Source organism: Eleginops maclovinus, chromosome 9 (genome assembly GCF_036324505.1).
Source record: "Eleginops maclovinus isolate JMC-PN-2008 ecotype Puerto Natales chromosome 9, JC_Emac_rtc_rv5, whole genome shotgun sequence".
In the NCBI taxonomy this organism is placed as follows: Eukaryota; Metazoa; Chordata; class Actinopteri; order Perciformes; family Eleginopidae; genus Eleginops; species Eleginops maclovinus.
This window is the reverse complement of record NC_086357.1, coordinates 17,887,490-17,948,437: the sequence shown is the minus strand read 5'-3', so window position 1 is coordinate 17,948,437 and position 60,948 is coordinate 17,887,490. Positions and strand designations below refer to the sequence as shown.

The window sequence follows — 60,948 nt, the reverse complement described above, 5'->3', positions numbered from 1 at the left end:
AATATATTACTAAAAAATATGAAATACTCAGAATATTATGTCTTTAAAATGATATAAAAAAGGTCATAGTATAGGGATGGCCACTGGTATTGTAGGCCTACAGCGCATCCCATCATGTCTGTGATCATGGGATCTCAGAAGCTGATAGAAAACTACTCGTTGCATGGCAACGCGACCTTGCGACTGCCGCTGAAATAACGTCATCATCAATGCTAGTGCTGCTAGTAAAGTAAGTCCATCCTTTGGCTGTTCAACGAGGAGGACATATATATTTTGTGTTGTATGAAAAGCTCAATCATATGCTGGAGTGTTAAATTAGCACTCTGTCATATCCTCGGGTTGAGCTGTAGAAACACCCAAAGTTGAATCAAGCAACTCGATGTTTTGACATTGCCTAAGCAGGAGCCAGGCAACAATAAAGATGAGCGAAAGTTACAGGAAATGTAAAAATGTCAAACATATACCAAAACATTTCAGTGACAACACAAGTTGACCCAATTTTATTAGTTTCTTTTGGAAAACCTACTGACTTCATTGCAACACCACATTTCAATCTACAGTGTACACTTACAAAGAGTTGTAAATAGGAAGGTCAGCTCAAACACGACGTTGTGCATTACAGTTAAAGAAAAATGATTCAGCAACCAAAAAGAATGAGCATGAGGCCAGTGCTGGGTGGTGAGGGACTAACAGTCTGAGGGAAGAAAGGACTCGATCCTGACTAGTAAATATTTACAGAGAGCATTTTAGTGGGAAATGCTGAGTACTTTACCGTCAGGAATACGTTTGAACATAAAAGGCAACAAAAGAAAAATGAACAGGATCTTAAAAAAGTACAGCATTGACCATTAAAAACCACGTCGCATGTTATTTAAATTTAGTCCTCGTTTCTCTTTACAAAATTATTTGACTGCTTTTCGTTTACATCCCCCACTCCTTCTACGCTTCATACAACAAATCTTTTCAAATTCGAGAGAACAGGCACGGAAATGATGTGGCCTATATTAAAAATACAAAACAGGACAGTGGACAGAAAACACGGTCTGGTTCGGGACGCTCCTAGTCGCTCATCTCCATATCTTCCTGGTGATGGTCGTCTCCATTAAGTTTGGACTTTTTGGGGATTTGACCCTCTGATCTCTCCATCTCCTCAAGGCCTTTGAGGGATGAGGCGGAGTCAGAGTCGCTCTTCCTCTCATCGTCATCCTCCTCCAGTCCTTCCTTTTCACTGTCATAACCCTGCTCCTCTTCATCGTAATCCCGGGTCACCTGTCCAAACAATTCAATTAACTTTAATTCAAGGAAAAGTCCCATGAGATGTAGCCACCTACGACTCATTTTAAACAGTAATTTCAGGCTCTTAATGTACCTTCACGTCTCCTTTCTCGCTATCAGACTTGCGATCGCGATCTCGCTCCTTGTCTTTGCTCTTCTTCTTCTTGCTGCTGGAGCGTTCTCTCTCGTCTCTGCTGCGGTCTCTGTCCTCCCTCCTGTCTCTGTCCCGGTCCTTCTCACGCTCCTTATCCTTCTTTTTTTCTTTCTTGTGACTGTGAGCATGACAGATGTATCGCTTTTAGTTTACGTACTAAAAATAACTTCATTTATTGCGGAACGTTTTTAACAACTCACCGTCTGGGCGATGGAGACCGGGACGGCCTCTTCCTGGGGGACCGAGATGCACTTCGGCTTCGCCTGTGTCTCCTGAGACTCAACATAAAAATTGTTTTTGATATAATGTTAATATTTCTGTCATTTCCAAATGATGGACTGCTGCCAATGAGAATTATGTTCTGTTTTGGATCGAGGAAAAGGTACACATGTGATGCCAATTCTTGTCATGTAAGCTTTGATAATAATCGGGAAATGATAGGGTTGGGTACTTTTCATTATTTAATTTTACATTGCATTTGAGGACAAGTATTGTTTACAATTTAAGAAGTTATCTGAATAGGAAGGTTTTAACAGATAATATTGTGTTCTATTTAGACAATAAAGATGTTGATTCCTTAAGAAAAAGGAAACAAAAGAGTGGTTGATTTGCAGTCTGATAGTCTCCTGTTGTCACTTGTTTTATTAGCGAGCAACAGTAAAAATACAGACTTGCACTAGTGATCAAATAAAGTGGTTAATCAATAGAAACATTTATTGAATAATAGTTAGCTGCACAAACTCACCGACTGATGCTTCGAGACCTCCTGGCACTGCTGTAGCTCTTTGGAGGTGTCTTTGACCTTTTCTTGGACTTTTCCTCCTTTCTCCTGTCCCTGATCCACACAAGCACGGTCGACATTAGCAAACAGCAGAACGTTAAAGGAAACGACAATAAACTTAAATCACCTGGCAGCTTTTGCAAAGTAGGGTGCATTCAAGGTGGCAGTTTAATTAAAAGGAAAGCCATGACAACAACTCAGCTCTGGTCGGCACACTTTGTGGCCGATGAAATAAGAGTCGTGGTACTGAGGCTCAGAGGAGCTGCTGACCTGGATCTGCTGCGGCGGCTCCTGTCTCGAGAGTGAGTCCTCCTCCTGCGGGGGCTCTTAGACCTCCTCCTGCTCCTCGAATGAGACCGCCGTCGAGACCTGCTCTTTGAACGCCTGCGAGGTTAAACATTTTATAACAGAAAACTACAGTCAGCAATGAGATATGTTATTTATGTCTTGTTTGTAGACGCCACATTCCATTTTGTTGACACATCTGACAGTGTGGGTCTAAGGGCAGTTTGTCATGCAGCGGCGTTTACCTGTGTCTTGAGCGAGACCTGGAGCGCCTGCGCCGGGAACGCGAACGGGAGCGGGAATGTTTACGCTTGTCGTCTTTCTTATCTGCGAAAACAATGAATGAAGTTACACATCTACGTGGTGAGAAACATAATGCTCCCCGCAGGGTTTAAAATCATCCTCATTAGGTCGAGTACTCTAGGTGACACTAATGGCTGAATATTTGTACCAAAAATAGTCATGCCATAACAAAAGTATCCTGCATGTTTTTCGTTGTTAAATTTCAGACATTTACTCAGACAATAGAACTAATATTCCACTGACTGAACTAAATTGCAGCACAATATTTAATGAAACAGGAAGTCAGCAGTGCTATCTTGCTAGATGAAAGAAGATCAGAGAACTCACTTCCTGGCTCGATGGCGGCAGAGATGAGAGACTGCGCCTCTCGGACTCTCTTCATGGCCTCTTCAATCTCCTTATTAGAGGCATCGTTTTTCATGCCTGGATTCATGCCCAGTCCGGCTGCTAATGGATTCAGTCTGAAAATGCCATCAATGATTTAGTTTTTCCTCTTCAACAAAAATATTTAGGTCTGCAGATTCTGCAGGTGCGTGTATGGCTTCTTACTTTGGGTCCATGGACTGCATGAGCTTCAGGAAGTCTGCTGAAAGAGCCTGAAAGAGGAAATTACTTTTAGAAGGAAATTATCTTTTAAAAATGCCGTGACTAAAGGCGACTGATCAGGTGCTCACCTGGGGGTTCATGTTAGGGCCCTGCATTCCCATGGCAGCCATCTGCTCCATGTTAGGAGCTCCAAGCCCGCCAAATGGAGTCCCTCCCATCTGAAACAACACATACTCTTTACAATACAAACTTCTTCCACATCTGGTTCATGTTTACCTTCTTCAAAACACAATTATAAATCAAATGTCAAATAATCAGAGACCTAGAAGAGTGAACATCCTCTGAAAAATTAACATCAAACATATCCAAAACTCACAGTAGCCTGGCCGATAAAAGCATTTATAATATATTATTTTTCTTCGTTATGTTTAGGATGCAACTAAAGCTTCTTTTCATTATTGATTTGTATAGAGCAGTTAATCAACGTCCATGGTGATGTCTTTCAAATATGTTTTACCAACCAATGAAACCAGATTGTTATTACACTTTCCATCAGATAAGCCTGTATACCAATAGGAAACAGAACCCTGAAGCGATCTCAATCTCAATGTAAAGTTTAGTGGAAGCTCACCAGAGGATTGGGTGTAGGAAGAAGGCCTCCCCCCGGCATCATTCCTGCCACGGCATTGGCTGGAGCGAGCAGCGACATAGCTTTAGATTCATCAGGAATGACTCCTGGAGAAAAACAAACAAATATCAGTAGACGCACCACGCAAACATCGATAAACACTCAGACAAGACTTGCAGACAAGCCTCCTCTTACTACTCTGAAGTAAAAAAATAAAGTATGAAAAATCCACTTTTTTTTGTCTTGTCTGTAAATCTTGATCCCTGACTTTTTTTTTGTGAAAGTATGATTGTAGGATTAGCAGCTATGAGTTTATAAGTCACAATACACACTGTGGTCAACACTGCCAAGATTTTTTCACCTGTACTTGATTTTTAAGTCATGAACCAAACGTAAGCAAGCACAGCCAGTTGTCCCGTGGGATGTGCTCTCAACTTTCATTAGATGTTTTATGAACAAGCGACTCGTGCCGGCTGCTTCGCTATAAAGCACACAAAAACATTGAGATACAGAAAACAAAGTTCATGATTTGGGTTTGGACATGGGTACATTTCAACATCACTTACCATTACCAATACTAAAAACAGAAAAGGTTCACACATATTACCTTTTCTGGGCTTTTGTTGGTGGTTACTTTGTACAATCCCACCACAAAACAGAAACACTTCAATTGGTAACCAGATCAAGTATTGCCAACAAGCTACAATACTGCTAAGTTTTAGCCAACAGTTTGTCACTAAAAACACTAAACAATATAAAAGATAAACTGCACTTAACATTAAAGGGCAGCTAAATCTGTGACAAAATCATGACACGTGCCCAGAGCTGAAGAAACCAAACAGGCAAATCTTATGGAGATGATCATCCATGGTGCAATCTGAAAACAGTCTATTTTTAATCTGACATTTTACTTAAAAAAAAAAAAAAAAAAAAAGGGGGGAGAGAGGGAGAGAGAGAGACTCACACACACACGCCCCCACACACACACACACACACACAAACAACAGAAAGGACACTTGAGAAACAGGATAAGGCTGCAGAAGACAAAACTGTTGGTGGCATTTTCAGGAGGGCCTGGTATATAGGGCTGGCTGAACCAGGAAAAAGAACTGTAAAACACAACAACAAAAGAAACACCACTGTTAAATGTGAGATTCACTCAACTCATGTGTGGAGAGGGTCAATAAAAAGCATTTGTACTGCAATATCAAGCAGAGAAACTACTTTCATCTGGTGTGTTAGTGAAAATTTGGAAACACAGATGCACATTGTATAAAATCAAAAAGGCTTTGGCACATTCAGCATGTAGATGCCAAAGGCAGTTTGTGCGCTAATCATGTTAATCAACTTCCACAACACCTGTTCAATCTAACTGTAGAGGATGGCACACACCTTCAAAATCTAGTCTAGCATGCACAGCTGATTAGTCCGTCTACCCTGCATGCTTTGTGCTGGTGTAGGGATGTCCCGAACATTTAACCCCAATCTGAGCCAATTAATATATCCATTCTGTCACGTCCTGATCCAGTATTTACATTTTCCTTTATTATCAGCTATAAAATCAAGCCAGAAATACACATAGTAAAAGCGATTCAGTTTGGGAAACAGTTCTGCCTTTTTATTTATTTATTTTTAAAACAAGGCTACACCCTAAACACCCACACTGGAAACATGTTCAGCAATTTGGCTGATTAAGACTTCTCTTTAGCACCGAGTGGAGCTGTAAGACTGCCAATACATCTATTATTACTTACACCTGGTGCTTGGAGACCTTAGCAAAGTGCCCGTTATAGCCCTGCCCATTAAGCCTTAAGAAATATGTCTCAGCCAGTAACTGAAAACAACAGTGCAGGTGCCGGGTTTAACTACAGCGCAGCAAGTTGTTGTAGCAGCAAACCAACTACATGCACGTACGCTACAAATCTATTTATATTAAAAAAGAGCTGTAAAACACCTGCAAAATGCTTATTGGAACAACTGGTGTCCCCATAGTGCAAAAGGTTTAAATATAAACAGAGGATCAGAAAGTGTGCATGATTCAAAGCCAAATTAAAATATGTCTCGATCTGCCTCGATGCCAAACCAGCAGATCTGCTCGGGGCATCCCTAGTCTGGTGCTGCTCGTTGAAATATATATAAATGTAAAATGTATTTGAACATGTGAGGTATTGAGATTGCCCTGCACCCTCTCCCACCACCCCCTGATTTTGCTTAAGAGTTGTGCGGCTATCCTTAAAAACAAAAAGAAAAAAGAAAGGTGCCTTAAACAGAGAGAAACAAAATAAAGAATTAATATTTTACTGGAGAACAAGAGAGAGAAGGGGGCTTGCGAGCCTGGTGCCATTATTTTTTCTAATCTCCTGATGGCAGCAGAGGACCACTTTCAGCCAGCAAGGAAGGGGCTCTCTGCAAATGACTTGTCCACTATGAAACCACAACACAAATAACAGAGAGAGAAGTTTACAGCTAGATTGTCAGACATGGACACAAATTCACATTTCCCTTTTATATACCTAATAATGCCAAGCACTGAGAAGCTTAGCACAATTTTCTTGCTCACAAAAAAACTCAATGTGTTTTCATTTCTATCAAAATAACCTAAACATTGGGATGTATGTTTAGAGATAGCTATGTGAGCGAGACAGTAATAAAACAGACACCCACCTTCAGCAAAAGGGACCACGATCAAAGCTCGGTCCACGAAGACGGTGTTCGTCAGGTGTTGGGAAACTCCCACCGACTCAGACTCATGGAACTTTACAAAACAGACACGTGAAGTCACAGGCAAGGGAGAGTCACTGGAAGAAAATACAGATATGTTGTGCAAAGAATACAAACAAGGAGACAACATGCCGTCTTCAAACTGACCTGAATGAGTTTTGAGTCTCCAGGGACTAATAACTTAAAAATGGATCATGGGATATACAGTCTGTACATCCTCTGTTTAGGCAAACGAGGAATCAGGATACGTTTTTTGTAGTTTGTTTTAGTGTAATCACAACTCTCATTAACAAATTTGTTGAGAATCTCTATCAATCACTGACACTTTGAACCTTTGTTGTTGTTAGTCCTCGACATCTCCTACCTGCTGACAAGCCAGGTGTAAATGGATACAGGAAAATACAAAGCAGAGAACAATTATTTCCTACTATAGTCAACTTTGAAATACTGTATACTATGTATTAGCATCCCAAGTGAGAGGTATGGACCTAGGAAATTGGGCACAGGAAGTCACTGGCATAACAACATAAGCATTGAGTTTGTCTGGTTTTCCATTTTGTATAAATCAGGATTTACTACTCAAGGAAATACTGCAGCTGTTACTGCCTGAAGCGAGAGACCAAACTTATGTTCATCATTGATTCATCTGACAATTACTCAACTAAGAGTTTAGTTCATCAATTTCGAAGAGAAAGTCAAAGCAAGAATACATTAACACAATATTAAATGTACAGTTTTGCAGGAAGAGAAAGGCAGAAAAGCTTGATCAGGTCAACGTTTAGCTTTGTGCAGGGCTCGAAGATCCAATCAGTGACACCAACTTCTACAATCAATACAAATGTAAGGCAATGCTTACGCTATCACAATTAAGTCAAATAAAATTTGTGTCAATTGAATATCTTTGTGTTTTAAACCATTGAAACTCTTGGTATGAAAACTTGTAATTACCATTCTGTAAACCTACTTTTAGTTTGATGGCTAATTCAATGAAGCACATACACAACTGTTTCAATCATGTACGACTGGGAGCTATCACACCACTAAGTCTGTTGAAGATAGGACATTTAATTATGTCTTAAATCACAAACACAACAAGAGATATTATCTGTATTTGTCCCTCATGACTGCTGAAGCTTTCACTAAAGGCGCGGGGAAATGTTAGCATTAGCATGAGGCCTACTCGGCTCTGCAGGCCTAATGAGAGGCCCAGCCCTTAAAAACGTAAGCTCGGCAACACAGCGTTTTACCAATATATATTTTACAATACTCACTCAGGTGGAAAGAGTTTGAGCTCCTCTATGTTTCCGAGGAATCCGAACAGAGTCCGCATTTGCTCGGACGTTGTGCTCGGGGAAACATTAGTCACCTGAATGACGTGCGTGTTAGAATTCATTTTGCGATGAGTGCTAATCAAGCTAGCTAGCTCTGCGCCAGCAAGGTGCCTAAATAAAAAAAAAGCGAGTAGCTAGGTTGTGTTTACGAGGAAAAGAGCATTAGGCGACTACAAAACTTGGCATTTTCCCTACAAACAGAAGCTGGTTAATGTTTGCTGCGGGCAAATATCCACGACAGCCGCGAGCACAGAGCAACAATACCGCTGCCTAAAATGTCGTGAGGCACTGATGCCGCATTAAGGTCCAGTTCATTGACTAGTATTTATGAGCTTTCTCTTTGTAAACGCCAAGTGTCCCAGTCAAATGGAGCAAATACATAGGGCTGTATTGTTTTTCGTTAATTATTCTTTAATTATATCCTATTAGATATTTGTTGTTTTTTATTTAGAAAAACATTTTTCATGTTATATTTTTTCTTAGGCAAATGTAAAACAATGAAAATAATTGCGAATGAAATAAAAAAATATTTATATATGATAAAGACATTTATAACATGTAATTCTCCTACATCGATTGCTTTGTCGTTCATGTTAAAGTTTATGTTAAAAGGAAGAATTGCCGTTTTTCCAACAGTCTTGAAGTAGGCATGGCTCGGTATACGGCTGAAGCCAGAGTGGGTGTGGCTAACATTGCGTCACAGCAGGTTGTTGCTAAGGTTGTTAGCTAGTGATTTCTCCAACTAGTCGTTTTGCCGTTTTTCATCTCGAAATCACAAAGCCCTGCAAACACCGCATTACTTAAACAACGACGCATGTATGCAAGGATGCATCTGCATTTTTAAAACCAAACAGCTTTGCTTTCTGCTCGGGTTAAGCAAACAGCGTCGGACTCCACAACCAACATACAGGCGCAAAGTCGACGTCTGCTAACTTAGCATCTTCGTACAGCAGCTGGCATGTCAACAGTTTGCTGCAGGTTTTCTTACCGCATCTCGTTGTTTTGGCATGTCGTGGACTTAAACCGGTATCGTTAATGTCGATGTAAAGTTAGCAAATGTAGCTTTGCTTCAGAAATCTGAGGCTCTAGATACACGGGGCGAACAAGGTGGCAAAATGAAACTGCAGAGATTAACGACAGGCAAGTAAATGCAGTTCTTCTTCCCTCCTGTTCAGCCATATATTATTGTGTGTGCATGCTAACTAATGAGATTTAAAGGTATAAAGATTAAGTTTGCAGGGTGCAACATTTGTGCGGAATAGTTGTTAAACGTGCCCTGCAGAGCTCTGGGAAACTAGTACATTTTGCCCATATAATGTTTATACAGATGTTACCCCAAACGCTATCATTATTATGGAACCCATTTCTTCCGATACAATAAAATACGATTTAAATGTATTTTGGGTATTTGAAGATGTTGTTCTAACTAAACTTAAATACAAAAACTGTTAAGTTTCAAATCAAAACATTTTATCATTTAAATTCATTGACCTAATAAGGACCTGTAATATTTTACTGTGTTTTTTCACTAAATGTAAAGGTAACATAATGCACAAATGAGTGCACACAATTCAAACCTTTATTACTGTTCATTGCAATCAGTTCCATTTCTGTATGTCAAGACTGAAGTCTTCTTTTTTTTCTTGCAGGAAGATGTTTGTAACTTACCATAGATAACTACAACATGGAGGGACATAGCCTGGTGACTGAAAGGCCTTGCACACCCCTGCTCTTATGACACCAACAGGGAGATATGGGCATCCTCAGACTGGTAGTCAGAATCATGGGTAGGATCAGTACTTTCCGGTCCTATCAGTTTGTGCTTCTCCTCGCTGCTGCGCTTGCTGTGGCGGCTTTTTACTACTTCGGCTCAGAGAGGCAAAATTTCTCAAGCACCACAAAGAGGATCAAGCTGACCCAGGCCACACACAACACCAACAGAAACGATGCAGATTTAACTGTGGACACCATTCTCTCACACAAAGATGAATCTGTGGAGCATGGAGAGGAACAGCAAGATCTGGGAGGAGAGAGCGAAGAATTTAGGCCTGGGAAGGGAGAGATTGGTGGCTCTGGTGACCAACATTACCACGCACTCATGATGTTCACCAAGGTGGACAAAAGCCGGAGCCTGCAGGACAAGTTCAGAGTGGCAATGTTGTCAATGGTGAAGCACGGACAGTTCATGGAAGGAGAGGTGTTGGTCCTTCATTTTGTGAGCGATCCGGCCAGCAAAGAACTGGGAGAAAAGATGCTGCAGGAATTTCTCCTTTATGCAACATTTAAGTATGAGGTAGGCCTTCTAAAAAAAGTTTTTAAACCATAGTACGCCTCTGTTATCTATCGCTTTCAATATAAGAGGACATTCTCAAAATGTTTTCCTCAATGATGAGCCTGGAAAAGATTAATTTGAGTTTGCTCTTATGCTATTAAAATCACTGCCTTTTTAAGGATTAGGTTTTTAAATACCTATAAGTAATGTATTTATGGATTTACTGGGGGGAAATAAAATGAATTGAGTGTCGCTATTAACATCTCTGTAGTGATACAGAGGCAGAAAGACACATCTTGTATTTCAACTACACGACACTCATGAACCCGCATTAGAGTTTCTTACGAGGCAAAACAGTATTCTCATGTTAACTTAACCAACATATTTGTTACTAATACACCCTTGTCAAAGACACACACATATACTGTCGGGTGCTGTTTACAGTTGAAACACATGGGGGCAGTGTTGGCCTGAGAAACAAATCCCTTACTGATGGAGGTATCCCCTCCCCTACACTGTACTCTCTGCCAAAACAGAGGATTATGTTCCCTTTCTGTTGCATGCAATGTCCTGCCTAGTTCATCCTCTTTTGTATTCCTCTTGGAGCACAAGATCGAAAAACCTGTTTACAATTTACTGACTCTGAATCCTTCTCACCTGCTAGACCTTTTCTTTCAGGAATGTCTCATCATCGACAACATCTGCTGTTGTTTCAGCTTTGTATTGTCTCAGGCTGATCCGAAGCCTGCTCTGGTTGGGCCGGGGTTTACTCAGCTTTGCACCTTTGCACTTTTGAGCCTGTGGGTCAGATGGCTTGCTGCTCATTTAGCTCTTTGTACTTAGACCAAGCTTTTTAGCAGAACAATTGACATGTGTCAAGTCAAATACAGGACAAGAAACACCAATAAAAAAATGAGTCTGCTGTGTAAAATATAGGACTAGACAAGAGCTATTTCTTAAACTTTAGCTGTCTGCACTTAAGCATATTTAACTGATCAGCTGACATTTCCAGTGCTGCCAATATATCTATGATATGCCAAAAATATCATACTGATGTGTGAGTAAGCTCTGTGTTGTATAGAGTGACCCAAAGGAACAACTTTTTATACCTCCCTCTTACTCACGTTTTGCTTTTGTAAATCAAAGTTACATAACATTTACAAGCTGGCTGTACTCCCAGTTTCATCATTGTACTGGTATCATTCCAGACCAGTGCTTTTAAACATGGTTAGAGATAATGAATAACGAAATGATGTTCTGACACACGTACAGCCAATTAAATCCTGCCAAAGTTACAAATGGATTGGGGACTCCCGGGGTCTTGATGAAGGCAGTGTATGAGCATGCTGACTTCCTTGTCTGCTCATCCTGAGCTGCATTCCTTTGGATTATTTATCTATAGGAGCATGAGGATAAGACAAGTGTTATGCAATCATTTTAGCCTCTATCTGTTGAGTTCATCACTTAATAGTGGTAAATTCAGTGACCCACTTGACATTCGTAGCAAACAGCCTGTAGAGTCACACTGCCCAGAGGCTGTGCTCATTACTGCTGACCATCGTTCACAGAGCATACTGGAGTAGTGTGCTTCATCCTGTTCAGTAATTAGAACGGGAGATCACCCCTGCTAGAAGGACGTTGGGTAGGAAGTGTACATAGTACATGGCAGGATCCACTACAAACTAAAACAGTACATTTTTAAAACAGAGAATCAAGAGGTTAGTTCAAACACCAGTCACACCACAAAATAAACTAACTAACCAATGAATAGGGTTCTGCAGAAAATACTGTTTTTGTCAATGAGTCCGGTAGCTTTAAAGACAGCATAGATACCGTCTTCTGTTCCCTATTTTGAAGTGCTGTCAGACGGCAAAAGTTAGCGTCAATTAAACAGATCAAATAATGTTAAATGAATATCTTCAAAACACAAACAAGTATATTTTGTATTAACGTAGCGTTATATGTTGAGCTAAATATGTTCAATGCTCAACGTGTAATGCTATTTTTAAAGAATGTTTTATTTTATTTATTGTGGCTATTTGGGGAAAGTAGTAAACATGGGTTAACGGTGTTCTCTCCATGAATTGTTAATGGGAAGCCATACTAATTACTTTATGAAATATTCAAGATCTTCCAGAAATGTGCGTAGATGTCCTTACAAACTTGTCTCTTACCATTATCATTGTTAAGCCTGTTTGACCAAGACTATATTCAGTGCAGCAAAAAACAAAATCTTCCCCTCGTTTGACTTTCTGTCCTTCCTCTAGTTCGTCTCTTAAATACGTTGTGATTAAACAGTGAGTTTGTGGGTTAGAGATGTAATATAGTCTAATAAATGCGTGAATCAAAAATGGTTCTGTTGCAGTCCCAGTGAATACTTATCAAGACTTGCAACATCACTTATTCTGCCCACGGCAATGACTTATGTGCCATTACGTCACATGACCAAAAGCAGTCCCACACAGCTCTGAGCTTTCACAGAGGGTTTACCTTAATCTGCCAGGGTTTATTACATGATGTTTGCCCATCGAGGCACACAGGCCTGATTTATAATATGACAGCCATATTGTCCCGGTCTTATGTGAGACCTTTAACATACACACAAACTGTCAGGCTTAACCAAAAAAGCTTGAATATCCTCATGAAGCACTGTTTTCTCCCAAACCAACACACATTTTGCTCCAGCAACAAACCTTTAACAATAATCAGTGTTTACTGTATTTATTTTTGTAATCCTCCTTTAGTAATGTACTGTATATTAACTGTTCACGATCAGAGGAGGAGAACCGAGAAGCAGTCTGTCTTACTATCTGATACCATGTGTAAACACAACTATTAAAATCGCTAGGCTAGTGTGTACCATCATTTATTTATTTGACTTTTAACTTATTTTATGTGTGTTCTGATGTTAAATGGTACAAGCATATATGTAACATTTTTTTTCTTCTGATTGTCAAATATTACATTAAACATAATATTGCCATCGACTCCCACCATTAGCTTATATCAGAACCTGCACATTTAGAGCTTTCAGAATATGTTAGTTTATGCACCAATTTTTTATAAATATCTTAAATCTTTCCATATATTTGACTCTTTGTTGTACTAACGTGACTCCTCTGTGCCTGCAGGTGTTGTTCCATGACGTAGTAGATCTCACACACAAGCTGTTCCCCATCGTGGAGGCCATGCAGAAGTACTTCAGTGCCGGCTCTGGTGCTTACTACAGCGACGCCATTTTCTTCCTGTCTGTTGCCATGCATCAAATCATGCCTGAAAGTAAGGAAAAGCCACTTTTGGCACATTTATTTTTCAGTTAAATGACCACCAGGCGTATAGATCTTTAAGTTAATAAGTGTAGTGTAGTTTTGTTTGCATTTGTTTGAACATATCTGTCCTTAGGATATCTTATAAGGAACACATTACAAAGTTCATGTAAAGCATTTTGGGTGCTTTTTAACATCATAATTGAATTATCTACAGATATTACTAATGTAATCAAACCTTCACCAGATAACTTTGAAAACTAAGATTTGATTCATTTTTCCATGGAAGAAAATCCTGTCATTAAAGCAGGTTGTAATAGTTTTTAAAATGTGTTTAAGTTGCCCTTCAAATTTGGATCAAGATCTGCGCCTTATTTTTAAATGGCACTTTTAGAAAAATGTGCATAACATACACAATAGGTTCGTATCAAAATTGTATTTTAGTATACATTATAGCTTTAAAATGTGTACTACGGTTTTTACTCTGGTGGTCCATATTTTAAATTCACTCAGAGGATGACTCTACTCTGGTATCTGACAGTTATGTAACATGCTGCAGAGGCCCTGGAGAGTGAGGGAGGACGGACGTATTCTGTCACTGCTGCCCACATTAGTGCCCCCTGTGTTGGTGCTGACTGATGGCAGCGGCCTCCTCTATCGGGCCTCACTTCAGTAGATGTGCAGCATGGGGCCTCTCACCAAATGTGAACCAAACCACTGGGCTTTAAATCAATAGTCACCGGAGGCACAAATGAAACCTGAAGGATCTGTCTCCAGAAAAGGGTACTGTCCTATTTCAGGTTTTTAAAGGGATCTCCGACGACACTGAGGGAATGAAGGGAACACTCTATATTTTAAGCGTATTTTAACATTGATTATAAATCCCTGTCCAAAATACAACATGTTGGAAGCAAGGAAATTGAGAAAAACTATGCAAATATCAATGTATTAAAATCCAGAACAAAATGCACATCGACACGCAGACCCATGATGATTTATTTAGAGCTTGGAAGGCACACCTCATATGCACATATATCCCACTTTGCCACATTCCCTCCATAGCATTCAGATTCAAAATACAATTCCTTTGTTTCTGACACTGAATCATCACATTTGGGTTCTTTAGGGTTAACTTAAAATTGTTATTTTGCATTAATAATGAAAAGATAGTAGGGTCCTATCATGACCAGGGTGTGGTAATGTAAATATTTTAGTCTGAAGTGAAGAGTTTTTCAGCAGATACATGAATTAAGTATTCTCATAAACAGAATCATCAGCATGGGCTGGAAGCTGAGTTACTTTACTTATTAGCTTTCACCAAAGAAAAGATGCTGCCTGTCCATATTTGAAGGCTTGACATCCCCTGTGGTCAACTTCAGGTTTTCTCCAAGGTTTTTTTTAAGCGCTTCAAAGTATGGTGTTTATATTTCTCAGGAAAGCAGGATATCATTTAAGGAGCAGAAGAGCCTTCAGGCAAAACAGGATGATAAATAAAAGATCATTCTTGGAGGGAAAAGTTGAGTTTGTGGCTTCCACTCCGCTGTCAACTCTGAAAACTAATTTGTGGTGAAGCACAGAGTTGTGTTGACTGAATTTAAAACGTATTGCCAGTGTGTCAACATGTGATAAACATCCCCCCCCCCCCAGCAGTACTTGGTCTGAGCTGAAGGTGTTTGTCTGATGTTGTCTGTTTAGTACCCAGCTCACTAAATGAAGAGGAAGCAACAACAACAGGAGGAATTGGTAAAATAAAGATATTTAAATGACAAGCAACTTAGGTTATTATAATTAAACACAAACAAACAGCGAACTACAAATAAAAGGTACTTTTTATGGGGAAAAAGGAACTAAACCTCACTACTTGAGCATACTTTATCTGAAAAGTATTTGAAACATTACCCATGGTTTGTAGTCAAGGAAAGTGTTGTCAGTTCGCAACCAGTCTGTCAGTGAAGAACACGGTGGAAAGCATGTCTGCAACATAAAAGGGTTAGACACGTGAGAGGGGGGTGTCTGCGGCTGTAAAAGTGTCTCACGTTGTGTCTTTTAAAATTATTATCGATCAACCATGTGCCACCTGTCTGCTCTTTGTCCGACTGGTCACACATTTCTATTTAAAGAACCCTTTTATGTCTAAAGGGCATAATGTGGTTATCTTAACAGAGAGTGTGTGTGGGTACGAGTTTACTGAAACTCATCCAGGGAGCTACGCAGCAGACGCAGAGCATCATTTATGATTAAAGACATGGTGAAAAAACAAACATGTTATCAATAAGTAAAATTAGCAGCTGCAAACATGAAGTGAAGTGGGAGATTTCAGCAAGTTTAGCTAGGATGTCAAAAGAGAAGATAAAGTAGAGATAATGTTGAGCACTTGAGTCTGTTTATTCAACAATATTTGAATCATTTAAGCTAAATAGACTTTGCAAAACAGCTGTCAATTATAATTAAAATGTTATTTGCAAAGAGAAGACATTTTTATATTTGATTTACAGTGTTTAAAGCAGTCAATAGACAAATGGACTCTAAGGACTCTATTATCGCACCACCAGTCCTTGGAGGATGAGAATTAATATTGCGCAATGGAAACGATGAGGTTTCTAAGAAACGCTGTTTTGGTTGATGGAGAGGTGTTCCATGTTTTGTTTCCTCTTTAGAGGTCTTAACATGCTGGGACTTGAGTCTCTCCTACAAACTTGACCTCTATTTTCCACTTCCGACAGGAGTGGCACTGCTGACGTGTGAATTGCTTTGCTAAAGTGAGAATGGTGTTACCTGGAAGCAAGACAGCAGCGTAATTATTGGCTATCCCACAGGCCTACAAATACACAGCAAATGGATGACAGAAAATGATCAATCATTTTTATGTTCTGACTTTGTTTGCAGCCGTCCGTTGAAATACAAAGATGAAGAAGACTTTTTGTGATAGTGTAAAAAGCTTTGAATAATTTCTATTAGCTCAAACACACATGTACTGTCTTTTTCAAGCTCTTAAGAGGCTTTATAGTAAGCAAAAGTGCTTTGTTTGCATTCCCTAACCTCTTCTCACTACTGGAGATTCACTGCATCTTACTGTTGTGTTGTGTTTATGTATTTAGTTTTCATATTGTTTAGGGTGGAAGAAAAATAATATCAACTATCAATATTTAAAGATACAACATTGTAACTTTAGATTTGTATCTCATGATGATCTCACTGTTAAATGTGTGTTTATGTTTTCCCTAGAGGTATTTCCTGCATGTGACTAGAGGTCCCAGTTTACTGCACACAAGGCTACACAGCTGTTTCCCGCAGCAGGAGAGGCATCAGCTTTTTCATACATGGGGACATAGCGAGGGGTAAAATCTATATCAGGTGATTCCCTTTCTCTGAAAAAGGGTGTTTTCCAGTAACTGTTGGTGAGAAAGAAACAATGAACAATATGAATAGGCCATAAATGCTCACATCAAGACACATATTAGTGCTTAATGAGGTTGACCCACTTTCTTCCTGAAAAAAATGTGATTTTAGAAAACAGTGTCTCTGGTTGTGTTGTCTGAGTTTAGGTTTTCTTTGATCTGACCAGAGCCCCAGACGAGCTCTTCAGCCCCCTAACAAAGTTAGTCCTGCAATGATTGAACAACACCCATGCATGCACCCTGGTCAAGATTTATTTTGACTCCCTTTATTTGTACGTCTGGAATAATAAATTACTTTTTAATCCTGCTGGAGTAAACCAGGTGAAAGTCAGTTTAAACATGACATCCCTGTACTTTTTTGGGGTGAAAAAAGGCCAAAACTGTCTTTACTTTATATATCCTTATCTCTAATTTGTCATACTCTAAACAAGGTTTACAACAATATAACTGACTAACTGTATTGATCATTGCTGTTTCATCTTAAAATCGTTGTGTAATTGTGGGAGCAATTGAAATACATTGGCAAATGTAACTAATGTCGTGCACACTACGTTGAGGTTGTTGTACATCTGTTGATCTCGGGTGAACTCGGCAGTACAATTTTAAACTTTAGGACAGTAATAGACTAGAGAACAGCTGTGCAGCAGTCCACAGGGACAGACTGCACTACTGAAAGACGTTTGTCTGTGTAGGTCATTTCCATTTCACAAAAGAAACGTGTTGCTTCTTCTCCTCATTTAATCCTTGCTGAGTGGAAATGAAGGAACAGAAAGAGATGCAGTAAAAGTGGTAGAAGACGTCTGTCTCTCCCTCTCTCGTTGCCTCAGGCTCATACCCAGTTTGTTATAAATAATGAAACTGTGAAGCCTGAAATACAAATACACTAAATGACAGCTACTGCAGAATCTGTCTCGCCCCGTTCACTTTTCTAGATTTATTTCCCTTATAACTTATGTTACTCATAACATTATTTCGTAAACGACATATACTGTTTTTAAAACGATGGATTTGGTGACTGAGTATCCATGTAAATGGCAGCACTAACACTACATTTCTGATGTGAGAAAGTGCAGCAGCACTAAAGAAGTGGCACTAGTCTTGTAATTTATTTAAATCATCTTTTTATTGAAATCCTATGCCGTGATCAAACACTGCCATACTTTCACCTTCAAAGGACTATGTTTTGAGTCATTGATCTAACATCAAACCCACCACATCACAGTGTTGTACCAACTTCAGACCCTCTTCCTGTTATTCTCCACTAGTTAAGCTCGGCTATTACCAACAAACAGCGAGGACAACTCGTAGATTACCCGCCCGAGCCCCTCTCTGTTGCCACAGTTCGTGGAGGCATTGTGATGGCGGCTTCCTTGTTTGGAGAGCATAGAAAACAGGTCGCCTCTGCATTGCTGAGTCTCCTTTTTCAAGCCCTAGTTTCAACAGAAACTGCCTCTCAAATATTTCCGTAGTGCTAACTTGTAGTACAGCTTTAATCTTCCACTTTTGCATCTCAGTTGGCTTTGTTGAGGCCAAGGTTGAGATTTTGTTTTTCCTTTCCAAAAATAGAATAAAAGTAACATGGAAGTAGAATGATTCAGCTTTTTTTTCACTAAAATCTCTATTAAATGATATTTCCGACGTGCAACTCTCACAAAAACTGGGACAACATAAACCTTTATTTTAAATCATTGAGTTATTGACTTTTTTGCCAGACACATACAATTAAAGAAGCGAGACATAACTATGTTGTTTCTAACTAGTCTAAAGCACCATTGATGTATAACACAATTTAAAATAAACAGGACAGTTTACAAATGGGACATTGGGGCCCATGCTGCCATGAAGAATATATTCAATTTGCTCTTCCTTGTTTTCATAAAAACTGAACTAATAGGTAATTAGTTTTTCCTTTTTGTGTTAAGTGTAGCCTCCTTTTTCCTTTAATAAACATGTTGTTTATATACTGGATGGATGATGCAACACATTTTCCTTTGAATATAATACACATTGTGCCATTGGTATTATATTATCTTACAAATTGCGCATGTGTTGGCTGCTGGATCCCAACACACCTTTAAAAGCACTGAAAAACAGTTGAATTGAGCTCTGAAGGCTCATAAGGCAGCTTATTATTTTTGAAGTACTCCTTTCTTTTCACCATTGTGCAAATTCTGCAGTTTTTGTCAAACTGACCTTCTGCCAATAAATGTTTACTGCTCTCAATAGAGGCCGCCTTCTCTGACAGCTCTTCCTGAGTTGACAAGTGTTTTCATCTGTTCAATAATCATGTTGTGCCCCTGACACCATTCCTGAGTATTTCCCATCATTTCATCCCCATGGTTACCAGCAAAACATAGGAAGCTGAAACAATGGACAGATGAGGGCCTGCATATCCTGGATACTGCCGTTACCATTTTATCCACAAACAGCTGTGTTAATAATTTACTGATGTACGCTCAGAACTGCCAAAAGCCACTTTTTTTTTTTTAAGAAAGCTATTCTCAGCTTTCTACTCTTTTTCTTCATACAATTCATTTCGCTTGCAATTTTTTTCTAGGTCAATGGTAAAGTGGTAAACACCCCTGGGGGTCAAAAACACAATCTCAGAGAAACCATATAATGTGTCAGGCTTGTCAACAGTAGTCTTCTCCTATTTTCCATTACTGTGAATGACTAGAAGGACGTTTGGAAGTGATCAGAGAAATTCAAACTACGTGCACTGTTAGACACTGTTTTTGTTGTTGTTGTTAAATTCTGCCTTATTAATGTGAAATAATGTGCTTCTTTCCAGGTCTGACGCGCATAGTGCAGCTTGACCTGGATCTGAAATACAGGACTAACATCAGGGACCTTTTCAAAGAATTTGACCGGTTTCCTCCAGGAGCGGTAATAGGCATCACCAGAGAGATGCAGCCCGTCTACAGGTAAGCACTGTGGCACAAGCAGATCAGATATGTGACACATATGTTGTGATATAAACGTGTCCAACCAAATGACTGTAGACATAGTTAAGTATGGTCTTCGATACCGAGAACTAAACATATAGTTGTGCCAGGAGTCCAACAATTGGCTGTTAACATTCAGCCGTTTATCAAGCCACAATGCATTGTGATTACAAACTGAAGTGTATCAAAGCATGGACTAGTAAATACTTTCACGGAGCAAAAATTAAATACTTGGTAAGATTATTATTCATGCTTTCTTTTTCTTTGGACTGATATTTCATTCCCGCGTCTTTCAGTTCATCTTTGACGTTGTCCATTCGTGGCTTAAAAAAAATGAAGAAGATATCACAAATCTGTTTAGCAAAGTGTATTTTGTATTGTTGTATTTATGCATGGACTGCAGAGAAAAGCCGCATTAGCAATATTATTTTAATCCTATCTTTAATGAGTTAAAAGCCATCGCTCCGATCACACTCACTCTGTTCGGCAGATGGATTTTAATGTTGATGCGCCTCACTTGCATATTCACAGTTTTTTCTCTCTCACAGTTTTTAAGTGAGAAAGAACATCAGATATCTCCCATACAGACTTCTTCACAAGAACCTCAACAGTGTTACCCATCCCAACATTCTTAATATACTAGCAAAACTTGGAGACAATTGGTGGCCTTTTTAATGATTTGTGTTATCATTGTTAGATTTTTATGAAGAATTCTAACCTGAAACATTCAAAATGTGCTTCAATAATTGTTGATGTAAAGTGAAAACTGGGATAACAATAGGAATGCAAATTATTATGTTGTTTATTTGTGTACACACAAGTCCACATTACTATTCTGTATAGTTTAATGCTCTAGCTTGTGCCCAAGGCCAAATTTACTGAAAGTTTGACAATAAATGTATTCTTTCCATTGTACTTGAAGTCAACCACTTATAACCCCCCTTTTACCTGGCACCTAAAGCCGGTGCTGCAAGATAGTGATCCATGAAGGCAACCATGAAGTCACGGTTGCAATATTGTACAACATTGACAGTATTTTAGGTAAATCATAATAGATTTATAAGAAGATTTGTCAGAAAAGGTCTTGTTCCCACCCTTTGATTCAAGTGTCTCTTTGTTAGACAGGAGACTTGAGTAAATAAACTGCTGATCACAGAACTGACAAACTCTATTATATGATCCACATAACCTTCTCTAAAAGCTGAATATTTTTTTCTGAATGTCAGGTTATCCTTGGTAATAAACACAGGAAGGATGTGTGTGAAAATGAAAAGTGTGAAAGTGACACACTCAAATCTCTTCATATTAATGAAAAGGGTAAGACGTTTGAAATTTGGTACAGATCAACTTTCCGTACAATCTGTCCCACTTTACAGCTCCTGTTAGCCAGTTTTTCTTTCTCATGCGTCTGATAATCCATCATGCGTTGGTGTAAACAAGGGACACCGATTTTTTTTTTTTAATTTTTGGCAAATCTTTTTATTAGTTTTTGCACAGATAGCAAACAGACATTTTCAAAACATTACATGTCAAATACTGTGATCTTCTAATACAAATATTAAAACCAAAAACCCCATTACCCCGCAATCTCATTCATACATACATACAAAAGGGGGGGTGGGGGACAAGGGGACAGCAAAAACAAATAAAGGATGAAAAAATAAATAAATAATAATAATTTAAAAAATTGAAAAGAAAGGGGGGGGGGGGTGTGTCTCTACTCAGGATTAAGTTTAGGGTTTTTCATCAACAGTAAGGGTGTCAATGTGGTCCAAAAAAGGCTGCCAGGTTTTACGGAACGTCGTCAGGGAGCCTCTAAGGTTTCGTGGGACACCGATTTTTAAACTTTTTGTTCATCAGCTGATTTTTCCGTCCCTCTCCAGGAAAGAAAAAATACATGCTGTATAATGTTATGAAATAACAATATCATCAGTTGTTAAACTTAGTATCACTGTGCACGTGAGACCACAAGGCTGTATATGCTGGTTGTCAATTTTTCTGCCCTAGTAGTTTTAGAAGTGGAGCAGCAGTTTTCCTGCCAGACTCTGGTTGGCACCAGCTTCTCCAAACAGATCTGTATCTCTGCCCTGCCACTCAACTGGCTCAATGGGTTCCTAACCCTGGGAATCATTTGCTAATGTTGTTCCTTTCGGCATAGACACACTCCTCTCTCAAAACACACAACAACAAAGCAAGAGATCGTGCGTCTTAGCATGCCAATGTCTCGCTAGTTTAAATTTGAAGGGATGTCAACAAAACATTAAAATAGATATTTCCTTGTATATTTCTCTGTTTACCCGTACGGGTGTTTTTGAACGTCTGCAGCGTCATGATGGACAGCAACTCGTACTGCCGGCATTTTGGAGTTTGAGTTCAGAGTTTTAAAGCACATTCCAGGCCGAACATTTCCATCTATTGTTTTAAGTAAATCCTTATGGTTTGGACAGCAGTTTAGGATTTATGCTACTAAGACTGTGAAAGATTTTGCAGTCCACCTAGTGAGTGGTGGTCTGTTTGTGCTTTGGTGACTGGTCATTTGAAGTTTGATTTCTGGAAACAAATTCAAGCTTTTTGTTCATGTGACTGGAGTTGAGCAACATCAGCTATACAACTTATATAAAAACGTTTTGATTTGTTTCCTTAAAAAATATGTTTTAAATTAAATGAGGGTTGTATTATTTAGAGACAACTGCATAGGGAGAAAAAACCCTCCTTACATGTCAACACAAGTAATAAGCTAACATTTCCCAACGTCTTGACTGCAACAGCAAACAAAGGATGATTCATCTGTCAAGTATGTAAAAATAAATGGTGTTTCATAATGGAAAGCCCCACAAAGACATAACAGATAAAGAAAGACATGGACTGCTTATATAGGGGACAGGAGACACAAGCTAGACCAATCTGGAATGTATGTGTCACTTTAATCGAAGAAGTTCATGTGTCAGTATAAATTGTTTCTTTAAAAGATAATCCTATATGAGTAATATTTCATTTTTTCAATCCCGATTTTAGCAATACATTGTGTGCAATCATTGCACCTGCCGTGCTTTCCTCTTTTGTGTGTAGAGGGCTCTCAGCTCCCACTCTGTTTTAATGATAATGGAGAGAGCATTATGCAGAAGAATGCATCCTCCCACCAGCCACATTCAGAGCACATCCTGCCACTGAAAAGTTCATTATTAGAAAAAGTGGTCCATGTCTTTTCCCTGCAGCTGCATTTGTTATGTTTTAAAAACCCAGGAGACCAGACCCACTCACAAAAGTGTCACAGTCCAAGCCACAAACACACACGGTGAGAGACATTAGCCAGAAGCAAGTCTATCTCTGCATGCTTTTTGTATTGAGTCTCGGTTGTGTAATACATCCTACGTATTGCCAAGTTTTACTGTAAACAGAATGCTGTTAAATGGTGACTGTGAAATGTTTAGTTTTGCGACAGCTACATAAACTATGAAGCACTCTTACTGGGACTTGTGTGCCTTGGTTCTGTCGTAGATATAATGTTGTTGAAAAGATTGTACCATCACAATCCTCAATTAACAGAAGGCTTCGAAGCCTATAACAAACCTTGTATTTTAACGTACTAAAGGAAATGATGAATATGTTTGTGCCCTGTAGGCTTTCTTATTTAATGGCTCCATTCTCGTATCAATGCTCGTATTTACTTTAATAGAAAATAGCCAAGATACTTCAGTAAGAAAAGGAACAGGTCATTTCAATTGCACAGAATGTCCCTGTCACCATGCTTTTCTTCCTTTCTCAAGCAACATTTTTCTTGAAAGGTTTACAGTGGAAATTGAAGACAGTACATGATGGAGTTGAGAACTGAGGGAAGCAGAAGGAGAGGCACTTACAGTAACATGGATATAAGCTAATGGGTCTTATGTCTACTTTAACTGGGTCTGTGTGAGTGTACTGGTACAAAGGAAGAACAAAAAACAGACATCACTGTGAAAGAGAACCTAGCTGCATCATGTACCTCTCAAAGTCTGAAGCAGGGGAAAAATCTTTGAACAACATTACTGATTTGACTAACGTATTGTTATCAATCCTTTGGGTTTCATACGAGCAGGCAGGTTATTCTGTTATTTTGGTCAAATTCATTCCAGGTTTTGAACCCAGAGGTATTCGATATGAGAGAGGGATGTAGTTAAGACAACAATTGAAAACACATCACTTTATATAACAAGACTGCATTCACTTTCTAAATAGTTCCTTGTTTTAGTTAACACTTGACAGGATAAAAGCAGGATTATGCTGCTGGTGTATTTTATTGATATCTGTATAACTGGAAGAAAAATGGTTTGATTCCTGTTGGGTCTTACGTTTTATATTAAAAATACAGCTAGAGATTGTGTCTGTATACATACAGTACGTAGGCCTATAAGTAACAAGACATTTCAGAATAGAAATGCCACGTATGTTGGTTTTCCCGAGAATGTAGAAACAGTCTTGCCATTACATAGTTTGTAAAAGTTGAGTTTATTAAAGAAATAGAATGACATTTGGAAAAATACTCTTATTTACTTCCTTGATGAGAGATAGGTTGCATATTTGAGTTTCCAAACATCAGAAATCAGTTGGTTAGTTTGGCCCAGCACGAAGATTGGAAACAGCAGCCTGGCTGTCGAGCAGGGACAAAATCTGCCTACCAGAACTACAAAAAATCCTTCAACATACACGTTGTATCTCATTTTTAAAATTTGTACAAGAAACAAAGTGTAAAAGCATCAATTTGTCAATGTAGGTGATAATATGTGCCAGACTATTTCATGGGTGAGAGCAGTAACTTCCTGGAGTCTCAACTGGTTGCCTGGCAACTGGTCTGAACTTAGAAGTATTATCCCCCCATAACTTCCTGTGAAACTCAAAGTGTCTTTTTTTTTTTACACAACTGTAGATATAAATACATGTTTATTTATTCAATGTTGGTTGATAGTCATCTGAATTAAAACTAAATCTGGTACCGGTAATCTTACCCCCCCCCCCCCGTACTGTCATTCACATAATATGGCAACATGACACACTGTGACAGATGCAGTATGTTTCTGATGATGTATGGATTTATCACCCCGGTTTGGGGCAATGTGTAATATGTGTGAGAGGACGAGCGAGTGAGAGAGTGGCAGAAAGTGACAGAGAACGCGAGTAGAGCTGTATAAAGGTTTAGCAGTAAGCTGTCAATCCAGCTGTAGATTGGAATAAAACTCTTGTCTGTTATCTAACTGCTAGAAAAGTGTAGGGGGTCTGAATAAAAATGGAAGATGGACAGAGAAGCCTGTTTAAATGTTCCCATATGTACTTATTCACAGAGAATGTGTCTCGGGGCACGTAGACCCAGTGTTTGTCTTTAAAAAGATAAATGCTCCACAGAGGCCACAAGTCCCCAGCTACCAAACCAACGGATGGTGTTACACTGTGTGGACAGCTACAGCTGCTAAATATAGGTCATTAATAATATCAAAGCTTGACTCAGAGAATCTGCTACTCCCACTAGATCTGTTCAGGCTGCACAGAGAGAGGGAGAGAGGAATCCTCGACAATATGGATCGTAATCATTCTATTGAATTTCCAACTTGTGTTTAGCTGCATCAATAGCACAGGACGAGCTCTGTTAAAGTTCTGTTTTTGAAAACAGCTTGGCTCATCTTATATCCAAGACACAACACACTTTTCCATACACATTGTATCTATAGAAGGTTTCCTCAGGCTTGGCAAGTATTAAGAAGAATCTAAATTCTCTAGAGAGTGTGTATGTGTACACATACAATAAAGAGTATATTTTTGTTGCCTGTAAGAATGAAACATCAAAGCACCAGCTGTATTTGGGAAAAAGCATTTTGTACTTTCTTAAAGCAAAACACTCAAACAACAAAAGATTAAAAAGTACAATAAAAGCAAAAACGTATGTTAGAGTACTGCTGGAGGAAGTTATGGGCACAGACAGGACCCTCTGTTTTCCCTGCTGTTTTTTTTTAATCTTTTTCATATAGATGATGATACAAATTAATAATAACTTGGATTTATATAGCGCCTTTACAATAGGATGAGGGACAATTGTGTTTTTCTCTTCTTTTGGTTGCAGGGGAATTGTACCAGCTCTGGTAAACATATTTTTTATGCAACCCACAAATACAACATGAACCGTTTATACATGATTCATTACATAATAACAAATGCTATCAGTTACACTGAAACGTTCCTTTCGCTGCAAAAGGTCCTACTTGTGTGTACTCAGTAACGTCTGTGCATACAAATGCTTGTTGAATGAAGCGTTGTGTGTCATTTTTTTTCTACTTCAGAGTTGGTAATTTGGCAGGACAGGGTGCTGAGTTGGCACGCGCCTCTGGCACTCCAACATGCCCTGGCACTCCTGGACCGGCTCTCTTCCTGTTTTGAGCCGCAGTGCTGTTTGTTCAGCATATGTGGACTGAAACAGGGTTGCCCCTCACTTTTCTAAATGTGCAACAGCCTAGGATTGGAACATATGTTAAAGATGTTCCTGCCTGCCACCACCAACAACTGCTGATTGCCAATATATTGAGAGAAAAAATAACCTGAAACCTGATTAAAAATGAATATAAATTAACTTCAAAATGCATTTCAGATTTAATGTTTATGCTACAAAATATCCCTACTGAGAAAACGACACATCATGAATTTCCGTCAGTTCGTAAAAATCAAACGTTGACTTCCAGGAGATTGCGCTATGCCACTATTGCTTCATAATTAATTCCTATTGTTTTTCACGTGCTGTCTGGTCTTGTAGAAATACTAAACAGGAACTTTATTTAAATATTATAGTTGATCAAATGCCATTCAACCAATTTATTCTCATTAGATTTAATGTTAACCAACTGAGGTCGTTCTTGTGCTTCTGAAAGTCTCTGGAAATCGAACTATAACTTAAAATTGAAAATTAAATTAAAAACAAATTGATAGTTTTGATTGAGAAACAGATGCTATTGTACTTACTTACAAACGACTCACAGCAAGCGCTGTCATTGTAATGCCAACCTCTCGACTTCTTTCCTCAGACACACCTTCTGGCAGTATCGTAAGGAGAACCCTCAGACCAGAGTGGGTGATCCTCCCCCTGAGGGGCTCCCGGGCTTCAACAGCGGAGTAATGTTATTGGACCTTGGTGCTATGAGGGAGTCCGCTCTCTACAACCAACTGTTGAAGCCGAGCAATGTGGCCAAGCTAGCAGACCAGTATCGCTTCAGGGGCCACCTTGGGGACCAGGACTTCTTCACCATGATCGGCATGGAGCACCCTGAACTCTTTTACCCCCTGGCCTGTGGGTGGAACCGGCAGCTGTGTACCTGGTGGAGGGAGCACGGGTACGTAGACGTGTTTCAGATGTATTATCGCTGCGAAGGACTGGTCTATATCTACCATGGCAACTGCAACTCCCCTATCCCAGATGACTGATGTAAACACTGGACTGTAAAAGTCTCAATGACATTGCAATATCGTTCAAAGGAAATATGTTCCTGACTTTAAAGACAGTTTCCTATCTTGACCACTGTGCTGCTGCTGTAGTCGCAGACTCTGCCCCCTGCTGGTCAAGGGGCCACTGAAGGGCCCACCCATATTCAACTTCTAAAAATGTGGTGTTCAACTGTGTCATTTTAAAATACATTTTGACACCCAGCCGAACACAGCCCTGTGTTTCAGGAATGCAGGAGATGCAATAATTGGGGTGTGTTTCTTCAGGTACAGAGATATATGATCAAAGAAGTTCAGTACGAGTAACAGATCTCTTCATTTACAGCCTAAAGAGAAGAAATCCGCTGATCGTGATGCAAAATAATATACCTGGAAGACGTTGTAGTAATTTATTTGGCCATGCTGAATGATTTTGGATTACATTGGCAAGAATGTTCAACTTGTTTGCAGGGGCCCTCTGCTTGGCATACTGCTGAATCAATGCTGGAATTATCCTAATTAAATAAGGGGTGAGTGTCGGTATGAATGAGGCCTAATGCTTCATCCATTGTCAATGCCAAAAAGTATTTTGTGCTTCAATTGAATGTATATTATTTGATTTCTGTACATATTTTTTTTAAGAATGTAAAATACTGCTATCCAATACATTTAGGTGTAAGTAATTAGATTTTCTACTAAATAACAAGGACTTAATATTGCTAACAAAGGTTGGAATGTTATCTGCAATAAATATAGGGTCAGAAAATCGTTATAGCAAAACGAGTCTTGTATGTTCTTTTTTCCCAGCACCTCAAGCTTTCCATATTGGCCCCTTAGGTCCCCTGTGTCATCTAATCTGGCACCATTTACTCTCCTCTGTGGCTAGGAGAGCGGGAGGGATTTATTTCACATCCGTTTGAATTCAACACACTTCTGTGGGAGACACAGGGGGGGGAAATCCCATCAGAGAGTGGAGGAGTGGCCAGGGAGGTAAAGGATAAAAAGGATGGCTGTTGGCGCCATTTATATAAATATTCAGAAGCCACACACACACACACACACACACACACACACACACACACACACACACTTTTGAAAAAGGAGCGAAGCTGAATACACTGAGCCATGCCCGAGTTTTCTTGCTACCCGGATTCACAGAAATGTTAACACTCGATATTCATCAGTCAGGCAATTGTCTGAGGTGGTGCACATTAACGCACACGTGCACACAGAGGGAAGCAGCTTAATGGCCTGCACCTTCAGTCGAGTCGAAGGTAGGCTACTGAAGACTCCTGAGAATTAACATTATCCCAAATCAATTTGCTTCCCTTGAATTCACCCTGAAGCAGGTCAATATTTTCTCCTGGCTCTTTGAGAACAACAGTCTTTTGTCTCTTTAACTCTAAAAGACATTGAGTGAGTAAATACTGAAAAACAACTCACAGTCCCTAAATGCACTTTACAACTTTAAGACAAACACTTTATTATGAAGGTTGATTAGATGGTGGTAAAGACCATTCCAATGCTTTTGTAAATGTTGGCCCATAATGTAATAAATTCATATATTTAGCTTTGGATATATTACCTACTAATTGCTTCTTATTTCTTCCATGACATTTGAAAAGACAGATATTGCTTGCCATTTGCTAGTGCATAATCCTGTGGTGTTGTTGTGGAGCATTTCATAGTTATTTAGAGTGGTGTATTTGAGGACAGGCACCTGCTAATTATAGTTCAAATGAAATCCAGGAAAGAAAATGCAGACTCAGATGTACTCTCTGAAAGGTTTAATGAATCTGGAGTGTTCCTTTTTAAGATATTCAGCTACCAAGTCTCAACTCTCCTATCATTATGAGCATCTTTTGATTCAGGTAGATTACGTTGTCCCTGCTTTCAACTGCTCTACCAATGTGACAAAGCAATGCAATTAACAATTCAATGGGATGGATAACAATTTTAAAAATGATGGTCTTAAATTACAATTCCCTTTTGAAAAGCTGACTTTCAAAGCATATTGTAAAGAACCAAAACCACTGGAGAAAGAGAGACGGGAAACTAATCTCAAATGTGCGTTGATCTGGTGGTACCATCCTTTCTGGGTATCCTTGTGCTGTTCAACTGTTCAATCACTATTTTGTAAACACTTTGTGGGACCATAACAGGACATTAAATTCCTAACGAAAGTGGCTGTAAAGTTTCCTGGAAATATCTTAGTAAGGTATTTACTAATAATAGGGGAAATAAACGTTTCCGTGAACAGGCTGCGCTATTTATAAAGAAAGTCAATATTTACTCATTTATCATTCATCATTCATCACTCCAGTACAACGATTCAGTGTGAAAAAGGATGAATGTGCAATTACATTTAAAAGGGCTAACAGATGTTTGCACATCAGCGTGATTATTGTTAATGTTCCATACCTCACTTAGCAACCATTTGACTGATTAGAAAGCTGCTGTGACATGAAGCCAAACATTTGGTATGTGCTTTTTAAAATAATGTTTCAACTCAACAACCTTTCATGTATGCGCTTCCTGTGACACAGTAAACAGTAAACTTCCTGGCAAGTTCTGATGTTTGTCTTTACATTGTTTCCCAATTTTGGATTTTTTTTTTTTTTTGTGTCTGATCAGCTTTTTCAAATAAATGATATGATAACTTCTCTCTATTCAATGGTGTTATTGTTTAATGTAAACTTGTTTTGAATACATGAGTTATTGTTGTTTGTTATATTCTTAAACACATAAAACAACCTAGTGTTTGTTTTGTGGGAGGAAGAACTGATATCACATTCACACAACACAAACTTGTGACTGTCTTATTTATCTGCTGAATGATAGACATGACATTTCTGTCCCTGAAATATGCTGCTCACAGGCAGCAAACTCTCTTTGACAGAAAAACAATCAGCCTTGACCCCTGAAGCTAGAATTGTATCTTTGCTTGTATTTGAATATGTTTGCTCTTTTGAAAAACACTCCTGCCTCTTTCACATGTGCAAGTAAAGTAGACAAAAGGTGAGAAGAAGGCAGATTCAGACATTTCTAGCTTTTTATGATGAGTTTTATCTGACAGGAGATCAGTGGAGTGATTCAAATGGCATACGAAATGAGGAATGTATTTGTTTTGTAAATGTGGAGTTGATTTGTTTGGTTATTGTGAAATTGTGAACATGTACTGTATACTCACAAATGTTGGATTTTAGACATTTTACCAGCAGTTAAACAGACAATATTGTTTCAAATGTCCATCCCCTATTGCAAAAACAGACTGCACGATTAACAATGTGATTTAAAGCTTTGAAGGTGCAGTGCATGGCCTTATATTACAGCTTTGGTACTGATTAAGTTTCAGTACATAAGGTAAGGCATGATAACCCTGGGCTATGTAGCCTATCAGTGTGTATTTCTAAATCTCCCTCATCCTGGATTCATGGTCAAACACTTTGAGCATATTTACCTTTAGGGCGAGCAGCAGGAACAGCGGGCGGGTAAAGATTTGCAGCAGAATTGAAAGAAAACAAACATGTCAATGTAGAGCTTAGTGAGACTGTGGTGTTTCTGTGGAGCTTTGTTTTCTTACAGTTGACCGAGAAGTGAAGACAAATGTTAAGGAAGACTATTTCTGCTGTGTCTGCTCATCATAGGTGACTCACTCAGTCAACACAACCTTAAAAACCTCATCAAAAAAACAGCACATGATGGTACTACTACACAAAGGAACACAGAGAGTCCGCTTAAGGACTTATGACGGAGTGTCACTTGTGCGTATGGCAACAAGTCAAGACGCTGTCTAAATAGGTGACATACTGACCTGGTTTCTGTCTGTTAACCACTTCAATGTGTGAGTGTGTTGCATTTATTATACTGAAACTCTGTTTATTTTGACAACAAGTCTGTTCTAGCAAACACCATGGGCACAATAACTCTCTTGAACTTGTTTTGCTTTGTAATGCAACATATTTTCTCTCTTGATGCCTTTGACTGTTCTTACTGTTCTGTCAGACAATTCTAAATGTTGAACTTGACTAAGCTCTATGGATTGCATTGTAAAGTATAAAAATAGTTTTCCAGGAAATTACTTTTCATACAATGCATTTCTGAAAATTGCAAATGATTTCTACTTGCTGCAATTTCAAATCACACTACTCAAACATATATCTACATTATATGTTTTGTTGTCTCTTGTCTTTCCATTCAGAGTGACAGCCAAATGCATAACAGAAACAGAACGATCCAGCTCCTGGCATATGTCTGTATTAGTATGCAAAATTGGCATATTTTATTCCCTTCGTCACTCAGTGTTTACACAAACAGTGTTGGATTAAAAAAACATGATAAGCTATAAAACATCTCAGACCGATTATGTTGAAAATGTTTATGTTGAAAACTGCTTTGGCAGAAAGAGCAAACTAATTGAAATTCAACAGACTTCTGCTGACTGTCAGTCCAATTTGAAGATTCAGACCATATCAAATCACAAATATATTGCCTTCTCCGGTCCTGAAACACATTAACTGACAGGAGCTCTACATGATCCTTGTGACAATGTAAAAGTTACTTACTTTTTGACAGTGTGTGTGTGTGTGTGTGTGTGTGTGTGTGTGTGTGTGTGTGTGTGTGTGTGTGTGTGTGTGTGTGTGTGTGTGTGTGTGTGTGTGTGTGTGTGTGTGTGTGTGTGTGTGTGTGTGTGTGTGTGTGTGTGTGTGTGTGTGTGTGTGTGTGTGTGTGTGTGTGTGTGTGTGTGTGTGTGTGTGTGTGTGTGTGTGTGTGTGTGTGTGTGTGTGTGTGTGTGTGTGCAGCTGACACAGTACTCCGCTGGACAAAATGTAGGCCAATACACCCTCACTCTAACTCTCTCTGGAACTGACAAATTAAGGAGCAGATATTGATATAAAAGTGGTAATATATAGAGCTTCTGCTTTAAATGATCATTATGAATTAAATGCTTAATGGTGATTGGTTTTCCATAATTCTCGCATTTACTATATAATTGTGGCTACCACCCAGTATCATCCCCCTTGATTTCATGACACAAAGCAATGGAAAACTAAATGTGTTTCCAATGAAAGTAGCTATTACTAGATCCAAAAGTCAGCATCTTGGTGACATGTACTCATTTGCATATTGGCTACATCACCGCAAGCACATAATGCTTAGTGGTTGTGTGGGTTGCAGCATGGGAGAGTGCCTGCATACATCTCAATAAAAAAGGCTGAGTTGCAAAATGTGGTACTCCTAGGCTCTGACAAATATGGAAAGCAATCCCACTGTCTTAGCAGCAATAACTGCACTTTGAAACAATATATTAGTTTTCCTGAAAGACTTGAGTGCAGAGCTACTCTTACTGAATGGCAATATCACGCAATAACTACAAGTGTTGAAAATAAAAAACATTGTTTAGCAAAAACTAACTATCTACAAAGCTACAGTATGTCACATTTTTAGAAAGAAGAAAGAGGAAGGATTACATGCAATAAGGTCCCCAGCTAGGTTGCACCTTAACTCCTGAACCACCATCACCTGGGAAGATATTCTCATGAAATGTGATGTGTTTTCAACCAGGGTCTGATACAAGTTACAGTGGTATGCAAAAGTTTGGGCACCCCTTAGGAAAACCACTGCATCAGTTTGTCACTTGCTGAGCTTTTGAAGCAGCAACTTCATTTTAACATATGTTATACCTTATGGTAACAGAAACATCTCAGTAGTGAAATAACTTTTATTGGTCAAACAGAAACATGTTTATGTGCATTCAAACAAAAATAGGCATGTGCATAAATTTGGGCACCCCTAAGAAATAATTCCATTAATATTTAGTATTGCCTCCTTTTGCTGCAATAACGGCCTGTAGACGCCTCCTGTAGCCACAGACAAGTCCCTTAAGCCTGGCAGGTGGTATTTTGGCCCATTCTTCCACACAAAACGTCTCCAGTTCAGTCAGGTTTCTTGGCCTCCGTGCATGGACAGCCTTCTTCAAATAAATCCATACATTTTCAATGATGTTAAGGTCTGGGGACTGGGATGGCCATTCCAGAACATTGTACCTGTGCTTCTGCATGAATTCCTTGGTGGATTTTGATCGGTGCTTAGGATCATTGTCCTGCTGAAAAATCCAACCCCGGCGTAGCTTCAACTTTGTGACTGACTCTAGAACATTCTTGTCAAGAATCTCCTGGTACTGTAAGGAATTCATGTGGCCCTCAACTTTAACAAGTTTTCCAGTACCTGTGCTAGCCACACAGCCCCATAACATGATAGATCCTCCACCAAATTTTACAGTGGGCAACAAGTTGTTTTCATTGAATGCAGTGTGTTTTTTTCGCCATGCATACCTGTTCATGTTATGACCAAATAACTCAATCTTGGTCTCATCTGACCACAGTATTTTGTTCCAAAATGCTTCTGGCTTGTCCAGATGTGCTTTTGCATACCTCATGCGACTCTTCTTGTGATTAACACTCAGGAAAGGCTTTTTGCACATCACCCTTCCAATGAGCTCTTCCTGGTGCAAAGTACGCTGGATTGTGGAACGGTGAACAACTACACCATCAGCAGCCAGATGTTGTTGTAGTTCTCTGGAGGTGGTCTGTGGCTTCTCTGTGACCATTTTCACCATCCTTTGCCTGTGCCTTTCCCCTATTTTTGTCGGCCTACCACATCTTTCCTTCACACGGACTGTTCCTGTGGCCTTCCATTTCACAACTACGTTTCTGACTGTGGAGACAGACAGTTTAAACCTGTCAGATAATTTTTTGTACCCTTCTCCTAATTTATAATGTTGGATTATCTTAGCTTTCAGGTCAGTGGAGAGTTGTTTTGAGGTCCCCATCTTGCCACTCCCTAAGAAAGAACCTAGGCCAGGCACAGCCAGCTATTACCTATGTTAAATAGCCTTTTTCATGATTGGTTCCACCTGTCTTTGTAATTGAAGGTCTAATGAGCTAATCAAAGCAATTTTGTGCAGCAACCTGTCAGCTATAAATCCGTACAGGTGTTGAAATGAATGCTATTTATAAGGGTGCCCAAACTTTTGCACATCCCATTTTTTGCATTTTATTTTATTATAATAAAACTATGTAATGCTACCCTAAGAATTTTGGTCTGGAAAACACTAAAACGTCTACATCTTTGTAGGAAAACAAATGTTGTTGCTGTGATCTTCTATTATAAAGGAAAAGCAAATTGTCATGAAATCTCAGAGGGGTGCCCAAACTTTTGCATACCACTGTATAAGTGCAACAACACTGCTGTCTTAAAACAGTGCGACTGACTCACCTATAAGTGGTGAATGAAAATATTAAAATGACTGAAAAAAGCATCTCAAATCTAATTTCTTCACAAACTAAAAGTCTGCTAACAATAAATCTCAAGGTGAGCTATGAGCAGCCTTACCAAACAATGAATGCTGCTGCTTACATGCCTCTGTATTCCTGTATATTTAAGGCTCTGGGAGGTAGACTTAACTAAACACAAACCTTCTATAGCGTATAAAGTAGTATTGTTTTAATTAAACAATTGATTTTTGGTCTAGTATCTCTTTAAACAGAATGAAACCTTCACACAACAACAGTGTTAAAGGGAAATTAGGTTTATAACACTCTGCAGTTGCTACTGTCATTATATCAGATCTTGTTCTCACTCTTTCTTTTTCATCATGCTCGTATCGTGCACCCTAACAGGTGAAACTGCAAAACAAGACACACAAATTAATATGCACTCACACACACCACCACCATCTGGGGCCCTGGGAGATTGCTATGTTTTCCACCTCCCAGTGTCAGAACAGCTGTAACTTATAAATAAGATGGAAGATGATGTTGACAGCAGAGGGTGCTTTTGTGAAAACCAAACAGATGAATATATCAGCCAGAATTAAAATATTTGAAATTGTGCCTTTGAGTGTCAAACTAATATCTGCGGCTGATTAGTTCAAGTGAAATGCAGGTCTGACATTTTTTAAATCAGTTTTTGTCTTAATGCTAAGCTAAGCTAATTGTCTGCTGTCTATAGCTTTATATTGACCCAACAGATATGAGTTTGGTATTGATTGAGCCCCCGTAAAAAAAGCTTTGTTAATTTACTTTATGTTTAACTATTCTTTTAAGCAAACTCTAATAAATAAGTTTAATGTTAATACAATTGGATCAAACTGAAGGCGGTTGGGAAATTAAAAAACTTACAAAATATATTTTATAGCAGAAATGAATCCTGTAAGAATATCCTATAGTTTTTTACTTCCTTTTCTGTGAATTACCTCTTTTGTGTGCATTGTTCTCATTTTTCAACAGTTTAAGTTTAAGGAGTTTACCAAATTGGCAGCAAAACACATTGAATGGCACTTACTGAACACCAGGCTGAGGAAATTGAGAACAAAATGGTACTGTTTTAGTGTTTATTAATAATCTATCAACAACAACACGTCAGAACAAAGTGTGTTTTGTATCAACCTGCACTGTCGATTCTGTTATAGTACATTGAGTAATATGGAGATTTTCACAGAAAACCCTTGAAACAAGTGAGCCCATTTGAATCATATGTGCAGTATGTTCAGGTTTTAATCAAGTCAATGACACCAGATAAACTATGTTAGATCAGGTGGGTGGATATGACGGATTTGATAGGTGCATCACTAACCACAGGGAACACGCCGTCTCACAAAGAGCAGACAGGGAGCTTTACCTAGACACACTACATCCATTTATTCACAAGACGTGAAATCACAATGCCTTCTGGGAGGATGCTAACTGTGAAAACTGGCCGGGAGGCTGACCCACATATTTATATGTCTCCATCCAGCAGAAATTAGGTCTCAGTGTCGCCCTACTTCAAAGCCCACTGGGGAGAAAGTTCCATGCTTAATTCTTATCTTGTATCCAGCTTTATATTTTTGATTTAAAATCTGAGGTGGCGAACTTATCTTAAGATGGGATGTGGTTGAACATGTCCCAAATGTGGTGGAGTTATATCATCTTGTGTCCTTAGTGCAAAAGAAGTAATTTTCTGATTTAAAAAGTTGAATAACACATACAGAAGGTAAAATAAGTAATGTTGGTTGTAAGCTTATGTCTTTATTTAGTCAGTTCTTCAATTTATTTTGTTTCTATATTCAAAAACAAAACACGTGATGGAACATGTGAGTATTTATCACATAAGCTGCCTTACTCACTCTTCAGATGCTTAGTTAGTTAGTTAGTTAGCTACATCAAATCACACTTTACGCTAAATACTTCTCTTTTCCAATCTCTTTCTTACAGTATGCCCCTCACTTGGGTATCTTTAATTTAACAGTGAGAGGTCTATGTATGGATCTCAAAGGGCTTTTTTTGGTCCTTTTGTTTCATAGGTGAAAGAAGAGCTCTTGCTTCCATTTTTATAGATAAATGAACACTGCTTACATTTAAGTATCATTCCGATATTTCTGTGTCTTCTTCTCCAAGTATTTGCTTTGGTTGATAACATCACCAGATTGGCCACAAAGTGAAGTTACAAAACACCATTGACTTCCTTAGCACTGCCCCTATTTAAATTAACTTTCCACATGTGCACTGTTTCTTACACAGATGACACACTTGCAGGCAAGGCAAATTTCACAGTCATGAATCCTCTTTGATGTTCAGATTTTCCACACCTTTTTTTAAAGTGCAGAGACGTCTCTGCCACATTTAATTGTATAACCATTTGCGTCTTCATAAAGTAAGAGGTCAGTGACTTGACGTCAGTGTCTCTGACTGAGATCCTTGTTTATTCTTTGCTTGGAAGGTTTTGCTGCAAGGTTTACATGTGCTACTTTGTGTTAATGCACTTCAAAATACACAGTGAAAGTTGTCTGGTCATGGACAATACCAATGGGCTGTCTGAGTGCTGCTTGGACCGAGATGTGAGAATGTACTTTGACATTTTAGCTTTTATCTTTTTAACTTTGGCGTCACTTAAATGTTTTTTTATGCAATAACATATCATTTAATTTTTAATAAATGGAACTAAAACATTCTACACAAAAGTAAACAAAGCGCCCCTCTGAGGTTTTACCTCAAAAGCTTTCACACATGCCACTGAAGAGAATTGATTAGTTGGCCTACTTCTTCTACCTCTGCTCGGCTCTGTTATGTACTGTCGGTGAAGCCTGAGGTCATAGGGATGTGCCATCTTCTTCTCTCTCGTTAAGTCAATATCCTTGATTTTAAAACCCAACAGGGACTAAAACTAATTTGGCCCTAAATAATCTTGATTGACATGACCTTTAAAGCTCTAGCAGGAAATCAAGGTGAGAATGACCAATCAAGTAGCTGGAGACGCTCTGTTTTTTGGAACTAACTGGATGAGGTGTGCGCTTAATTCCTGTTAGTTTCCCTTGAAATTGTAGATTACAGATTATTATTTCATGATTATTATTCTGAAGTGCTTCATTTGCCAGCCACTTTAATAGAGGTAAATACTGACCCCATTTTTTAAAGGAAAAAGTCCTAAAACCCGGACATGAGCATAATAGCCCTTCCGGGTTCCTTATATGAAGTCAATTGGGTTTTATGAATAGGTTTGTGATTAGACGCCTGACAAAAATACTTATTAACGTTATCAGAGGAAATGTCATGTAAAAAAGAAATAATAAGCAAAAAGACAGCGGGTAAGTAATATAATTGGTGTATGCCTGAACACCGAATAACACTAGTTATACGATTCGGTGTTCATTTAGGAAGATCAAACAACATGATATCATAATTCTATGTTTCCAATAAAGCTTATTTTCTGCAAAAATCTAAAATACAATGGATACATCAGGTTGGGTCTGTTCAGGACAAACTGATTGCATCTGGAGATCATATGGCAGTGGGTGCAGGGAGTTGGCCAGAAGATGTGTGTTTTGAAAATGTCAATGTAATTCTTAAGGAAAGTTGGGCTAACAAAACAGCTTTTGAGTCCTTCTACTGAGCACACTGTTACCCATCTCTCTAGCTAATTACACATATATTATTGAGCTATAACCTGCTTGCCTATGCAGTCCAGTTCGCATACAGCACACACTGAAATACATGCACATAAGTACACATAACCTCAACGCTTTTATCAATTGATGGAAATATCCAAGAGTCTGGAAGGAAAAGGCTGTGATAGTGAAGCCCTGATTCATCGACCCATTGTGTTCCCTGTGTGTCAGTACACCAACAGCAGAACACATAAGTAGGTCAGTGGTCTACAGTACATGCAACAGGCTTTAGAGGAGCTCTAGGGGTGATTAACAGCTACTCATGCCATGCAGCTGGATATAACAGGATTGACACACTTCATAACAGGATGCAGTAAGTGAGACCTGTTATTAGAGATTCTAACGTATTTCCATCCTCATTATACTCCACCATGGCTTGCAGGATGGCGTGATGAACAGATGGAGGCTGTCAGTCAGGCAGAGGCGTTGAGTTCAAGCCTTATGACAGGGAGCAGCTGCCCTGCTGAAGGCACTGAACTCCCATCTGTACAAGCAGTGCTGTTCTGTATTTGACCCTTGACTCATCACGCCCATTCGGAGAAGGACGAGAAAGAAGACCACCATTTATCAATCAGAAAAATATCAAGGACCTAATATATAGGTGGAAACGGATGTATTGATCAAGTGACCGACAATCAAATATAATTGATACATAGTCAAAACATTTTTTCATTCCCATGGAACCTCTGTATCGCCATTTCCTTCAGTGCACTCGCTTCTGCAAAATGAACGATATAAACATTCCTAATTGTGTTAAATAGACAAATAATATTGTCTCATTTCAATGTCCCTCCGAACAATCGAATGAAATAGAAATCTTATGATGGAAGAATTCTCTGATTGACGAATATTGTTTGGTTGTCCAAAGAATTAATATAATATTTAATTGTGATATTAATGTTTTATACACGTACTTTTATCCAAAAAGAAGTGATTTAGACACAATTAACATTAGCATCCAAACATGTAACAAGTAAATATCAATTAACCTATAATTATTCATTTCTTGACACTGTGCCATAGCAACAGACAAACTTTTTGACAAGGCCAGTCTCTATTGTTGGGAGCATCATTATAAGCCACTATCAAATAACTGCATTCTCTTCAGGCAGACTTTATGTCCACGGCTCCGTAATAATTTCATTTGCCAGATGGCCAGTGTCTACACTCCTTGTTTCTGCCAAAGCAGTGGTGGTGACTCACTGACGTATGACACAGGAGTCAAATAGTCAAAGCCTTCTGATGCACATGATGTTCTCAGTCTGACATCACTAACAGGGAGCCATCTAAATAATCAAGTTCCTTATAGTTTACTGGCCGTCATGATGGAATATATGACAGTGTTAGTGATGGGCGGACAGGGAGGCTCGTGATGAGCAGGTGGTAGCAGAATGAGGAATTTCTCATTAAACATGCCTTCAACTTTTCATACAGGCAGTACTTACCTAAAGTGTAAACCCATGCATGCCCCATAGTAACTTCAATTATCACAGCAGAAGTCTGAGGTCAGGGAGGGACAGCCATGCATGTGTCATCAATGAGCGGCACTGGAAACTGCTTCCAAACTTCTGCTTCTTTTTGCAAGAAAAAATTGAGAAGCCATTACGAAAACATCTCACTTCCATTGGGAGAAAAGTGTAAAAGATTAGCGGTGTTTGAGCAATGTGTTATTTAATAACTGCACAAAGTATTCCTCGAAGACTCGGCAGCCGAACATATTATCATAATGTTGTTTTGGTTGACTTATTCACCATTATTTTATGTTTCTGGACCACTTGTAAATGTACAGTCCGATATGTACTCCTGCTAACTCTGTTTTAATCCACACAACCTCCAGAGGGAAATAACTGTCCCTTTATCTGCTAAAGACTCTACCATGTTCAGCATCTAGTCACTGCAGCGAGGGGCAGTGCTGTAAAGTGGCTTTATTATAGCTTTTTTTTTTTTGCTGCCTAACCCTTACCCAGGAAATATAAATAAGCAGATAAAAGTGAAATTTGCAGGTCAGAAAAACCAAACAATAAGCTCAAAGATAATAAAGTAAAGGACACTGCACACCGTACTGTAGTGATGATTCCCACATAAGATGTAGCTTTCCCTATTTCTTTCACCCCCTCTTATGTGCCTGGCCCTACAGAAACTGTTGATGACTAAGGGCTTGTGTCAAATCCTGTGATCTTAATCATATGCTGTGTGGGTAGCAAAGCAAAACACAGGCATACAAATACATACATTTGCATATTGTAGGCAGATGTATGCATGTGCCTGTTGTTAGAGAAAAGTCACATTGTAAAGAATTGCCATCAGTATTCAAACAAGGCAATGTGCTAACGTTTTAGAAGTCAGACAGAGCCTCATTCTTCCTCAATGGTCATATATCCTCAAATATGCAATGAATCATTGAAAATGGTCAAATGTCTGTTGTATAAACACAGTACGAAATTGTTGTCTTCTTTAAGTTTGAGTGAATATTTTCCTGATGTTTTCTTTTACAAACTATTTTGAGATTGTTTTAAAACATCCCCTATATGAGTCACGGACATTTATGAATGACAGAGATGGCCATAAATAACATCACATCTGTGAATGACAAAAGGAAAAGAAGAGAAGAAAAGTGGAAAAAAAGGAGGAGGGGGATACGTGCAGGTGAGCAGCTGACTGATTAAAATCTCAAGTGGCCAGGGGGGAGGAAGAGCAGATGCAAACAGAAACCTGTCTTTGTGTGGGGGGGTCGTACATACAGAAGCAGACAGGACCAGGTGTAAAAACTGCAGAATTCATTCATTTCTCAAGAGTCAGACGTCCAGGAGGTTTGACCCACATTCAGTGTCAAAAGAACACACAGGTGCACTACTGTTCCAATCTTACAATTCTTTCTCTTTTGGTGTTTATCATTTCTTTTATCAAAATCGGCCTGATGTGTAAGAAGAAGGACTACGGAAAATGACTCCTCTGGTAAAGCTTCTTCGAAAAAGCAGCAAGGTGCCTGGAAAAACACTGACACTGCTTTAAAAGTCTGCAAATGCAACCATGGTACATTATGCTCTGGGAATATTTTTGTTCTATTTAAAAAAAAAGGTTTAATTAAATTAAAATAAGTCGATGTGGTGGAGCAATGAATGGTCTGCTAAATTCATAGTCTGCAACCCCTAACGTGAACAAGGATACCTGTTTGAGCTCCAGTACACCCAAAGGCTTTATTGTAACTTGTTCTGACACAGGTGACCTTGGTGCATGAGGAGATCAGACCACATGCTGTTCACATTTTAAGGCATTGGTGTCCTTGTGTGTGTCCACTGAAAAAGCCTGTCTCTAGAGCTTATATTGCTCTGCTGGTACGTGTGTGTAGTGAGTATCTCAAACTCTAATATAAATGTTACCTGACATGCACGTGGCATTCCACATTTCTCTATGACATCACACAAAACAAAGACTAGCTCTGTACCTGCAGTCACGTTCCAGCTGTATGTCCAGCAACAACTATTGCTTTCCTCAACATATTTAACATCGAACACTAATGTGTGAATGATTCATTTGCATAATAGCTCTTTCCCTGATGTTTGTTGATTTAATTAGTTTTCCGAATAGCAGTGTTTGTCTCTTTCAAGACGTTGTTATCTTACTTTGGTCAATTTCAGTCTATGTACAGCAAAATTGTTGATCAAATATTTTGAACACTCTACTTATCTCTACTGTGCTTCCCTGATGAGATAACACACTAAATCGTAAAACGTGTTTATTATATTGCCTGCCTTTGAAGTTATTTTACAGAGAGTGAAATTAAAATGGAGAAAAAGTAATACTTTTAAAGACTTGAATAAAGGCCCAATCACACCAGAATTAGGTACAATGAAATTCTTTAAAAACTTTAGCCAGGCAACTGAAAGCTAACATGCTAGCCAGTCAGGGCGTGCCAACGCTTCTACAGTCTTTCTGTTTTATTTGGCTTTGTAACTCCAGCAGACCTATCATGTTCAAGGCATTTTATTCATTATAGGGTAAATGAAGGGAAAGCCTCTATTTGCAAAAAGGCTCTCTTACTGTTAGCTCGCCAACGGTAAGTCAGCATGTTCTACTACTTCTAAAAATCTGAAAATCTGTTGATATAAATTCAAATTACAGTCAGTGGAGTTTTGAAATGTTTTAATGTTTTTCGGGTTAATAAATACATTTATTTTCTCCATACTGAATACAGCATCAGCTGTTAGCAGTGAATTAGAAGGTGTGGGTGGTGCTACTGAAAATATAAGCGTTCATTCTGTCTGTGTGTCTCATGTTCTCTCTACGCCTCTGTGTCTTCTCTGTGGCTTTCAATTTCAGGCATAACAAACTAACCATCCAGCTGTCTGTCCATGTCCGTCGGTCCATCCGTCCGTCCATCCGTCGTCCGTCCTTCCGTCCATCCGTCCGTCCATCCGTCTGTTGTTATTATTATGATTCCTTGATATTAAGGGGTCCTCCCAAGTTGAGTCCTAAAACACTAAGCATGAAGAGAGTACATTACAAAAGTTATAGTTAAGAGTGCAAGTGTGCATAAGAAATAAAATACACTTTTGACAAACAGTCAACAGTGCAAAAACGTTCTGTTGGTTACAACTTTAACCTTTTGGACTAACCAAAGTCTAAAAAACAACTTCCAACTTCAGGAAATGGTATCATCCAAGGAGCATGTGAATGCAAGATGGAGGTCTGAGCAGGAGTGCTGTCTTGGTAGGACGATGACATTCTAGTTTCATGATAAAGTAGTTAAAATAAGGCTTGTGATTGCCTACAGTAGTCTTAAGAACAGATAAGTGAGGGACAGCAGCTCATAATGTGACTTTATTAAAGTCTTTGATCCATCGAAACAGTCAAACTGAATCCTAAAGGGAAAGCAGTACTAACACCCCCATGGCAGTGTCACTTCCTCCGTCTGCCCCAGAGAGGCTGCCAGTTTAGCCCTGGCACAACACCCGTCGCGCAGCCTGGACCACCCACTCATCTCTGCTGACACTTCTGCTGGACACACGCAGGCCACAGAAACTCTCATTTACTATGACTCGTACACATGCAGTACACACTGTCCCATACCATATGTGCTAAAACACACACACACACACACACACACACACACACACACACACACACACACACACACACACACACACACACACACACACACACACACACACACACACACACACACAATCATTAACTCTTGCTTACACACACTCTGGGTGGAAGAACAGGTCGAGTGTTAGAAAAACCTATCTAAGGTTACTGAATTGGATGAACTGGGCTGCTGGGGTTGCAGTGATTCTTGCCAGCAGCTCAGATTGCTGTGTAATCACTGATTTTAAATCAAACATGAAATCTAATATACAGAATCTCACAACACAGCTCTTGTCATTAACCTGTATTTTTGATAATTCCCTTCATTATTTATAATTTAGCTCACGCTTTTGAAACAATACCTTGAACATGCTTACAGGAGAAATGTAGATTAGGTGTCTTTCCCAAGGTTCCCACTGATTGGTAAATAAAGGATAAGCTGTGTCAATCAAATTGATCTGAAAAGTGTAAAGGCTGTCCAAGCTTAGTCCTTAGTCCATTCAGGATAATAATTAAACCATTTCAAACGCTGTGAGCAGGGTTTGAACCTGCGCGGGGAAACCCCATTGGATTTCAAGTCCAACGCCTTAACCACTCGGCCATCACAGCTGTTTTCCTCTGTTTCCTCCTCCAGTTGTACATTCAGTCACAAAAAGTAAGCAACTCCTTCACATACCAACAGATGTACAAATGCACTGGCCTGCATGAATGAAACATAAATACACATTCTTATCCGCCACCATGATCCCAACATACTGAAGCTGCAGTTAAGGGTGTGATGGTATTTAGCCCTTCTTGGAATTGTAAATAGATGCTGTTGTGTTTCCAGTAATTTGAGTGATGTAACTTCGGTCACGGCTCATTATGCATGGCTATCACTCCAGGGGAAGTTTGATTTATCAATGCCAGCTTCATCACAGCTGCACTCATTCTTGTCCATGCCGGTTCAGTGGTCTGTGCTAGAGGCTGAATCAGAAAGCAACAGAACATCATGTTTGTTTTTTGTTTCTATCGTTTGTCACATGCACTTAGCCTGCCCACAAAGTTTTCTTTGCTCAGTGTGGTCTGGTGAGGCTGAGTAGCCATTTGTCATTCCAAAAAGGCTTTACACTGGAGATTGACAACCCCTCCTCTGAAACCAGACTGACATTATTCCTATTTAGGCATGCTAGTTGTGGCGCTGTGACTGTTCTCGCTTTGGATATAGCAACCGGACATTCACAATGGCTCTTATTGAACTCCAGCTTTCTTTTGTATATGTTTGGTAGCAGCTTGGTAAGTAGTTATCATGAAGTGTGTAAAACAGAGAGGAAGACCTTTGGAAGAGGATGCATTTAGACATCAGTTATGTTAATGAACTGATATGAGTAAAAAAATACCTTCTAGGTTCTTGTTTCTGTATCTGCTAACTAAGGGTATTAACAGACGGACAGATGTTCAAGGCAGTGCCAATATATCCATGTTATGGAAATTAGCCAGAGGGATGTTCAGCCCAGAGACATACAGTATACTGTGCTGTACATTATGTTCTGTTCACACGGTGCAGAAAATAGGCTAGACTGATCCTATGGACTGCCTACAGGAGGCACTGCTGTACTCTGAGGGGAGCAATGCTGCAGGTCATGAAATGGGACAACCCATTAACATGCACACAGCCAAGTGCATTTTCAAACAGTGACATGACATCCATGCAGAGCGCCATGTGGTTGATGTTTATTTTATCTCTTGCTTAGAGTGAAAATGCTGTTCAGACGGGACCCCCAACGTTTACAGTGTTTCAGCACAAACTTGGTTGGAAGACATTTGTCACAGTTTTTTTTTGGCCTTTCACTCCTTTATCACTGTAAGCCATATCTTAAGGTTGATTATTTTAATGTTAGAACAAAACCCCTCTTATTGTTTAATGTTGTTAGATTCTGCGCCTCACAACCATGCATTGGTTTTCTTATATAAAGAGACCTTGTGTATAATGTCTGTAAAATGTAGTGCAAAGCCTGACAGTCCTATCAGTGGAGTACTTAGTGGTGGTGTCACTGAGGGGAGAGACATAAAACACAAACAAAAATGACTGAACAGTTTTTGTGCCATAAAATGCTAAATCAAAACAGTCAACAATACAGTATATTGATGAATTAATGCAAACATGTATTTCTTTTTATTAAGTTCAACATATAGTCCTCTACATAGAGGTACCATATATTGATTAGGGAGCAGTGATTTGAGTGAGTGATTTCAAACTCAGCCCTAGATTTTAATAGAGTTTTTACTGTAACTGGTGAAGTATACGCCTTTCTCCTAAATGCTTATATAATATTCATGGATAAATCGACTACAGCACTTTAAAATACCAAGAATGTTGTTCAGGACTCACTCAGTTTGTTGTCAAATGTGCTTGTCACTCCATTGTATGATTGATTTTGCTTCTGAATGTTACTGTATTGAACTGTTGCCCTAACACAGGACTGTTAATTGCATGCTTACACAATGGCTTCTGAGCAATTAAGGGACCATACTTAAATAAAAATACAACTGATAGGCCATGAAATGTATCACAACATTATTTATCTTTCCGTTCTTCTTTCTCTTTCTTGTTTGGCCCTTTCTACCTACATTCTCCTCTCTCTTCTGTCGCTCTCATTATTTATCTAATCATCTCTACCTTTGTTTGGCTGTCTGTTATTTCATCCGCTCTCTAAAATGGTATCCCTAGTTGCTAACACACTGACATACATTCATGAATTGGTGACCTACATTCCCAACTCTGTGCTTCCATCAAGCTCTAAAGCAACCTCCCTCTCTCTCTCCTATTATTCCCTTTAATGCATTGTTGCTGGTGTTCAGTCGGTCTCAGATTTTGATTCGAGTTTTGTTTTTCCCTTCCTGCCTTTCCTTGTTCCTGTAAGAGTGCGTGTACACTGCATATGGTTAATAGTTCGACATCCTGTTCCCATGTCATTTTGAGAGACTTATCATGCATATTACAGGGTTTTTGAGTGGAGGAAGAAGTACTTAAGTCCTTTACTTATATTAAAATGTTTTCCCGAAATTATATAAAACAAATGGTCTTTCTTTCCTAACTCTATATCTATATGCTTCTTTCAGTGAATGTCGTGAACTTCTTTTCCATCTGGGTTTTCCTTTTATTTTCTTTGTCATCTCTGTTTCCTTTTTGTGCTCTTCTCTTCCTTTCATCTATAGAACATTTATCTCTCCTTGTTTGCTTCCTTTTTTATCACTGTCTCCCTCTGGGGGCACTGCCTGATTTTTTGACTGATGCCTCTCTGTGCAGCAGGTGATTAATAAGCCTTCAGCTCCCAGCACCAGGGTGCCACAGCAGGAGGCCAAGACACGAGCATGTGGGTTTTAGAGCCAAGCCCCTACCCATTTGTGATGCTTGCGCTTACAGATGCACAGTCTTTGCCGAACCAGAAGTGTGTCCTTCGTTCTTTCAAAATATTCAAGTTTAGAAAGACCAAGACTTTTCTGCAATCAATAAAATGTGTATTTGATACTACTTTATACTCTACTATCAGTATTTAAATCCTCCAATACTCTGAAATACTGAATTGGTGAAAATAAAATCTTTCACAAACATGAAGCGACAATTTCATGTGAGATATTCATGTTCAGCAGATGAATTGTGTGGCATTTATGGAAACATTTGTTTTGGATCCCTTTCATTTTCACAAAACCTTTGCAAACAGTCTTTGAAGTGCCAACTGGCTAAATGTAACAGGTTTTTTGTGTGTGTTTTATAACTTTTATTTCGCACATGTTTTCGTCCTGTTAGTGCAGTCATTCTGATTGACCGTTGTTTGCAGTAATACCGGCTTAAAGGTATGTTTATCTCTGCCTTTCTCAGTTACCCTGCCATGATTCAATCCTGCCATTAAACAGGTATTATAAGTAAGGCCTTAGTTTTTATGAAACTCTACCTGACCTCTTGAAAAGTGTGTCAATGTTTTGTATGAAGTAGAACATTTATTGTGCCATTTAAGAATATACAATACAGTATACTAAACCAGGTCAAAGTGAGTAGAAAACCTTTGTTCCCCTTTTTCTCCATGAGCTGAACAAAGGGAAATAAGTCAAATCATTTTACAGTAACAGGTTGGCTGTCGCTCTCAAGTTTATTGGTATGCAGTTGGATTTTGCACTCATAGCAGTGAGACAATATTCAGTGTTTCCGCACTCTGCCTGCTAAAAATACACTTGTGCACAAAGCAACAACTCATTACTGAAACAGCTGACAAACTCTTCTGTCAACTATCCCTCACTCAGTTAGGATCATCAGCTTCACTTACAAGAACAAACACAAATCTGTCTTGGGTACTGTAAAATGGGTTCCCTAGCTTCTAGACACATTCAAGTGGTGCAGCGACAACTCACCCTCATATGGAGATAGAAACAACACCGCAAGTCAATTAATATTATAGACGACGCCATCCCCCTCACCCTCCACAATGCCCTCTCACACCTGGATCAGAGGAACACATATGCTCATTGACTACAGTTCAGCTTTCAACACCATTGTTCCCTCCAAGCTCGTCATCAAGCTCAGGGATCTCGGGCACAACAGCGCCCTCTGTGATTAGATCCTGAACTTCTTGAAGGGCAGACCCCAGGCAGTACGGGTGGGAAACATCACATCCTGCACCCTGATCCTCAACCCCGGAGCCCCTCAAGGCTGTGTGCTCAGCCCTCTCCTCTACTCCCTGCTCACACACGACTGTGTGGCCACACAAAGCTCCAACACCATCGTAAAGTTTGCTGACGACACGACCGCCATCGGCCTGATCACCAACGGCGACGAGATGGCATACAGAGAGGAGGTTGAAGCCCTGATTATTAGTAGATCAAACAGTATTTAATGTAATTTCACTTTACAACATCTTACATTCAGCTTTGTTTATATTGTACATAGAATCCTTTGCTATTTTTATTTTCTTATTTTTTGTTATGTCCTATATATAATATTTTGCATTGTTGGAGGAGCTCGGGACCTACGATTTTCATTGCCATGACTACACTGTAGCTCATATGATAATAAAACTCTTGAATGTTAGATCCATTGACTTCACACCAAATTGGTCTTATTATTTATTATATAACTGTTTTGAAGCTGCACTTTCTCTTTGTAAGTTGTCCATTATTAAAAAGTGCAAAAGAAACACTATCAAGTCAGCAAATCTGAGAAGGTAACGTGACAGGCTAGATAAATGTGCGTTTTAAGTGAGTTAGGTGTACTTTACTCATTCAAATTCAAATAGCTTTGTTTAAAAAGAACTGCTCACACACTGAGAAAGATTCCTTGATTACATCGGATCAAATAATTTATAAGCATGGGAGGACAGTTAATAAATGTTTAAGATTTTACTCACACCAACTAAGTATCAGCCTTTGATTCATCAGTTTTCCGCAACACAGGGAAGTTAAATAGTGCCATGACATTTTTTTCTCAGACTGTGACCTGAATTTTGTGAGAAGAGAAAGACCAGAAGAGGAGAGGGAAGAGAGGGAAAGAGAAGGGGCAAGAGCAGGAGAGAGCTAGAGCATACACTGATCTCAGTTTTAGGTGTCCTGGAATTCAGGATTACTTTGCCAAAGATTTAATTTCACTCTTTTAATGAGGGAGATAAAGGAGAGAGAGAGAGAGAGAGAGAGAGAGAGAGAGAGAAAGGGGGTGTAAGGCAAGGAGACAAAAAGAGAGACAATAACAAGAAAATGGATTGCATATCGCTCCTCATCTCCATGTATACTGTTCAGCTGTCACTGATCTCTGCCGTGAGAGAGGAGGGAACACTTTGTGCTCTTGACTGCAAGCTCTTATTTTTCAGGTCAGTAAGTATTGCGCAACAACAAAAGCATGAGTCAGATTTTCATTTTAGTAATTTGAACCTTAAAATAATGGAAATGATAACTGACACCTGACACATGTTTTAACTAAATAAAATCACTACAAAATATATCACTGTAGGTATTTCTTTTTTTTGTTTATATGTCTCCCTTCTGCAGGAAATGTTTTCATGTTGTTGTAGGGTTACTGCCTGAGAGTCCTCAGATCCTTTCACTTTCTCTGTCAATCAGGTGACTATGGAGAAGCCTTGCTGTAATAGGTTTTTTGTTTTGTTACAAAAACACATACAGAACTGTTGTGTTAGACTTTGAAATAGCCTTCTTATTAAAAGATGTTAATATGTATGGTTAATACTCTTTGGAAATGTATAGGCTAGTGTTAGATTCTGACAAGGCCAGACCTATCTTCACACGCCTGATTATGTATTCTTGTAGGAAAAACAGCTTGTTTGTATTTTTTGTTTTTAAACCAATTACAATTTTCTTGGGCTAAGCAAAGGCTTCACCTGCCAAATGAAATACGGCCCTTCATACGGCAAAATCTTTCTTGCATGTTATGTGAGTTCAACAATACATTTTCATGAAAAAAAAAACTCCGGCATTTTGTTCACATTCCTATTCAGCTGGGTTCCCATGAGAGAGCTGTGGTGGGGAGCACCGCAAGCAGAAAATATGAAATGTTTAATTAATTAATAATAAAAGCTACTGTCATGTTGTCAGCAGCTGTATCATACCTCAAAGTGTGTGCATGTCCTTTCATATTGTTCCCATTTTTTCGGTTTTAATGTTTAACTATTTGAAAGAAGAAAAAGATGAAAAAAGAGAGGAAAGAAGTGGACCAGCTCACATAAAGACTGGAGGATATTTATCCAATTTCTGAGTATTTTTGACATTTGACAGCATATGTAAAAACATTTACTGCAAGCTCTTAAAGTCTGCTTACAAACTTTTCAACCGTGCCCTCTGGGTTTTCAGAAAGTGGAGCTAGTGGTTAAAAGCTTTTGAAAGCTGGAGAGAGGACTTCTGAGTTTGGATAACTCAACTTCAATTTGACTTATGGCTGAGTCCCATAACGTTTCTTAAAGTGGTCGCCTGACATGCATTTTCTGAATGCAGTCAAGATTTGTTTTGTCTTTGCATATGTTAAAATGTAATACTTATGACAAATGACATGAAATTGTTGAACCTGAAAATCATAATTTTAGTCGTATATAATTATGACATATTATTATTTCTAGCCCAGTAGCAACAGTAAAATTAAAAAAGACAGAATTAACCAGATTGTTTTCTATAGTTTATGTAGAGCATTTTCTAATAGTGCTCTGTAGCCACAGTCTAAAGATATTGATATTAAACTGTGGTTAATGATGTAGGCCTAATGTAGCTGATTGTCCTGAGCCTCAAATAAAAAGGTCAGTAGTGTCCTGGGGTGCACTCTGTACGTGGTGCCATTCCCAATCTGGCACAGGTTCACACTGCACTGCACTTTTTTGGGATCTCCGTAATCCAAAAACGTCAATCAGAGGTCATGTAGGATTTACAGCCAGTATGATGGCACGAGTTCTGTCCTGAGATGCCATTCAGTACTTTATGCTCTGCCCGGGTGTGAGCTCATTATGGACTCATTGGCTGGCCGTTAATATAATAGTGATGCCGGGTTAATGTCAGGTCAGAGGACTGAATCAGAGAGGTTTCCTAAAGCCTCTCACTGTGGATGATAATTGGTGCTCCACTCAGCCAGGGGCAGATCTCTGGCTGCCGTGTAATTGGGCAAAGTGGAGAGTTGGTCAGATTGCTCTTTCCTCCTCCTCTTCTCCGCTGTCGTCTTTGTCATAATTAACTTTCACTCAGTCACTACTTCACACGGATAATTTGACATGAATGAAACGGAGACAAAGGAGAGAAAGAGTGTGTCAGAGAGACAGAGAGGGAAAAATGCAGATGAACATTGAACTCAGCAGGAATAAAATCTGCCCGTAGTTTAAGGTGAAAATGAAGTGCAAATGATGGTATGTCATTGTTCCCTGTGCTGCATTAATAATTGGCCCTTATTTTCATCCTAGCGTCTTTTATTCGTTGCATCTTATTAACTTACTCAAATATTAACAAATGGCAATGTTATAATGTATGATAACAAACTTTGCCCTGTGGTGCTTAGGAGGATTAAATAATATGTAAACGTCGTAACTTACACCTTTTCACAAAAACTATTGTTTCTTTGTTTCAATGTGACACTGTGCACATGTTCACATGGATTTGCTGCACGAATCAGTGACAGCTGTGGCTAATTCAAGACAGAACAGCCTGACTATGTGTTGCTGCTAAATATATAAGTGGCCTAATGAAATCATCTGCTACTGCTCCTCTTTGAAGTTTATAAAGTCAATTCAATTCAAAGGACACAAATTTCACTATGTTGTCCAGTATTTATATTGATAATCAATTATTAACAAGTAATCTTTCATACAGAAATTGCAGAAGATGCTGCTTTCAGCCTCATCAATACGGAGATTTCCTTTTTCTATGTTTTTATTTCATACAAAACTGTATCTTTGAGTTTCAGACTGATAAAACAACACATTTAAAGACATCAGCTTTAAAATGGTAAGGAAGCGTTTCACCATTTTCAGACATTTCATAGAAGAAACCAATAATTGAATAACCTATAAAGTAATGAGCAAACAAATGTATAATAGTGTAAGGATATTACAAATCTGAAAAATTAACAATTGAAAATGATCATTTAATTTCCATTTATATACTGTATAAGGGGACACAGATTCCCACACACACACACACACACACACACACACACATATAACTGCATGCACACAAACACGCTACCTAGCACAACCCTTTCCCCCCACATGCTCTCTTCTCACTTCAGTGTTGATTAATCAAATCAGTGGGGGCCCTTTAGATTATTGCGTTAGCTGTGGCTGACGGGCAGAACGGCTGATTGGCTGAGAGGCAGGAAAAACAGGTGGATAGTAAGAATGAGGTTACTGTAGGTAGAGTAAGGACAGGGAAATTCAATATGGTAAAAACCTTTTCGGTCAGACACCATTAAAAGAAGAAAAAGGGCTGTTAATGTCAACACTTGCATAAGGTCAATATTGAATGCAAAGCCCTATACGTGGTTTGGATACACTACCCATAAAAAGACTCTTACATAATATATCTGTAAAGCTGCCATGAAGAAGGCTTACTGACAAGCGCTATATACATATTTATATACAGACATACATACCTAAGCATTAAATGAAAGGCGCCAAAAGATTTGCTGATGGCAGACATTCTGGCTTTGAGAAACTTCCTCAGTGTTTGCACAAAATTAATTTCCCCAGTCTAGGCACAAGAAATGCTTTTATCCTTCCTCACCGGTAAATACAAGAGGGTTGCTGCCAATAGATCTAGCATTCTAGGCGATGTCTGAAAATGTTTTACACCTAAAAAATTCCTTCAGATTAAACTCACTTAAAAACCCAAGTTGTTTTTAGACCTTGAAAGATATGCTTTAAAAACTAAAGGTTAGCTTGTGTGTTTACTCACTGACTTATGTCCTTTTTTTTATACCATAGCAGTATACCGAATACTTGCAAATTGATAATAATAATAATAATAATAATAATGTGATGTCTGTATGTGAGGATATCATAGACACAAGCTGAGCAAACTTTAGCTCTGCATCTGCCTTTGTCACCAGGGAAAAAGACAACTATGGTGCAGACAATCATTTTCATGATGGTGTGTATTTGTGCGTCTTGACTTTTAAAATGGCAATTGATGAAGCTTGAAGAGCTCCATGAATGCAGAGAAATCCTGTCCTCAAATACTCAATCTCAGAATCTAAAGTGCTTTGCTAGGGTTTTGACTGATATAAGGTGTTATGAGTCTATTCCTCGGGGTGTGGAGGGTATGGAGGACCACCTTGAGATCAATAGTGTTCAGAACCAACATAATCTCATGTGTTCCACTGGGCTTCTAGAAGGCCTCACTAATCCATTGCTAATGCAAGAGAATAACTGATAAATCCTTTTAAAATGAACACTCTGTTTCTGCAGCAGCAAAGTCTCACTCTTAGCTGATTGGTTCATATTCATTACCACACTATGCCAGCTATTGCTTTTTACCATCACATCTTGCAGAAAATGACTCAAGTATCAATTTCCACTCAAACAACTCTGTATTCAGAAAGAGATTTGATTGCAGCCACAAGTCTCTCATCTTGATGAAGGAATCATAGTTGAGAAAATTAGACTTCAATTCAGTGTGAAGGGTTACTGATACGCATGAAGAGTGAAAAGAATGGCTCCCTTTGCGACTGTACCTAAATGTTATCAAGAACTTCTGATTAAGTGATCTTAAACTCTGCACCGTAATCAGACCCCACAGCAGGATTGTAGTTGCTACACTGGGAACCATTAACGGTGAAATGAGGTTAAGCTAAAGAAAAAAAAACTCATGTTACGCATTTAACTGGTTTGAGATGTCCTCTATGGCCTATAATTCCGAAGTATGGCTTGGCTTGTTGTCACAGTTTGATGTGTCACCTGTTGTTGTACAAAATGCCAACAAAGTGTTAAAGAAAGAGCACGTTGACAAGACATACTTCAAACTGTGTTTCATTCAGTGTAAACCTGCAGTGGCCCTGTAACGACACACTTCATTCAGTACCTAGAGGAGTCTTAAATATCCTGATGGCAAATGTTAGAAATTACCAGGTGTCCCAAAAAACTAAATACAGAAAATAACAACTAAAAAGGAAACAACTACAAACAATTGCACAATGAAAAAAGATATATCTTGGTATTTGTGTACATTTTAAGGCTTTTTTGTGAAAATTGATGTTCAAAGCAAGACGAAGCCAAGAATAATACTAAAGTACGGTTAAGTAAATAAAAAATCAATTAAACCAAGGTTGATGAAGAGTATATGCTGTATGTATTAATCAAAGACTACAGTTTCCACTCGCTATTTAATTTCAGTAATCTACTTCACATGCCCTCGTCTCCTTGCCCTTTTGGCATCAATCAAATTATCCTTTTAAACCTGAATATGGCCACACTACACACTGATTGCCATTGTTCCTTCATCTCTCGGCCATACCCTAAACCAGGACGGAGAACACTTACATCACATGTTTCTTCTCTTGTTTTAGTTACCTTTTTGAGTGAAAAGTAAAGTCTAAAACCCATTATTTATGTTACAAAATAAATACTAACATGTGAAAACATTCTGTGAAGCATTGGAGCATTAGTTGTTCTCTCGCTCAATCCAGAGGACCAACATGGTGACGTCCTGCCCATCTTTGCATAACAGACTGCTCCAGCTCCATTGTCACAGGGACAGATACAGGAGAACATTCCTGACTACTGCCATAACTCTTTATCACAATCACGTCCGGCTGATAGATAACTCTCTGCTCCATACCTTCTCTTGGATAACTGGACTTAAACTCACACTGTACATTTTACATATTCTATTTAATATTCCATTCCTTACACACTTAATGTATGTATAATATCCTGCTTTATATTTCGTGTACATTTTTAGGCGGACATGTATATTTTCAACTTTCTTTTTTTTAATGCTATTTTATTTTTATTGTAATCTACAATGCCTTGTCTTTATGTTGCTGCAATGCAAACATTTCCCAAACTGGGATCAATAAAGTACTTATCTATCTCTATCTATCCATCCATCCATCCATCCATCCATCCATCTATCTATCTAACTAATGAGTGGATGGACTATTAAAAAGTCCAGCTTTTACTGGCCATCCAGCCCTGTCTATCTGTGTTTTACAGGATTTGGAATAAATTAGCATTACTCCAAGTTAAGATTAACATTTGATTGATCAATTAAATTGTCTGTATGAAGTTTACTTCACCCTGAAGTGACTCAGGGAAGCTGTTGAAATCTATAATTTCTGGTAAATCATTAGTTAGTAAGTCTCATCCATCCACAGTGTGACATTTTAATCTCCCTTTGCAATGGTAATCTATTCCACAGCAATCAATAGCTAATGACTGCAGCCAACTGATAGCATTTTTGCAAAATTGAACCATTAGTTCAGCAGTCTAACTTTCAATATTTATTGGACAGCAGATGCCAACGCTGAAATACTGTAAAAATGTTAAATAGTTGATAGACGCTATACTACTTCTTTAATGACAACAGATGTATTCATGCTGACATTTTGCATTATTTATGAAATGATTCATTGATATGCGCCCAAGTAGTTCTCACATTTTTTCTCTTGTTCTTTAAAAGCAAAATAATGTTACTAGATCATTTACCCTTCAAATAAAATCTTTCAGAATTAGATTTGAGCTTTAATCTAATTATTGTAGTGTTCCGTACATGCCATAATCTCCTCATCCATACATTCTGACTTCCTAGCTGTTCTCTGGCTGCTGTTGTTTTGTCCCATTTGTTCTAATTTATTGCAAATGATCAGTGTTTAATCAGAAGACATTAGTCTAAACCCTGGTGTCAATAAGTTGTGGAAGGCGAGCCGGATTGCATTGGAGTCCCTGAATCAATAGTCTCCGGGAAAACAGCAGAACTCAAGGAGCCGAGGCGGCCCTCACTCTCAGCACAAATATTGACAAAATGACTTATAGGTTTTATGAGTTTTCATCATTTTTTTACGAGTTCAGATAACCTTATTCTGAGTGATAGGAACTAAGATCCTGACCTGCTATTTCATTTAGTTGGTTCTGCTTAATAGGATTGTGGTACGCCTAGGGAAAGGAACAAGCTTTGCTCTCTGTAGATGGGATATTGAGCCAGGGCCTCTCTCCCTCACTATGGAGTTCCAATAGTCTATCTCTCATCAAGAGCTGGAAACCCAGAACATTGCACTAGTAATACACAAGTTACCTCCTTGAAATAACCATCCGATGCATGGTGCATGCATACCACAGATTTACGGCCACCTGACCCTAATGTGTTAGAATCAAATTGAGCTCTGTTAAGCCTTTTGGCAATAGACAAAAAACAACTGAATTGACAAATAACCCGAGGGGTGTTTAGCTTAAAAACACACACATTGACCAAAACAGTCCATGTTATGCAAGGGAACTTGGGAACTTGGGAAGTTAAGCAAACACATTATACATGCTCTAAAAAGTACTGAACACAGCCTCATTACAGAGGACTGGCTTTACATAACAGACTCTAATTCTGTCAAAACTTGTAATGGAGCTGTTTAGACGCGAGTCTATTCTGTTGGTTTCATTTGTTGCATTCACTGTTACACATACAAACATGACGTCGGAAGCCAAAGATTCAATTGAACTGAACCTTACTAATTTGGGGCTCCTGCGTTCGGTCAAAATGTGTGTATTCTCAATTCTCAAATAAAACACACAGTTCAGAAAATGACCGTTCTCAAATAATAGCCACAAGGAAAAATGAGACAGTCCTTCCAAGAAAACAGCATCAGTGTTTTTAAGGTAATGGACAAAAATAATAAGTGGGAACCGTAGGAACTATAAGCTGTTGTTTGGTTACAAAATGGCTTCAACACCACTGCCACTTCAGACATTAAACCACTTTTATTATGTATGTTCCATAAAACTTCATAAAGTTATTTTAGACAAAATCAAAATGTTTCCTTCACAGCAGCTAACTTTGTGCCTTACCAAACTCTAACCATACTGTAGAGGTGTCTAATGTATGGAACAGCCTTACCAAGCAGACTTTTTATTGGTCCAAATTGGTAACCCACATGAAAGCTTTGAGGTTGGCAAATGGATGGGTTAGGGTTAGGGGTTTAAGACATATAGACAATAAATAAAGTGAATGTGCCTGACTTTTCTGCTCTCATCTCCACCATGTGCAGTAGCTGTAGCTATCTGTCCCTGTTCAACTCTACGGCGAGACAAGGAGCAGCCAAGTCCAGCTCCGTCCAGACTCTTAAATGAGACTATTGTATCCCCTCCATCAATGCTGTCTCACAACATCTTCACGTTACACAGCCATATCATGAACTTTGATCTGGGAAATTACATCTACAACCCCATGAGGACCTAGAGCCAACCCTCACAGAGCAGGCTTTGTGCTCATGTTACTCAAGCCTCCATCTCTGTAACAGCTCAGATACAGTCTTCGGATTATAGCAAGCTAATGGCTGTGTATGAGTGTGTGTGTGTGTGTGTGTGTGTGTGTGTGTGTGTGTGTGTGTGTGTGTGTGTGTGTGTGTGTGTGTGTGTGTGTGTGTGTGTGTGTGTGTGTGTGTAATGCAATATGAGGCAGTTCACACCATCATTTTACTACACTATACCCTGTACGGTCTCATTGTTTTTTACCATATGGCATTTCTGCACTTTTTGAACAAATATTTAGCTTTTATATGCTACTCAAGTTTGTCATGTCAATGTGTTGAATGCAGCTGCAGGCAGTATTTGGTTGTAGAGTGCTTGACTGGAGAGCAAGGCCAAAATATTAGGGGAACTTTCATCAGAAGGTCTAACATTCAATCTTTACAAACCCATGTCTTTAAACAAGCGACTGAATATATTCACTCATCGCATGCTTTCTTTCTGTATTCAACACTTCAGCTAAATGTGAAATCATCTAAAAATAAAGTCATTCACTAACATAAATCCATCCGTCAGTGGTGTTGTCGTTATTGAGTGATGCAGCCATGTGCCTATGATCAGATGGAGATGAGGGTTATGCAGTCGACATACTCAGCAGGTGACAATGTAATCTGTGGATTAATGAAGTTATTGCAAAACAGCATCACAGGCACATTCAGCAGCCTTTCACAAAGTCATTCATTATCCAAAGGGGCTGTCACTTAATCATTACAAAATTACTTTAAAAAAAAAGAAATTCTGACTCTGCAATCCAAAAGGTAACAGCCAAAATACACCTAAGGAAATGAATGAAAAGCCTACAAAATTAAAGTATAGAATATTCAAAATGTTAGGATGGGTAGCATAAGCATAAGAATGTGTTTAATGTTGAACAAACATCAGCATTATTAAACAGCACATGACTAATACAAATAAAAACACGTCATATTATGCAAACAAGCATCACTTTTGTTTCCAGCTTTAAACACACTGAGCAAACATCAGATTTTTTTTAATGCTAAAACAGAAGCACTGTCTCTAAAATACTGTAAGATCCTGTCGTTCCCCTGCTCACATTGTACGGTATTTTTACAAAAACACTGCTAAATGGAGATAGAGTTTATGGATGCCAATTCTAAATATAGGAAAATTGCCATGTCTCTTCTCCGTGAGTCACTTTGTGAAAGAGCACAGGGAAGAAGACAGAATGTACCGTTAGACTGAAAAAATACAACTTGTCTGAAAACAAGGAAACAATAAACATGTTGTTCTCATTAATGACTGTTTTGTCAAAGTGAGACCAGTTTGTAGGATTCATTACCTTTCATTGATGAGCGGTTGGCACCTACCAATACCAATGGAAAAAGGAAACATTTTGAGGATTTAGGTTTGTAGTTTGTTGGTAGTTTTGTTTGATTTGTGGTGTGATATTCATATAGCTTTATGAAACATATAGAAATGCCCGAGGAAAGGAAGTGTGATAAAGTGGGTCATTTTTCATTCTAAAACATGAGATTCATCTTGCTTTCTTTTTTCAGAGGAAGCACAGCATCAATTATAATAAACGTTTTGTCCGTATTTGCATGCATGAAGGAAAGTTGAACTATTAACAAGTTATTTTTGAGAAGATGTCCAATTTTCACCTATAAGGCATCCCTTTATAATATGTGTATGACTAGAGGGCACTGGGTTCAGGTGAAGAACATCTGGGCATGAAAATGAGTCTCTCAGTTCAATGGAGCTGCTCACTAACCTGAATTCAAAGGTGGTCGTGAATGAGTGTGCGCAGTAGCCTTGGTTGCCTGGGTGAAAAAAGGTTAACATGAAGAATGCCTCACTTTTTATTCATCAGCCTGGTTAAAGGGTCCACGCCCAATGTCGGTTCAATTGCTTATACTTATCTTGGAAAATGGCTAAAATGGGAATATCTGATGCTTTATTTTGTCATTTAAAATGTTTTACTGTTGGTGTTTTGCACAAGATTTCTGATAAAAAGGAATTTGAATGTTTACATTTTGGCTCTGACAATGGATAATGGCCATATTTTGCAAGTATGACAGTATGTCTTGTGTGAGCGTGTCTTGTCTCACAGGGATGAAGTGTGAATGAAATGAGGAAACAGGGTGAGAGACTCACAGCTTCCCTTTCAGGTTTAATAATGAGCTTTACTGCTGACAGCCATATTAACATTGATACAAGAACACACACATTAATAGTGGGCGAAATGATTTAGAATTATGTCACAGTAGTTTTTTTTGTAATGTCGGATAACGGTAGGTAAAAATGTATTCAAATACTTCCCTCAAAACATGATTCCAGATTCTTTACTAAATTTGGTTCATTTTTTAAATCGGCCCTAAATAGGAATGAACATGAGGTGTAGGTTTACATGAGTTTTAGGAGGAGCACCCATCCCCATAATATAGGTTAATTAGTAAATGCAATGTGATTCATTCTCAGACATAGTTGTATAAACCATGATGTACAAAACACCGGTGACAGTGCAGAACCTGGCATACAACCAAACTCTACACACGCACGCATGCACGCAAACACACACACACACACACACACGTTCTTGTACTTGTTGACGAAGCCCTGCAACCTTTGGGCTTAAGGTATGAATCCCCTACTGTAATTATGTGGTGCAAGCAGTGGTCCTAGAACACCCTCTTGCCAGGTTGGAGAAATGGGATTGGGAGGGGCAAAGCTAAATTTAGACCCTATACTCAAAAATAAACCCACACACACAAACAAAATAGGAAAACATGCCAAAAAAAGAACAAGTAGGAGTTATAGGAGGGAGCACAATAAGGCGAAAGAAGAATCACTTGTGCTAATTTTATTAAGTGATATATCCCCGAATGCCCAAGAGGACTGTTTTTCAAAGCCAGGAGCACAGCCAGAATGAGATAAAGGAAGATATAGAAAAGTATATAACTTGTGATCAACATTTGTAATGGACTGGCTATATTACATTATTGCTTTCAGGTTGAAGCTGAAAATAGGCCAATAAATGCATTATCTACACTAACCACCAAAAAGAAACACTAAAGGGTCACTGGGGATGACATTACTCAGCCCGATCTAATTTAGAAAAGGATTTATTATGAAGAGAAACAGACACGAGTGCACAGAGGCAGACCCACACACACAAAGCAAAACAAAGATTGTAACAAGTAGTTGTTGTTGAACACCATTTTGCTGTCCTTTTATGATAGCTCTATGAGCATGTGAAATGCTGACAGTGGAGGACAGACTGTCATTTTCACAAGTCTAATTGACTTGTTTCTGACAAACCATCAACCATGGATGAAGATGAATATTAGATTGTAGCTATTTGCTATTCTCCATTCTGCTTCAGTTGAAAGGTGTGACCGGTCTTTTGTCTCGACAGCACCAGTTAAATAAAAACAAAAAAAACAGATATAAATATTACATGCCATGCTGTGAAATACAAACTTAGCATCTCAACGGTTTGTTAACATCAAGAACCAACTGCATCTGGCAGAGAAATGAAAGAAAATCATGAATACAAGTATTTAGTCAATGTTTGTAGATTGAAATATATCCAGCTTAGTGCTA

The 60,948-nt window shown here is 38.8% G+C and overlaps 2 protein-coding genes and 1 non-coding gene across 7 annotated transcripts; 1 reads left to right on the top strand and 2 right to left on the bottom strand.

Moving 5' to 3' along the window:
* Positions 1 to 471: 471 nt before the first annotated feature.
* On the bottom strand, positions 472 to 8,331 carry srsf11 (serine and arginine rich splicing factor 11). Of its 4 annotated transcripts, XM_063890782.1 has the most exons (13): positions 6,637 to 6,770; positions 6,274 to 6,396; positions 4,334 to 4,453; positions 3,976 to 4,079; positions 3,473 to 3,562; positions 3,348 to 3,394; positions 3,126 to 3,259; positions 2,741 to 2,822; positions 2,481 to 2,594; positions 2,175 to 2,264; positions 1,630 to 1,707; positions 1,370 to 1,547; positions 472 to 1,269 (listed from the first exon to the last, which is right to left on the bottom strand). In XM_063890782.1, exons 4-13 carry the CDS (start codon positions 4,051 to 4,053, stop codon positions 1,060 to 1,062), a joined length of 1,101 nt encoding a protein of 366 aa, XP_063746852.1. In that variant the 5' UTR covers positions 4,054 to 4,079; positions 4,334 to 4,453; positions 6,274 to 6,396; positions 6,637 to 6,770; the 3' UTR covers positions 472 to 1,059. The 4 variants fall into 4 exon arrangements, with proteins under 4 accessions (XP_063746852.1, XP_063746850.1, XP_063746851.1 ...); XM_063890780.1 differs by lacking the exons at positions 4,334 to 4,453; positions 6,274 to 6,396 and adding an exon at positions 7,965 to 8,331; XM_063890781.1 differs by lacking the exons at positions 4,334 to 4,453; positions 6,274 to 6,396 and adding an exon at positions 7,965 to 8,331 and having other exon boundaries at positions 1,630 to 1,701.
* A 396-nt stretch (positions 8,332 to 8,727) lies between these two features.
* Positions 8,728 to 30,002, top strand: xxylt1 (xyloside xylosyltransferase 1). 2 transcript variants are annotated; one of them, XM_063892276.1, is made up of 5 exons: positions 8,728 to 9,164; positions 9,674 to 10,317; positions 13,428 to 13,575; positions 19,752 to 19,884; positions 26,946 to 30,002. In XM_063892276.1, exons 2-5 carry the CDS (start codon positions 9,778 to 9,780, stop codon positions 27,340 to 27,342), a joined length of 1,218 nt encoding a protein of 405 aa, XP_063748346.1. In that variant the 5' UTR covers positions 8,728 to 9,164; positions 9,674 to 9,777; the 3' UTR covers positions 27,343 to 30,002. The 2 variants fall into 2 exon arrangements, with proteins under 2 accessions (XP_063748346.1, XP_063748347.1); XM_063892277.1 differs by having other exon boundaries at positions 8,728 to 9,168; positions 9,678 to 10,317.
* Positions 30,003 to 43,944: 13,942 nt separating this feature from the next.
* Positions 43,945 to 44,026, bottom strand: trnas-uga (transfer RNA serine (anticodon UGA)). The gene has a single exon. It is a non-coding gene; the product is annotated as a tRNA-Ser (tRNA).
* Between the last annotated feature and the right edge of the window lie 16,922 nt (positions 44,027 to 60,948).

Bases quoted from the DNA above. Each gene is read 5' to 3' on its own strand.
- srsf11 (XM_063890780.1), bottom strand. From the start codon at position 8,086: ATGAATTCTAACACGCACGTCATTCAGGTGACTAATGTTTCCCCGAGC. The intron at 6,771-7,964 runs GTGAGTATTGTA...ATTTTCTTCCAG, and splicing joins CTCAAACTCTTTCCACCTGA to TGACTCTCCCTTGCCTGTGA. The intron at 3,563-3,975 runs GTGAGCTTCCAC...GTGTTGTTTCAG, and splicing joins TTCCTACACCCAATCCTCTG to ATGGGAGGGACTCCATTTGG.
- xxylt1 (XM_063892276.1), top strand. From the start codon at position 9,778: ATGGGCATCCTCAGACTGGTAGTCAGAATCATGGGTAGGATCAGTACT. The intron at 10,318-13,427 runs GTAGGCCTTCTA...CTGTGCCTGCAG, and splicing joins ATGCAACATTTAAGTATGAG to GTGTTGTTCCATGACGTAGT. The intron at 19,885-26,945 runs GTAAGCACTGTG...TTCTTTCCTCAG, and splicing joins GAGATGCAGCCCGTCTACAG to ACACACCTTCTGGCAGTATC.